This window comes from Cavia porcellus, unplaced genomic scaffold, assembly GCF_034190915.1.
Source record: "Cavia porcellus strain 051 isolate PalLab524CR breed Dunkin Hartley unplaced genomic scaffold, mCavPor4.1 scaffold_17, whole genome shotgun sequence".
In the NCBI taxonomy this organism is placed as follows: Eukaryota; Metazoa; Chordata; class Mammalia; order Rodentia; family Caviidae; genus Cavia; species Cavia porcellus.
In genome coordinates, this window is record NW_026947500.1 from 1,583,125 (window position 1) to 1,655,213 (window position 72,089).

Genomic DNA, 72,089 nt, shown 5'->3' on the forward strand with positions numbered 1-72,089 from the left:
TCTTTACATCAACCACCTGCCCAACATGTGTGCCCTGTTCGGCAACACTGCTGACAGCACTCTGACTAGGTCTTCTGTGCCCGGCGCACCAAATGGATCCTTCCTTGGTGTTTGTGTTACGTTCAGCCAGTCTCAGAGCCCCGATCCTGCTGCCGTTGTGTTCAACCCCTGCCTTCCTATATTCATACTCCATAATTGTGGGTTGGATAAAATATTCTAAAGTCTGTGTTTTTTGTTGATAACATTGAGCTATTACAGATCCAATATGATAGAGTGTTGTAAAGGACTACAGGATCAAATAAGTCTGTGGAGTCCTAACTCTTTGATTCACTGTGATGTTAAGCTGTTACAATCATTGCTTCTCTATTTGTTCATCTGTAATAGGAAATACTAGCATGTAATTTTCACTTTAAATGAAAATTACAATAATGCATGTGAAGTGTAGTTAGTTGCCTGGATCATGATAAATAGCTAGAAATCTAAAGCACAGAAGAATACATTTTCAGTTACAAAGTGACAATGCAGTTTTTTGACATAATGAAAATTTATACATGTCACCAAGTTCATATAAACTACCCATTCCAGCCTTCCCTGGGTTTCTCTCTGATGACTGTTTAAGTTACTTTTCTCACTGCTGGAACAAAATACATGACACTCAAAGGAGAAAAAATTTATTTAATTACACTTTGTAGAGGTTTCAGTTCATAGTTGGCTGGCTCTCTAGGAAGGGTGGCATGGAAAAGGAGCCTTGCAGAGGAGAGAAAGCTCATGGCAGGCAAAAGGCAAAAAAGACTGCAAAGCAGCCAGGAAGCAAGCAGCAAACTGCCACCCTCTTTCTGTCCCTGACATTATATCTGAGCTACATGCCTTGAGAATGGATGGCACCCACACCCAGGGTGGCCTTCCCACCATCCACACTCAGAACTGCGACAAACCAATCAGTAGACTAATTTAGCAATCGCACACCATTAATCCCAGCATCACACTTAATCCCACTCACCTCTGAAAAAGTCCCACCTATGACCACAAGAAGTTTTGGGGGACATCAATATACCAGCCATAACAATGATTTTCAGCGCTTGCATGCTAAATTTTAAGCATGAATTCCCATTATTGTGGCTTGTGTCTAGATCCGTCTCCTCCCACACACAAAGCTTCATATGGTCACTGGGGGGGAGTTCTGGAAGGTGAAGTGTGTGGAGAGATTAAGGGTAGGAATAATGGAAGCCCACCCTAAATATGGGTGGAACCAATCAATAGGTTTATAGCCCGGGTGGAATACAGAGTGACAGAAAGAAGGCAGGATTGCTGCTGCTTCCTGCGTCACTTTCTACTGCCTGCTTGCCGTTTTCTACTCTGTGATGCCCCATTGCCATGCCAGCCTGCCTGGGAGCCTACCAACTACTACTGAAATTTCTACAAACAATAAGCTAAAATAAACCTTTCCTCTAATTTTTGGTGTCAGGTATTTTGTTTCAGCAATGAGAAAAGTGACTAGGACACCCATATACTTTGAAATGCTTCCTACAATTATAGCATCTCTCAGGAACAATAGTGTCACAACCTCTTAACTTTTATGTCCTCTATATTCATCAGTATCACCTAACTTAAATTCTGCCTCCTTACCACTGATATTCCAGAGCCCTCACCACTCTTTGCAACCTATATATATATATATTTTTTTTTTTTATTTAAGAGGAAAAAGAGAAAAACACAAAACAAACCAAAGCGGCGTAAGGGTACACGCAATACAGAACTACAAAACAAAACAAAACAAAAAAACATAACAGTAAGAAATTACCTGCTAGTAGATTACACACTATCTTCTTGAAAATAGTTCCTCAAATCACAGTATCAAAGAACACAAGGTGGACATTCAAACAGGGAGACTGCAAACAGCTGTGTTCAATGTTCCAAAAACATTGATAAAGTCAGCTATTTAACACCCCCAAACACACTTGCTGTTATATCCGTTAGAGCTCTTTTTCTTTTTTTTTTCCCTCTCTTTTTTACAACAAAATTTACATATCTTGGATTTTATTACTCCTTAGTGCTTATTACTTTCTTTGGGGGGGGGGGAAGAATATAGTCAAATATGGCAAAACAAAGCTGTCAGTCAATACCAAGGATAGACGTAGCACATGGTGTAGAACAGAGTACAAGTTTATCAACAATGGTTATCAACGTTGTCCCTTGTTTCCTTAAAAAGAATTGTCTATCTTATTAGATATTATAAAGTTGGACAAAACAGTAGAGAACAAGACCAATAAAACTTAGGCATTGTAAACATTACAGGACTTCCAAAGAAGACAATAGTCAAACCAGAATGGGTATCTTAGTGAATCTTATTGCCTTCAAAGTAGTTGCCTATGTCTTCAAACTTGATACTATCATATAGAATGGGACAGAGTCTTATCAGTCAAAACAAGATCGTGGGAGTACTACAGGACTTCAAAACAAGTTAATAGGAAATCGAAAAGAGTTACTATTTATATATCCTAATTTTTTTGAATTTTTTCTTTAATTAAGACAAACATAAGAAATGACTAAATAATTTTTTTTGAAACAATAAGGGGGAGATTGAGATAAAACAGGACATAACAATATACCAATAGAGGTCACAGCATGACTGTTTCAACAACCTAGTACTTCACCACCTTATAACCTGACTTAATAGTAGTTACCATAGTGTCTTTTTCCTTGAAATATTTGGATAAAACTTCATATACTCTAGCTTCAAATATTTTCATATCAAGAAGCCCAGAATAAAGCCTTTCTAATTAATGAGTGAAAACTTTATAAGGCTTCAAGGCCACCTAATGGGGAATCATGATTACCACATATTTTTATATATTTGAATCATTATTTACATTAGGGAAACTATTCGGTATTCACACATGCGAGATTGATTTATTTCACTTATGAGTATGGTCTCAAGCTGCGCCCATTTATTGATAAATATCTCAATGTGATCCTTCTTTATAGCTGAATAATACTCCATTGTATAGAAATACCACAACTTTTTTATCCATTCCTCAGTTGATGGGCACTTGGGTTGTTTCCAAGATCTGGCGATTACAAATTGTGCTGCTATAAACATAGGTGCACATATATCACTGTGGTATGATGCTTTCAGTTCTTCTGGGAATATGCCTAGAAGTGGAATAGCTGGAATAAATGGGATTTCCAGTCCCAACTTTTTGAGAAATCTCCAGACAGATCTCCACAAAGGCTGTACCAGTCTACACTCCCACCAGCAGTGCAGGAGAGTTCCTTTTTCCCCACAGCCCCTCCAGCATTTGTTGTCGGTTTTCTTGATCCTGGCCATTCTTTCAGGAGTGAGATGGTATCTCAGTGTGGTTTTAATTTGCATTTCTCTAATGACCAATGATGATGAGCATTTTTTCATGTATTTATTTGCCATTTGCATTTCTTCATCTGAGAATTGCATATTCATCTCAGATGCCCATTTTTGGATTGGATCTTTGAATTTCGGAGGTCTGAGTTTCTTTAATTCTTTATATGTTTTAGACAAGAGGCCCTTGTCTGAGAGAGAGTTCACTAAAATCTTTTCCCAGTTTGTGGGTTTTCTTTTCACTATGCTGGAGATTTCTTTTGACATGCAGAAACTTTTTAATAAGAAGTGGTCCCAGTTATTGATTCTGGGAAGTATTTCCCGTGCGGTTTGAGTCCTGTTCATGAATTCTTTACCTACTCCTATGTCTCCAAGGTTTCTACCTATTTTGTCTTCCAATAGATTTAGTGTTTCTGTTTTAATATTCAGATCTTTGACCCATTTAGATTTTAATTTAGTACATGGTGATAGACATGGGTCTAGCTTTAGTTTTCGGCAAATGGAGAGCCAGTTTTTCCAGCACCATTTATTAAAGAGACTGTCGTTCTTCCAGTGAACCTGCTTGGCTCCTTTATCAAAAATAAGGTGGTTGAGTGTGTTCGTAGTTGTGGTTGTATCTTCTAATCTATTCCACTGATCTTCAGCTCTGTTTTGATTCCAATACCATGTTGATTTTACTACTGTTGCTTTGTAGTATAACTTCAAGTCAGGGATTGTGATGCCTCCTGCTTTGTCTTTGCTGCTTAGAATTGCCTTTGCGATTCTAGGTCTCTTCTGGTTCCAGATGAAATTTAGGAGTGATTTCTCTAGATCTATAAGGTATGTTGATGGTATTTCTATTGGGATTGCATTGAATCTGTAAAACAGTTTTGGGAGAATGGCCATTTTCACAATGTTTGTTCTTCCTATCCATGAGCAAGGGATGTCTTTCCATTTTCTGAGATCATCTTCAATTTCCTTTTTCAGTGTATTATAATTTTCACTGTATAAGTCTTTCACTTCTTTCGTAAGAGTAATTCCTAAATATTTCATTTTTTTGCTTGCTAATGTGCATAGTCCAGTTTCTCTTATTTCCCTCTCTGTAATTTTGTTGTTCGTGTATAGGAATGCTATTGATTTCTGAGTATTGATTTTGTATCCAGCCACATTACTGAATTTATTTATTGTATCTAAGAGTATTTCAATGGAGTTTAGGGGGTCTTCTATGTAGAGTATCATGTCATCTGCAAACAATGATAATTTAACTTCTTCTTTTCCTATCTTTACCCCTTTTATTTCTCTTTCTTGCCTAATTGCTCTGGCTAGTACTTCCAGTACTATATTAAATAGGAGTGGTGATAAAGGACATCCTTGTCTTGTACCCGATTTTAAAGTAAAGGCTTTCAATTTTTGGCCATTTAGTATGATGCTGGCTGTTGGTTTGTCATAAATGGCCTTTATTATATTGAGGTAAAGACCATTTATTCCAATTTTCTGTAAAGTTCTTATCATGAATAAGTGTTGGACCTTATCGAAGGCTTTTTCTGCATCTATAGAGATGATCATGTGATTCTTATTTTTGGCTTTATTGATATGGTGGATTACATTTATTGATTTGCGTATGTTGAACCATCCTTGCATTCCTGGGATGAATCCCACTTGGTCATGGTGTATAATCTTCTTGATGATTTGCTGGATCCTATTTGCCAATATTTTATTGAGGATTTTTGCATCTGTGTTCATTAGGGAGATCAGTCTATAGTTCTCTTTTATAGTTGGGTCTTTCTCAGGTTTTGGTACTAGAGTAATATTTGCTTCCAGGAATGACTTAGGAAGGATTGCTTCCCTTTCAATTTCATTGAATAGTTTGAGGAGTGTCGGCATTAGGTCTTCTTTATATTTCTTGTAGAATTCTGCAGTGAATCCATCTGGGCCTGGGCTCTTCTTGGTGGGCAAGGACCCAATTACATTCTCAATTTCATTAGCAGAGATTGGGTTATTCAACAGTTTTATATCCTCTTGATCTAGCTTTGGTACTTCATATGCTTCTAAGAATCTGTCTATTTCTTCTGTGTTATCAAACTTTTGAGAGTAGAGGTTTTCGAAATAGGTGTTGATGATCCTCTGTATTTCTATTGGGTCTGTAGTGATTTCTCCTTTTTCATTTCTTATTGCATGAATTTGAGCTTTTTCTTTCCTTTTTTTAATAAGGTTGGCTAGGGGCTTATCGATTTTATTTATTCTTTCAAAGAACCAACTCTTTGATTCGTTGATTCTTTGGATTGTTTTCTTAGTCTCTATTGCATTGATTTCTGCTCTGATTTTTATAATTTCCTCTCTTCTTTTGGCTTTGGGCTTGACTTGCTCTTCTTTTTCTAGCTGTTTGAGGTGTAGCATCAAGTTGTTTATTTGTATTCGTTCTGTTTTCCTGATGTGGGAACTCAGTGCAATAAATTTTCCTCTCAGAACGGCTTTCATTGCATCCCACAGATTCCGGTAAGTTGTATCTGCATTTTCATTTTCTTTTAGGTATTGTTTAATTTCTTCTTTAATTTCTTCTGTGACCCACTGATTACTCAAGAGTGTGTTATTTAGTTTCCATGTGTTTGTGGAATTTTTGCAGTATCCTTTGTCATTAATTTCTAATTTCAGAGCGCTATGATCCGATAATATGCAAGGGATGATTTCAACTCTTTTGTATTTGCTTAAATATGTTCTGTGAGCTAATATATGGTCTATTTTAGAAAATGATCCATGTACTGCTGAGAAGAATGTGTATTCTGATGTTGTTGGGTGGAACATTCTGTATATGTCTATCAAACCCATTTGTTCACAGGTGTGATTCAGTTCTGTTATTTCTTTGCTCATTTTCTGTCTGGTTGATCTGTCCCTTGGTGTCAGTGGTGTATTAAGGTCTCCTGTTACAATTGTGTTACTGGTAATTTGAGTTTTCATTTCTGTTAATAATTGTTTTATATAACTGGGTGCTCTGGAGTTTGGTGCGTATATATTTAAGATAGTTATCTCTTCCTCTTGGAGTTTTCCCCTTACGAGTATGTAGTGACCTTCTTTGTCCTTTATGGTCATTGTTGGTTTAAAGTTCACGTCTGCAAACAGAATGGCTACTCCTGCCTTTTTTTGGATTCCTGCTGCATGAAGAATTGTTTTCCATCCTTTGACTTTCAGTCTGTGAGTATCTTTCTGGGTTAGATGGGTTTCCTGTAAACAGCATATGGTTGGATTTTGTTTCTTGATCCATTCTGCTAGTCTGTTTCTTTTGATTGGTGCATTGAGACCATTTACATTAATGGTTATTACTGTTAAATGCTGGTTAATTGTAGGAATGTTATCTCTCTGCTGTTGCATCTTTATCTTTCGGTTCTGTTTAATTATTTGCTTTGCTTAGTGGTTTTTTACTTTGTGTATCTAAACTGTCTTTCAATATTTTTTGCAGGGTTGGTTTGGTGTTCATGAAGTTCTTCAGCTGTTCTTTGTCATGGAAGTATCGTATTGCACCATCTATTTTGAATGATAGTTTTGCAGGATATATCAGTCTTGGTTGGAAATCATTTTGCTTTAGGATCTGGAATACTTCACTCCATGCTCTTCTTGACTTTATCATTTGTGCTGAGAAGTCTGCTGTGATTCTGATAGGTTTTCCTTTATAAGTGATTTGTCTTTTCTCTCTGACAGCTTTTAATAATCTATTCTTGTGTTGGATTTCTGGGATGGTGATTATTATATGTCTGGGTATAGTTTTATTTTGGTTATGACTGTTTGGAGTTCTATAAGCTTCACTGATCCTGATGTCAGTTTCTGATCTCATGCTTGGGAAATTTTCAGCTATTACTTCTCTAAATATCCTCCTGACATCCTTCACGTTGTCTCCCTCTCTTTCATTAATCCCTATCATTCTTATGTTATTCTTCTTTGCATCGTCTTGCAGTTGTTGAATTGTTGTTTCCTGGTTCCTTGTTATTTTCAAAAGATCTTTCCTTTCCTGTTCACTAGCTGCAATCCTGTCTTCAAGGTCTGAAATTCTATCTTCACTTTCATTAAGGCGGTTTTTACAACTTTCAGTGGAGTTTTTTATTTCCTGTATATCTCTGTGCATCTGCATTATGTATTCTGTTTGTTTCTTATATTGCTCATCTAGGGATTCTATCTTTTTGTTTAGTTCCTCCAATTTTTTATCTGTGTTTTCTTTAGATATATTTAGAATCTCTTTCATTTCTTTTATCATTTCTTCTTTTATCTGGGAGATTATTTCGAGTTTGAATTTCTTTAAAGCTTCCTGGAGTTGCTTGTCAATTTCAGTGGCTATTGTGTCCGATATATGAGGTGGATGGGATATATTTTCTTCTATATACATCACTCCTAGGGTTTCTTGAGATGGGCTGGAGGTTTGAGGTGCAAACTATATTTTTAAGCACCATATTTATATACGTGTCATAAGAAAATTCAGGCTTTTCTGACTTCACACTAGTCCTGGCATAGGCTGTGAAGCTAGACAACCTGAGTTTGAACTCTTGTTTCCACAAATGCCGGCTGTATCAACTTTTGGCTGAGCGATCTTGAATACAGAATTATCTCCCTTAGTTTCTTTTTCTGTACAGTGGAGTTTTAAATTGTGTGTACTTTACTGAGTTGTTAATATTAAATGAAAGAACGCATGTATACCCTTTACAATTGTACCGGTCAGGGCCAGGAATTTAGTGCAAGGGCATGAGCTCAGTCCCTGGTACCAAAAAAACTACAAGCAACAACAACAACAAAAACAAGACCCTCCCCCCAAAATCAATAGTAACTGTCATAACGTAAGTACCGGTAATATAACTATCATTGTCTTTTAAAGAATTCCTAGAATACTCCAGTGCTATCTCTACCAAATTCACCTTCTTGTTCTGTTACCATCTTATAACTGCACTGTACTAAACAGTGCGTTGAACAAGCGTGTGTGAGATGCCTGGAACTATGCTTAACACAGGGAGGAGATCATAAAATGTTAGTCCTTTCTGCTGACCTTTGACTTCTCAAGACTTGATCTGGTTTGCCCTTGACTTTCTTCTTGCAAGTCTCCTCTTCTGGGTTTTGAGACTCTCTTTTTTGCTGGCTCTTGTTTTGTTTCTTTCCTATAGGTGAATATTTCCTTTCTTATATTTTTCTCTTTTTACATAGTTGTTTGTATGCTCCTCGGGGGCAGTAAGAATACCTTATTTGCCTAGCTCTCCCAGTGCCTTAAAAACAACAGGAATTTAGTAAATATTTTTGTCTTTGGTATTTGTCTTGATCCTTTAACTATCTATACAAGGACATAAGCCTGAATGCACTCTGAATTTTCACACCACCTCAGTAGTTTTTTTCTGTAAATATTTTACATTGTAAAATTTTAACCTTTTTAATCCCACTCATTTTGCTGTACTTACACAAATAACATCTAACATTTATTGAGTGCCTATATAAGGAGCTAAAGAGTCCAAAAGTCAAGTGACTGTTCCAAAGTCCAGAACTGATGACCCTTGGCAGAGTCAGGCTGCAATTTCATGTTCTCTTATACTTTATACTTTTTTTTTTTAAAGTTTAACACATTCTATGCCTCCACGAATGTTCTCACAAATAATTATGGCAGAGATTCAAAGAAATAGAATCTTTTTAAAGATTATATGTATTGTACTTTAACTTGTAAAAAGGTCAACTTCTTCTCCAATTTGTTTTTTCTCTACATCTGTTAATGCTTCCCAAAGCAGACAGTATCCCTGGACCTAGAGAATATGATGCTTGACTGCTGGGCCTCTTGTCTGCGATGACTGCAGTTGCCTCAGAAGATGATTCAGATGGGTCAAGCACAGTTGTGCAGGGTAAACTACTGCTGCTGGGATGTGTACCAGACACGAATGCAAAGCAACAGTGTTCACAGTTTGCAACCTGGGACGAGCCAAACTGACAGCTAGACTAAACTATAGCTGCTTGGGAAATGGTGCTATTTCTTTCCAGTACACCAGTGTTTGCTTCTTCATCTTTTTCTCTTTATAAATAGTTGTTTGCACATTCCTTAGGGACAGTAAGAACTTTTTTTTTGCCTAGCTCTCCCAGTGTCTCTTAAGGTGGTTAGTGTCATCATTCAGTCAACACAAAGTCTTATAGTGTGACGAATACACTCTTAACTCTGTCATAAACTGAGATCCTACCAATTACAGATCTCAGGTGTGTAGCAAGCACTTCATGTGTGAACACCCTCATAAGCCTCGTATCAGCCTAACTTGAGTTAGTTTGGATTAGCCTTTAGAGTGAACTGCATGTTCATCATGCTTTTAGTAACTAATGGCAACTGCATTTCTCTCCATGAACTAAATAGATTTCTTGCATTTATCCGGGATGAGATGAAAGAGATCCATAACGCTGTGTTAGGATTAAGCCTGGGTTCTCTGAGAGACTTGAGCAAATAAAGTGAGTGCATAAAATGAATAATATTACTAATGAGCAAAACTTGAAAGGAAAAATGTAAAGATTTAGGGGAGCTTGTGTCCTTTTCAAAAGAACCTGTTCTAAATGATCGTTTCATGTCATTTTGCTTTGAAGATTTCTTTCGTCAGCCTTGGTGGAGTCACTTGATATTTCACCAAATGAAAACCCTGCTTACTTTCTTTATCATCTCGCATGTTGCTTTCACTTTCATTTTCTTCTTATGAAGGACATATTCAAGTCCATACTATGTACTGTATGCTGCAGTTAAAACTTAGTTTCTTTTTCACATAAAGACCAAGGATTCCTGCCTTCAAAAATTCCTAGTCTGGTAGGGATATCAAATGCATAAGGAGAAAATATAGGAGCACCGTGGTAAAGATGTTTATGGTATATTAAGGGAACCCTAGTGAATAGCATCTAATAAACCTATGGGATACAAGGAAGGCTTTTAAAAGCTAAACTGAGTGTTAAATGAGGAATAGGAAATGATTCAAACAAGAGAAATGCTAAAATTCTAGATATTCCTCACATTATAGGATTACTGTATAGATTGAGAATCTGTTTTATTCCAAATGTCAAACATTGAGGAAGTTACTGGGGATTTGGAGTGGGTGTTTTTATTTGCAATCTTAGCAAATATGTCTCATGGAATGATATTTCTTGGGCTAAAGCATATTTCCCAGTAAAATGTCTCTGCACCGTGATATATAAAACATTATTTAGTTTATAAGCGTTTTTTAAACACAGACATCTCAACTTTGTGAGTAGAATCACTGTCAAACCCAGAAGTAAGACTGTAGCTATAGAAGAAATCAAGGGACTCTGACTAATAAAATACCTTAGCAAATACAGTGGCATCTGTGAACAGTGTTACGTGAATCTCTTGGAGTTGCGCACATTGAGATGGGAATTAAGATCATTTCAGTGGCTCTGTGATACCGTCTTTAACTTTGAAAAGATGTTTCCACTGGACACTCAAGGAGATGAAACCTCTTTTATTGAGAAAAAATTCTGTACCTTAACTTTATGTCACTGAGTATAATAAGATATTTAGCTGCCAGTGTATAATTGTAGATTCTAAAAGAAGTTTTCCTTAAATTTTCAGAAACATGAATGGATATTATACTTTGTAAAATAGTTGTATATTTCATTTAAAATTAACTCAGGAATGTCTCTCTGGCTTTTAAAAAATATATGGAAAATAGAAATATATAATTAGAAAAAATATAATTATAAATGTTATGATTTTTTTAAAAATCACCCTTCAGTATTAAGATCAGGGTTCATACCCCTCTCCAACTTCATCAAGGTAAAATTTAGAAATAAAATTAAAATAATCATAGTGTACAATGTGACGTTTTGATACACACATACATTTTAAACTGATTATGTGAAGTTAAACATAACTGTCAGCTAACCTCTGTGATGATGAGAATATTTAATACCTGTTCTAGTAGCAATTGCCCATTATACAATAATATATATATATATATATATATATATATATATATATATATGATGACTGTAGTCACCATTCCCTGTACAACCTATTCATCCTGTGTGTAACTCAATGTATCCTCATTTCTCTTCAGACTCTTTGGCTAATTATGAGTATCTTTATTCCTCTATTTCTCTGGATTCAAATTAGTTAGATTCCACATACAGGTTAGATAATGTAATATTTGTTTTTCTGGATTATTTTACTTAGTGGCAGTCCTCCAAGATCATCCATATTATTGTACATATCAAAATTTCTTTCTTTTGGCTAAGGATATTTCTCAGCGGCACAATGCCTGCCTGGCAAGCACAAAGTCCTGGGTTTGATTTTTGGTACTAAATATATATATATATCCTACTTTTTAAGGAATACATACAATCCAGCTCCTTCTTTATTCATCTGTTGATGGATCCTTTGATTAATTCTGTGTTTGGCTATTATGTTTCCATATCTTGACAAGGAAGTGCAGGGACAAGGAAGTCCAGATATCTCTTCAACATACTGATTTAATTTTCTTTCAGGATACAACAGGAGGTGGCATTGATGTCCATATAGTACATCTACCTTTACAGCTGAGTTACAGTTTTCAATACTGCTTTACTTTTATATCTTCATCAGTGGTGTGAAAGGCTCTTTTTCTTCCCTGCTGCCAACAATATCTGTTATTTTTTAATCACACTACTGTAAAGGTATGAGGTGATATTTCATTGTGGTTTTAATTTATATGCCCCTAATGACTAACAAATGTTGAACATTTTTTCACATACCTATCGTCCATTTTTGTTTTCTTTTGAGGAAAGCACATTTGTGACCCTTGCCCATTTTTTAATTTGGTTCAGGGAATTGGATTTAGGGCCTCATGTATGCTAAGCACATACTGTACCACAGAACCATACTCCAGCTTTGCCTTCTTTTCAATAGGGCGGTTTGTTTTCCACCTCTGGAGTGTTTTGATAGCCCATATAACTTGGCTATCAAGCTCTTCTCAGATGCATGTTATGTAAGTATTTTACCCATTTCTATAAATTGTCTCTTCATTCTGTAGATAATTTCCCTGGTTGTAAAAGAAATTTTCTGTTCAATACAATCTCATTATTCCATTTTTGCTTTTTCGGTATACTTTTGGGAACACATTCAATAAAATTATTGCCTAAACCAATACCTAGATGCTTTCCTACATTTCCTATGAGTTGTTTTACAATTTTGGGCCTTAAATTTAAGTGTTTCATCCATTCTGTGTTGGTTTTTACATATGATGGAGAATGGGAAGAGTGTCAGGTATTCTTTAGAACACTCACAGTCATTTATTAAGCAAACATGTTTGTTCAGCTTAGAACAAAATGAGTAAGATGTGATATTTTCTCTGAATGAGCTGCCCAGGCCCAAGGGAACACAGAGAAAGACATATCACTTTCTCTGCCTTTGATGTAAACTACAAACAAAATATTATTTTGTTACTATTATTTACCTTTTAAAAATTAATTTCATTGGCACATTTTTAGATATACACAATGATCACATTCATCATAGGAAATTTATACCTACACCTGAAATATCTTGATTTTTCTTCTTATTTATTGTAGACTGCAAATTCACAGTGACTGGTTTTGCATATTCCCCTCTGGGATAAAAGAAATAATTAGGATTATTGATACTACTCATCTGAGATTTCCCATTGACTCTTCTTAGCATAAATTCATCTATGCCTGAGTCACATCAGAATTATACTCAAGGTCAAGATACTTCTCCTAAATTAACACAATCTGCTACTTGGAAAAATCTTTGAATCACTCCCAAGATCCTGCTCAGTTTCCTGCATTTTCCGCTCTAATCTCTTCCTTCACTGAAAAAATAAATTTGGGCTGCCCAGAGACATAGTGGTCTTAACTACCAAAGTCTCGATCTCTGCAGAGGGTTTTGATCCTCCTGGAGCCCTAAATCATATCACTTATCTCATTTATTTTAAGCTTTTTCTGTATACTTGTTTTGAGAGATTGGGATCCGGACCAGGTTCCCAATATTTATTTACCATTTATTTACCATTTCCTTCCACAGGCAAGGCAGAGGGCATCACAATCCCCAACTTGAAATTATATTACAAATTTACTGTGATAAGCACAACCTGCTACAAAAGATCCTAGAATCAGTGGAACAGATCAGAAGATGCTGGAACAACTCTAAACCCAGTCATCTTATCTTTGATAAAGGAAACAAAAATCTTACTGGAAGAAAGATAGCCTCTTTAATAAATGGTACTGGAAAAACGGGCCTTCCAAAAGCCAAAAGAGTAAAATAAATGCATATCTGTCACCATGCAGTAAATTAAAATTTGAAATGAATCAAAGTCTGAATATTAAAACATAAACACTAAGTCTGATGGAAGACAAAATAGGTAAAACTCTCAAAGACATAGTTATATGCAAACACTTTATGAACAAAACCCTGATAAAATGGGAAATATTCCAAAGAATCAAAAACTTGGATCCCATCTTACTAAAAAAAAAAAAAAAAAGTTTTTGCACAGAGTGAAGAAACAACCCACAGTAGGAAAACAATTTTGCCAGTTGTTCCTCAGACAAAAGACTGATATCTAGCACATACAAAGAACTCATAAAAATTTAAAGCAATTTTTAAAAATGGGCATCTGAAATGGGCACATAAGGCAAGTGGATCAAGTACAAAAGACAAAGAGACACATGGAAAAATATTTAATATCACAGGACATTCAAGAGACACAAATTAAGAAAACACTGAGATTCCATTTCACTCCTGAAAGAATAATTGTTCTCAAGAAATCAACCAATGACAAGTGCTGGCAGGGCAGTGGAGGAAAAAGAACCCCTCTCCACTGTTGGTGGGAGTATAGACTGGTACAACCATCTGGAACAGTGTGTCAGTTCTTCAAGAAAACTAAAACTAGAGGTTCCATTTGAACCAGTGTGAAAAACACCAAAAGTGTCATTGATGTTTTGAAATATGAAGAAAATATTCTAATGAGAAGGGGAACTGGAAGAGGGAAAGAAAGGAAGAAAAAACAAAACAAAAGAATAAAAGAAAAACATGAAAGAAAACTTTTGTAAATAAGAGAGGGAAGAGGGGTTGAATGGAAGGTAAGGAAATGTTGTCTTCTAAACTAAGTTTTTTAAGAATATAGTTTTATGTGCATTGAAATACAACAATTTTATTTTATACACTGAAAATCATATGTCATATAACACCTTTAAAATTTCCATTATGATCTTCTTCAGGCAATCTCTCTAATGATAATCTTAGCAACCAATCATGTGCTTTCTGACACTATAGTTTAGATTTGTGGTTTCTTGGGTTTCATACAAATAAAATAATTTAGTAGGTAATCATATGGGTTTGGATTTTCTGATCAATGGAATTTTTTAGACTCATTTGTGTTTTTGTATGTATTATTAGCTATTTCTTTTTACTACTAAATACTATTTCATGACAGAATAACTAGCTAAGAGTAAAGTTGTTTGATTCTATGGTAAATACACATTTAAAGTTATAAGATATTGGCAAATTGTTAAGCAACTATATATTTCCTTCCAATATATGAGGGTGTCAACTCAACACTAGGAATTATCTGTCAAGATGTTATGTGATATGTCAGCTCCTGTGTTAAGATTATTGTTCTAAAATATTATTGTAATGCACAACTGGTTTGAAATCAGTTTTCTTAATAGAAGGAGTTGAGAAGTATTTTCTATTTTTGATAGAGTTTGTGTATGATCGTAAAATATTTTTGAATTTGAGACGGTTTAAAAATAAAGACATGTATATGCATTTTCTCTGGAAAAATATATCTTTTAGGCATTTTGTTTTAAAAATTGAAAGAGAACCTTTTAAAGATTTCTGGTGCTTCTGTGATTAGTTTTCTTAAGTTGCAATAAACTCTTCTGGAGAAGGTATTTGCATATTTCATATGAATATTTGTATAAAATAATTTTACAAAACTATTTCTACTACTCCATTATTGATTTGTGGTTCTTGCTAAGTATTTTACCAGATTAGAGTTTTGACAATTCCATTGATGATTTTAAAAATAACTTTTGATTTTATACACTGTTTAAGTATTTTGTTCACTAATTTCACTCAAGTATATTATTTTTTCCCACATATTACTTTTGGATTAGTTACTCTTTTTGTATTTTCTAAGTTTGAGACCTTGTTTTTTTTAAGTACGTAATGCTAAACATTTTTCTAATATTCCTTTGTTTTTCCCCTATACATTTTTGATAATGTTTTTATTTACTTAAAATAATTCTGAATTTCTCCTGTTTTATTTGAGTCATAAGTTGTAGGGCTTTTTTTTCTTAGCATTTGGGGAATTTTCTAATATCATTTTGATTTTGTCTTCTAATTTAATTTCTTTCTTTTTTATTTTTTTTTTTTTGTACCAGAGATTGAACTCATGACCTTGTACTTGCCAGGAAGGTACTTGTCCCACTGAACTATATCCTTGGATAACTTAATTTCATTTAATAAACAATATATACTGTATACCTCTAATACTTTATAATGTATTGAAACTTTATATTGACTGAGAATATGGTATACTATACTGGACATTCTATTTTGATGCGAAAATAATATATTTTCTGCAATTATCAACCAATATTGTTATAAACATAAACTACGTTACAGTTAAATCATAACTACATGTTTATTACTCTTTCTCCTTGTCTTGCTGATTATAGAGGATTCTTGTAATTTTCAAATATTTCTATGAGTTTGTCTACTTTATCATATAACTTGAATGTAAATGACTAATTCCTTGAAAAACATAATTGAAATCTCATGTATGGTAAGGAAATCAAATAAATAATTAAGAATTTTCCAAAATAAAAAGCACCAGGCTAGTTGAGGTCAGTTCAAACAAATGTTAACAAAGAAATTAATCCCAGGCTGCCTAATACCTCTTAGACTCTCGAAGCATAGGCAGTACTGTAAAGACAGCTTAGGTACATACCAAACTAGATGAAGACATTACCTGAAAAAGGTGAGCAGATGTATGGTCCTTTTGAGATAGGGGATAGGGATAGGGGGGTCTGGTTTATGAGTCTGAGGATGTGGTTTCTCACCTGTGATTTCTGTAGGTAGCAGAATATATGTCACTATCAAGCCAAAGAAAATAGCTGACTTTCCACTGCTGACTGCTCACTTAGGGCTGCGGGAGCACACCAAACAGTACTGTCACAGCTAGCTCTACCCTGAGTCAGACGCACAACTTCACTAACGAAAAAGAATCACTTGAAAAAATTCAATTCCATTTCATGATAAAATAATCTGAAAAACTAGAATTAGAGTGGAACTTTCTAATAAAAAGAGCTTATAGAAACCCATGGTTGGCATCATTCTTAATTTTGAAATATTTTCCTTCTAAGATTAGGAATAAACAAAGATTTCTGCTCATACTACTTCTATTCAATAATATACTGGGGATTCTACCCAGATCAATAAGTAAGAAAATAAAATAAACAGCATTCAGATTGGAAAGAAGTAAAATAAGTATTTGCAGAAGATGTGATATTGTGATATTGTGATTCTGTATAGAAAATTCTAATCATATTGTACAAAAATAACTATTTATAATTAATGAAAACACAAGCCAAAAATAAACAAAAAGAACATTCTAAATAAGACACATTAAAACCTATTGGAGCCAGGTATAGTGGCACACATTTGTAATCCCAGCACTCAGAAGACTGAGGCAGGATGATCACTGGGAGTTCGAGGCCAGCCTGGGTTACAAAATGAGTTCAAGTCCAGCCTGGATTGCATAGCAAAACCCTGTCTTAAAAAGATCAAAAAAAATTAGACCTACAAAATAATTCAATAAAGTTGCAGAGTACAAAATCAGCACATTAAAGTCAATGTATTTCTGTATTCTAGCAATGAACATTCTGAAAATGAAATTATAAAACAGTTCGTTCAACTCACAACAGCATTAAAAACAATAAAATAAATAGAAGCTAATTTTTTAAAAATGCAAACCCAGAAAACCATGAACTGTTGAAATGAATCAAAGACCTAAATACAATGAAAAAATACCTCATGTTTTTACTTCAAATTATCTGTTGCTCACGTGGCAATATTCATAAAGTGATGGACAGTTCAGCTACATTCCTCAGTAAGGAAAGGCAAGAAACAGAAGTGAAAATTCTGAGATCCTGCTCCAGCAACTTATAAGCCAGACAATGTCATATTTATAGAGTTAGAACAGAAAGACTTCACTCAAAAATTGACAAGAGTTTTGGAGGTACTCCTGATAAGTTATATGGCTTCCCATTATTTTGGACCTCAAGAATATGACCAAGATTAGTAAAGATGGGAGCAAATGAAGGGGAAAGGAGGTTGACATTTAACTGCAGTCACATCTGGACTTTATCACCAACCATCTCATGCCATTTGTAGCTGGGAGCATCCCTTTGTCTCCTGTGCCTGCCTTTGCCCGACATGCTCTGCTCGAAGGCAGAGGGGAGTGAAGGAGGGAGAGGATGCGTCTAACGTGGGTCTTTCAGTTCACAGAAGTAGCAAAGGTGAGAGACAGGAAAAGTGCAGAGTTTTCTGAAGGAGTTTCTGTCCATTCTTCACTTAAATTGCGGTAAGGCAGAAAACATACATTTTGGGAAGAGTGACAACAAGCTAATCCTTTTTAAGACTTGCTCTACACTGAGATTTTTCCAGGTCTGGGATTCCAATCACGAAACGGAAAAACTTTTTGCTGAATGAGTTCCAGGGGAAAACAGAGAAGGAATTTGTGGGGAATGCAGTAGCTCCAGTGCCTTACTTAATCTTTGTCCACTTTCCACTGTGCACATCTTTCTAAACCGAACGAATTGTAAACTCTCGCTGCTTAATTGCTCTCAGAGATGGACCCCTGCACAGGTGGAAATGGATGTGCTCACAAACGTCAGAATGAGAATGGCATGCCCAGGTGTGCCTGCCTCCCAGAGCAGCAGCTGTTTGAAGACAGAAAGACCCGTGAAGGCAGGGAAAGGAACCCGATGGCTTAATTGTGTAATTGTTTGAAATTTTGTGGTAGTTCAATTTTGAATAGTTAGAGCAGCTAGGGGAAAAGTGTATTCATTGCTGCTTAAAAGGAACATTTAGATTCTTGTTTGATCGCTCTGAAAGGTGTTTTTATAATGCTATCAAAACTCCATGAAATTCCTAGTTCCAATTAATATATGACCTAGTGCAGCTTCAACATTAATGTTTTTTGTTTTCTATTTTTTTTATCATGAAGTGAATTCCAGAATTACCATTTCAAACCCTCCCATAACCACACAGGGGGGTTTTCTATTATGGGCTTCAGAAGGTAAAAATAACCTTTGAAAAGCAAGTATGTGCAAATGAGTACTCTCAGAAGTTAGAAATAATTAAAATGTAAAAAAGAAAGAAACTTTGTAAATATAAGGTAACACAATTCTGATTTCTAGAATTAGCAAAACAGGTCCTTCAGTTTAAAGATGAAAGTGATAAACTATTATAGGAGCAGGACTGATACATGAAGTCCTTCCTATGGGACAATCTTTGTTTTAATAACTTCTGGGAAATCACAAAATGCTTCATTTATATTATGACATTTTTCATGAAATGAGAAATTGTTTGGATTAATTATGAAAATACAAAAATGTTTCCAGGTTTATGGTACTGATAAACATTTTGTGAGATTGAAAAAGAATGAGACATAAAATTCAGTGCTTTTTTCATTAAGCCAAAAATAAGAGAAAATTTTGTATGGATTTTGTTAATGTATTTTATAACAGAGAACATTTCTGCTTTGGTCCCATCTTTCCATGAAAACTGCCTAACTCAGGCCTGGACAGGAACAGGATGTTGTTAAATGCTGTTAAATATTGTTAAATGTTGTTAAATAGGATGTTTGTTGGAAAATGAGAAATGTATTTTATTTTACTATAATGCATTATTCTGAGAAAATCTATCCCCAAAACTACTGCCTAATTAGGGTCTTGCAAATACATGAGAAGGATGAGGATTTCTCTTCAAAGCTCTGTTAGGGATGGCGTGCAGGACAGTATTAAGAGAAAACACTAGTTGAAAAGAATGATAATGAAACCCATCTAATTAAAAGGACCAGAGATGACCTAAACCACAAAACTGAAGTAACCCTGAATAAAACTGACTATCATGGTGAGGAAAATGGAAGGTACCAGGGTTTACACTGCCTGCCTTGTGATAGTCACAGGTATAATCAACCATTAATGCTACATATAAATGCCAAAATTATCTATCTGTGGCCACATGTACTATCTATTTAAAATCAGGAAGATGCTTCTTTCAAATTAAGATTCTCTCTCTATTATTAAGGGACAGATTATATCTGCTTTTTGTTTTCTTCTTTCATTTAAGAGATAGCAGTAGGATATCATAGAAATTAGTAGCATAAGACCAAAATTACAGGTACTATTATAAGCGATTGGTTTATTTACAGATGCTCTTTCCACATAAGGAAAATGGAGCCTCTACTATATTTACTCTTACTGAATGTCAGAGATTAAATGTAGGGAAGATTTAGTTCATTTTTATAGCTTGCAAATGTGCCTTCATTGGAGCTGCTAAGACATAGCCGTCGTCTCTCTTTCTGCAGATGTGAGTGTGCTGACAAGCTTGTTCTCTGTGGTCACCACTGTGTGAACTCAGTGGGATCCTTCACTTGTGTCCACCACTCAGGCTGGGAGCTGGGAGCTAATGGAAAAGAGTGTCACAGTAAATAGCAACACTTGCAGCTTGGGAGTCTGCTTGACGCGTCTCCTGCACCGGCCTTCTCCTCCCTTTACTGCCATTCTTCATGCCTCTTTAAGCAGCTCATATTCCTTTGCATGTTACAAGTATTAAACCAGAGAAATAAATGAAGGAACATGGAATATCTTGGCAAAGCAAAAGTCCCTGAGAATATTGCCCACTGGGCAGAGTGACTCTGAGTACAGAGACATCTAACTTGCTTAATTCTGCAGCTGAGGAACTAGGAGCTCAGAGTAAAGCAGAAAATGATTTGCAGGCTGAGGCTGTACCTCCGAGGTAGAGTGCTTGCTCACTCGCCCCAAGGCCCGGAGCGCAATCCTAGAATGAAAAAGAAAAGGAAAAGAAAAGAAAAAAAGATTTTAAAAAAAGTAAATGACTTTTCTGTGGTCCATGTTGTAAGGACTGTATCACTCAGGTGGCATCACTGGGACAGAATCGGTTGAAAGAGGCGAGATTTGTTTGGCTTCTGACTTTGTGAGTTCCAGTCCGTGACTGGCTGATTGTTCTGTTGATGGGCCTGTGGTGAGGACGTACGTCATGGCAGAAGGCCACTGCAGGTAAGGCCGCTTACTTCCCGGAGGCCAGGAAGCAAAGGGAAGGAGACTGTGTGTTGGTGTACTTCCTCTTTCAATGTGTTCCATCTAGACCTTTCTCCTGTGGCACTATCTGCTCACATTCAGGGCAGGGCTTCCTGCTCTGCACACCAAATGCAGTTTGCTGCCACACACCAAACATCTCTGGAAAAACACACAGTCGCACCCAGAATGGGTTTTCCTAGTTTCCAAACTATTTATCAACTCAATCAAGTTGACAGTCGAGATTAACCATTACAATGGCGAAGACTTAAATCTCAGGATTCTGATTTGGGTCTCTGAGCCTACTGGTAGTCTTTTAGAACCATCTGTCTTCCTGTATCACATCTGCTCTGTGACACTTATTAAACGTCACGAATCCCATTGTAAAACTCAAGGAACAGAAGTAGTGAAGGAAAGCATCTGTAGGAAGAGCCGTTCCAGGCTGTGCTAGTGTGCCTGACGTATCGGGTGCCTGAATGTGTGCTTTACACACTGACCATCCTCTCCTCCCTTCACTGCCGCTCACCAAGTGTCTTTAAAGCAGCTCACTCCCTCGGCGCCTTTTTGACTGACATATTCCTCTACTTCTTCTCTTCAAACAATTGTAATTAATGCCCTTCACCCTTAGCTTATCCTTACCTGGACTCAGTTATGCAATTTATTATGTCCTTCATTAGGTATATTAAAATTTTAATATGCTAAGCTATAGCTATAGCTGCTACTACAGCTATTTCCTCTGACTCATCTTACTCACTAGTTTTCTGCTAAATCTTTAGATGAACATATTTCCTGCTTTAATTAGCTTAGTTCTGGTGCAAATTCTCTCAAGTTGTGTTTTCTATCTCAGTACTTTCCAGCCTCATCTATCTCTACTACTTCTCACCTTTTTCAAATGACAGAATTACTTTCAATTTTTATGTTGGAGTTTTTCATCCCCGCCTCTTATGCAATCTTCTTGCATCAACAATTTATTTTCTTCTTTGTATTTAGACTCTGTCTTCTCTCAGTGTCTTTCTTTTTTCTTTACTCAGTTTGTACCTATACTCTAGCAGGCTATTTTTTTTGTGTGTGTTTGCAAAGCAGCACAACCATGCTAATTGATTTTGTTATAAAGTCAGTACCAAACTCTCATGTAATCAAGCAGCATGGCTGGAAGACCTGTGCTTTCAAATTATGCTTTTGGTCTCTTCAAAATGAGTATTTAATAATTTTTCTTTCTCTTTGAAATCCCATCACCTCTCCCAGTCTGTCTTTATTCCAACTTGTCTCTAACATCATCAAAAAACGGATGCAAAATACCATGCAAGACAACAGTTGACCCATCTTCCATAGAATCATGGGTAAGGCTTCATGCATTAATATGAAGGAGACGCCCACACTACTATCAAAATCCATCCTTTAAATTACGTTCTGGATTCTATCATATGCTAACATTTCAAGAAGTTTGTTTTTCCAATTACCTTCCTCTTTTCTGAATTCTCTTTTCTGCCTTCTGGATTATTCCTTATTGACATACCAATACAGCCAAATCCTTTCTTTGTCACATATGTCAAGTGTCTTTAAGGTATCCTCACATGAACCCACATCCCACCTGAAATTTCATGGCAAGAATTTCATGAGTATAATCAGTGTCTTCTCTTTCTCACCTGACATTTTCTCATTATCCTATAGTGTCCCAGGTTTTCATCTGGACCTCTTAATGGTCACTCATGCACTCCAGATTAAATGGTGATTAGTCATGTTTTACCGTTTGATCTCTCAGCACCTTTGAGAACCAATGGATGGCCTTTAGTATTCTTGAAGTGTTTTCTTCCCTTTTGTCTTACTTTCTTAGCTTTAGTCTCCATTTCTGTCCCATCATAATGTCAAATTTATGTTTCCAGCTTCTCTCACTCTTTTCATGTCATGTGAGTATTCTTAATTATGTACTTGGTACCTTGCCTTTTATGGCTGATAGATACAAGTTTGATAGCACTAAACTGAACCACTGACTGTAAGCCCCAAAGATGCTCTTTCCAGTTCTTCATGACCTAGCAAAGTATCCATTCAATGCTTCAGTCAAAACCAATGATAAAAAATCAGCAAATAATTGATCTTGAATCTGAACTAGAGATTTTTAGCTCTCTATGTTATTTTTACCTTTATAATGTATTTAAGCTACTTATAGTCCTTAGATTTTTTTATTGGTGTTAATAAAAAAAGAAGACTCTGGTGATAAGTAAAATAAATAATTTAGTATTCTGACTTGAGATCCCTCATAAAGACACTTTATTAAAGTCACTGAATTCTCTACTTTTCTTGTTTGTATAAAGTTCTGTTTCTTGGTTTGGCAATATAACCTTAGAATCATTGATGTATTTCCATTGCTTAAAGTGATATTCACCTTTTAACAACCAACCTAAACAAGATGGAAGGAGAAATTTACTACTAATTAAGATACAACTTCTTCAAAAGTTAGTCTGCTCTGGAATAAAGGCTCTAAAGAATACTTTAGAGAGAAAAATATAGATGGGGTTTTTTTTCTTTCTTATTAATATTTAGTTTTTAAATATGGCCAGAATTTTAAGAGATGAGTAACTTTTAAAAAACAGTATGAAATAAAATCCTTGGAGTCTGACTGGAGTACTCTTAATATCAAGAAAGATGGGGTCATTATGAGTATAAATGAAGCTTTCTGTGGAATTTACTTGAGAAAGAAATTTGCCCTAGAGTTGAAAACATTTGATAGAAATATAGCTTCACATTTATTTTCCTTATATGACATCTTAGCTAAGTTCTTTTTATAGTCATCGCTCAATATTTGCTGACATGCAAAACTTGGTTGAAGATTTGTATTTTGAAATATTTCAAATTCTGCAAGGACAGTAAATCTTTTTAGAGCATAGTAATATTTAACAGTGAATTTTTAACCCATCATCTAACAGGTACATTTTAGGATACTTTCTTTATCTTTTCCTAGAAAATAATGTTTATATTTTTATCAATTTATCTGAGAAAGTTTCAAAACACTTATGATTAAATGATTAAATCCTCATTATAAGCTATGACTTAGCTCTCCCTATCTTGTGACTAGAAATTGTAAAGTTCCAGATATGCCATTGTTAAATGCATATTTTATTTATCAAATAAGTAATATATTTACTACTTCTGACAAGCAGCAAAGGTCATTTTAAGACTTTTTAAGTTTGGTTTTTAAAATGTGATAGTAAGTCATTTTTACATGTGAATGAAGAACTCAAAATTTGAATTTAGATATATGTCAGAGCGTGCACTTGTTTTAATCTTGTGTATTTTTAATGAGGTTACCATAGTTTCACTTAATTATAATTTAAGTTACCACCAGCATATTTAGAACTATATTAAGGCACTATCACAGGAAAAGAACAAGAATATGGAAAGCTTACATAAAATTCTTCATAGGCTTAAGGTATTTTCCCCTTGAAAAATTGTTAAGTGTAGGACAACTTATTACAGCTTTTGGTACCAAAACTTATCTACTCCAAGGATCAAAACTCCAATATCAACACAAACAGACATGTGAAAAGCAAGACAAATGTAAGAAAATACGGAGTTGTGGGGACTGTGTTGAACCAGAGAGCAAGTTCTGGGACAAAGAGGAAATGATTGCCTCTTTCCTGCCAAGTGCTGCCAAAAGAAGCAAGCACTGCACCAGTGTGTCCCGAGCCGCTGAATCATCCAGCTAATGCCTGCTGAAACGCTACTATAACACATCAGGCACTAGTCTTAGCACTAAGGGTACAGTGATGCACAAGCCACTCTAGGTTCCTTTATGGAACTTAAATTACAGGCAGAGAAAATGGAAGAGTAATGAAATAATACATACTCTCTTGATTCATAATGATAATACAGTTTGACTATTTGTAATTCAAAAATTGAGACTCCACAGTGTCCCAAAATCTGAAGTTTTTGAGTATAAGACTAAACATCAGAGTGGAAAATTCCACAGCTGATCTCATGCAATGTATGGCAGTTAAGGGTTTTTTAAATTACTCTCAGGCTACACACATAAGGTAGATTAAAGAAATAAGTGAATTTTTACTCAAATATGAAATATAAGGAAATTTATATTTAGACTTAGATTTCATCTCCAAGACATATATTTCATCATACCTCAACAAATATCTAACATCTGAAAAAAAATTAAAAGATTTGGAGCATTTTTGGTCCAAAATATTTCAGATAAGTGATACTCAACCTGTTTATGATAAAAAGGTATTCTAAGAAAAAAGAGTGGTGCGAACTAAGATTCCGAGACAGGGCTAAACTTGTGCTCAAGAAACAGTTAAGAAGCTGGTCTTGGCTGCAGAGAGTGAGGGCACAAATAAGCAATGAAACCAGGGTTGCAGGCAGGAAAAATTCAAGTCACATCATGTGGTACCTTCATGATTTTTATTCTAAATGTAATGAGATGGCTGTTGGTGGTTTTGAACAAGTAGTGTGATTTGGTTTCCATTTTGAGAAATCACTGTAAAATCTTGGTAGGGGTTAGACAGTGGATGGTGTATGTGAAAGCAAGATTAGCGTCCACCAAGTGAGCTATTGTGTTGGCTTGGAGTAAGGTAGTTAATGAAGATGGCAAGGACAAATTGGGAATTTATTTTTCAGGAATCACTGTCATAACAATAATGACAAAAATGATTCTTGGTTTGGGGTTCAGGAAAGAACTAAATGGGACTGACTGTTATTGAAGTATGGAGTTCAGTGAGAAGCAAAGTTTGCTTGGTGGAATAGCAGGATGTGTTAAGAAATCATATTTTATCTTCACAGTTAGATGAGACAAGTAAAAATGGTAGGTAGTGGGTCACTGTAAGAGAATGATTAAAGAAAATGTGGTTTTTATATATAATAAAGTACTACTCTACCATAAAGGATAACTTGAGACATATTTATGTAAGTGGGTGTACCTTGAGACCACTCTTTTTAAGCGAAACAAATTGGACACATGTGTGTAAATATCATGTTGTTTCTGCCTGTTGGTCATTTTGCCTATAACTCTAACCAGATAGAGTACATGTAGAGGTCAGGGCTGGATGGTTACATCTAAGCAATGAATGGGGTCGTCTGGAAAATGATTGTGTTTGGAGGAATTGACAGAGAACTGAGAACTAATATCTAGCAACTAGAATATGGTAGAGATTCAGGAAACACTGAAAATATTCAGGAAGATATGATCAAAACAGGGAGATTGTGATTTCCTAGAAGTCAAATTAAGGAAAGATTGCAAGGAGTGGCCAGGTGTCACATGCTGCTGGGAATGGGGCAGTGTGACAGAATCTGAAAAGGAATACAGGGTTTGCAGAGGGTTATGTTTTCTCTTGATTTTGTTTTTAAGTAATATGCCATGAATTCAACTTTTTGTCATATAGTTCTATCACTTTTAACACATATGTAGTTATATGTAATCACTGTTGCAATCCCAATTAAGTCCAGTATCATCAACCCCCAAACCCCCCCGTGCTATCCAAGATTGCCGTTTCTTTTCCCATGCCTGAATTTTCCGATGGCTAATCTGTGCTTCCTCTCTGCTCTATTTAGGAGTGTTAGCTAAACAGACTCATGTAGTGTAGAGCCTTTAATAAAATGCCTTTGATATTCAATCAAGTTGTTTCTTACGTGAAGAATACTGCTTTTGTTGAGTAGTATTTTATTTTTTTGTGTATCTCAGCTGTTTTATTGTTCACCCATTAAAAGGTATTTGCGATTTGAGCTGTTATCAGTTTTGGTAATTTATGAAGAGTTGCTAAAAGCATTTTTTAATCAATGAACTCCAACTTTTTAAAATTAATTTTATTCGTGTACTTTTGATGATGACATTTACTGTAGGGAATTTGACCTGTACATAATATATATTGATCTTCTTCCTTCCCCCGTTTCTTCCCCTCCCTCAGCCCTCTTTCCTTCCTTGTTTTTCTCCCTTTCCTTTGCCCTCCCACCTTCCTTGTTCCCATTTGAACATTTTCTTCTTCCACTGTCCCAATAGCTATCATCGATTTTGGTTCTTATTTGTGCTTTTGGTTTTTCACACAAGAAAATGCAATATTTAAAAGTGTGTGTCTGATTTTATTTCAGTTAAAAATATGGTACCAAGGTGCATCCATTTACATAAATATGTCTCAAATTTATTTTTCACTATGACAGAGGAGTATCTTATTGCCTATAAAAACCACATTTTCTTTATCCATTTACTTATAATTATAAAACCATTTATATACAGGTGTTTGGTATACTTATGTCTTAATTCTCTTCTGTAAATACTTGGGTCTGGAAAGTCACCAAGTAAGTTTACATTCAAATTATTTTAAAAATGCCAAACTATGTTTGCAATAACTATTATCTTTATTCATGGTTTTAAAATAGAAAAATTTATTTTAGAAGAAAATGTAAAAATACAGAATTTTATGGGAAATTAATAATCAAATTCCATATATCTGGGCCAGTAGTTGTCTAGTCTTGATATAACTCAACCTCTACATTAAGAGTGAGGAAAAATACTACGAAGCAGAGATGTGAAATAGTTTACTAAATTGTAAGGAATCCCGGCTTTAAATTTTATGGTCTTTCTACTACAGCACGCTATCTATTTTAGGATTATTACTCTTGAGTGAGTTATGTTACATTGGTAATCAAATTGTTTTCTATTTATACAGCTTACTACATAGGAAAACTTTTCAGAATTAGAATATTCTCTCTTATTAATTATATTACCTTGGGAAATACTTTTTTCTAATCTTTTCTTAACTTCATATTTTTACACTTAGTAAAAAAAATCCTAACACTACTTATAAATACTCATTATATAATAGTATAGAATTAAGCATTCAAGTGAGAGTACTTGCATTTTCATTTAACTACAGTAATATCATTCAAAAAGAAATTTTAAAAGTAAGTATTAAACTAAATTCAGCTGGCTGAAAGCAATCTGAAAGTGAAAAAATTGTATCGTACAAGTGTACCTGGAGCCCTGGCTTCTAATACCAACGGTGACGCAAGTGTTATTATTAAAGAAATACTTCTATCTCAGGCAGCTTTTCAATTTTCTTCCTGGAAAAAAAATGGACGTTGATTTAATGGACTCTAAGATATTGGCATTATTTTTAAATTCTTTAAAATTTCTCTTTATAAGGATGACAACAGCAAACAAATATCAGGAAAAATGTTTAGTTCTATATAAAGACCTGTGTACCTCCGCTACATGATTCGAAACATAATTTAAAACACATCTACCTAAAAAGTACATTTTAATAGTTGACCAAAATAGCAGTTCTATTCACAATTTCAATTTTTCTTTTTTAGTTTTCTACTTTTGCTCAGTCTTCAACTAGCCATTCCTGAACCCAAAAGTGTTTTTACTTTCAACAGTAAATTGATTAGTACTACTCTTCTTTAGTTTACAGTCACTCAAGATCTATTTTGCAACATCTGCTATGAACTGGCTATGCAGGGTAATCATGGTGTGGTTGGACAAGGACAGTAACAGAGATGCGCGCTGGGTGCTTTTGGAGCACCCAAGGCTACCGTCTGCCTGACTGTGGGAGCCAGACCTTGGGGCAGGTGACCAGCTCTGGTACTGGAGCAGTGATCTAGGCAGTTTCACCGAGCCCCAGAAACCCAGATACTCCTGTCCACTTCTTTCCTATCTTTCTTCTTCTAAAAATTCGAGAGTTAACCCTAGTAGGAAATGAACAAATGTAGACACTCTCAGTAACAAAGGTGTCTCCATACAACACAAACAATATACTGTAATGACAAAACCAGCGGTCAGAGAAAATTCTGTAGCTTAACATTGATTCAAAACATTATTTTATCTCTTATTTCCTCACTTACCAAATCAGTGAATCTCATGCCTTCCTGCTCAAGACAGCTGACATTAATGTGCTTAGATTCGTGCTTACCAGTATACCTCAAATTAGTATTGTAAACCAAGACTGGTAAACTGGTTTTTAAGATAAAATGTTAATATATTAACTGAGGCTTGTGGACACCAAAACTGATTAGCATATCAACAGGGCACAATGTATTCACAATATATTCAATTCGCTGGTTTTATATACACACTTTTGTTCCAAGGCTATTTTTAACTGTAGTTTCATGTACTCAAAGACACTAGGAACAACAGATAACAATGCATGATTAGCTGAGGATAGAAATGTCAGCTGCTCAACAATCTATTTTCTGGTCATTGATTCAATATACGTATTTTTATATCCTAAAAATACTGACCATTCTCTCAGCTTAAGTACAACTGGTGGACTTCCTATATCACTTAATCAACTGAATATGATTTATGCACATATTAGTGTTTCAATATGGGATAGCCATTTATAATGCTTTGTAGCCCTCATATGAACAAAGTGCTGATAAATTTCCAATGAATTGTGTCATCCTCTCAAAAAGAAAGTGAGCGTATTGTTGACATATATTAGAGTTTCTCTTTTGTTATGCTAATAACCCTCTTTTGCTTGTTTTGGAAAGGGATTGAATTAGAAATTGTCAATCGCTGTGAAAAGAACAATGGTGGTTGTTCCCATCTTTGTGAACATGCAGTTGGTAGGCCCCTTTGTTCCTGTAACCATGGACACCAGCTGGATTCAGATGGGAAAACATGCATAGGTAAGTTTGGTAGATGCCTTCTTCATTCAAAAGCTGATCTGAGCCCTTTCATTGTTAATACTCATTACTAAAAGAGCCCCATCTCTTAAACTTCAAGAACTAGATTGAACAGTGTATTTGTCTACTTGGATTAAGGTAAAAAAAAAAAAAATTTGGTGGCAAAATATAACATTACATTTAGAAATTGCCTCCGAATTAATGATTAAAAGTTTTTTAACAAAATATATAGGAAGAATAGCTTTATTAAAAAAAAAAAAACAAAGTCTAATTATTGAATGTAATTTGTATCTCAACAACAGATGTTCTATTTACTCCTATCTCAAGTAGAAACTAACTCACTGCTTTGGTTTTCAACTTAATAATGGTTTGAAAGTTCAACTGGCAAGAACAGTTTATTGAAAGAAAAGGAAAACTATGAAATTATAACCCTTCTTTGGACATTCCAAACTAAAACGATATTAATGGCAACTTTCCCAGTATTTTATTAAAATTTACGTCCTTTGGAACAATGGCCTCCTCTTATAGTGAAATCTTTAAAATACACCTTTTGAATTAAAAAAAAAAAAAGGAAAGGAAAGGAATGTTTAAGTCACCAGAGCAAACATAACAATACATTTTTGTGTACTCTGAATCTGAGGACACTTTCAAGACCCTAAACTGTCTTGAATTTGTCATCACTTAGGGATTATACCATACTTGCTTGTCTTCTGTGATACTTTGTTTCTTAAAATTACTATATGAATGACAAAAACTCATTTGTTTATGTTATGCTATGCAGCAAGTTGAGTAACACTTTAAAGCACAAATAGAGGTGGAAGTTCAATATTTTAAGTATTTGACACTATGATTCCAAACAATGAGTCTCCGTCATTTTTGCAGTAATCTAGTTTATCACATTAAGTTAGCAAAAGCAGTGCTATCATTTGTATGTCTTGGCCAACATTGTTTCTACATTGTTATCAGAGTCTATACAGGTTAACCTACTGAAATCCATTGTTTTTCTCACCTCTTTGTATGTAATAGAAATCTGTGCCTTCCCCCACCTTGTTAATCTTTATGTTTATGAAAAATATTAAAGCCTGCCTTCCTTCCTTACTTTCTTCCTTCCTTCTTTCTTTGCTTCCTTCCTCTCTCTCTCTCTCTCTCTCTCTCTCTCTCTCTCTCTCTCTCTTTCTCTCTCCTTATCTTTTCTGTCTTTCCCTCCCTCCCTCTGTATTGACTCCTCATTCAAGTATTAGCTAAGGGAAATTGAAACTTTACTAAACTTCAGATTTGCAACTTATAATGTGGTGTCTTCTTTTGAAAAAGTAGAATTTAGTAAAATTTTTATTTACAGCTAGAAAAAATAACATCTGTTAGGGTCAAAATGAAAAATGATGCATTTTTATGAGGTATCAGCAATCAACAAGAGAATGTTACTTTGACTATCAAGTTTATTTCATTTTCCTACAGTAAAAATATATTTATTTCTAAAGACCATATAATCATAGTGAAAAGTCACTACTTTATTTGGAGGGTCCATGTAAATGCTTTACTTATTTGCCTAGATTAAAGTTATAGATGCTTTGTAAAAATATTTTTCATGAAGAAAATGAAGGAATTTTTTAGCTTATTTAGGTATCAATTGTTTTTCAAAATAAGACAGTATTCCAAAAATATGTCAACTAATCTGCAAGTTGTCAGTTGGTCTTGACCAAATGCAAAAACTCATTGCTAACACCTAGATGTCTGTGCACCACAATTTGAAAGAAAGCTACAGATATGTGAAATGTAACTCTTTTTGACAGGCAATAAATTCAGTACATAAATTCATTTAGATGCTTTTCTGAGATCAGAGCAGAAATGGTTAATGTTTTGTCTGACTATAATTGGTGGTCTACTCCCACTTAATGCTAAATTTTCATGTACAGGTAAATGGTCCAATATGTTTCCACATCATTCAGTACTTGACATATTGACCAAGTTAGATAAAATATGATCTTCAAAAGAGAGTAAAATTAAAAGGGAAAATAGGCGATTGAAGATTTCAGCAAATGACATCTAAATAGAAACTTTCTAAAAATTAGAAAACAGGTGTTGTGAGAGTTCAAGTCACGGGTATGTGAAAAGAGATATGGAAAGCGTGGGATTTCATAGGATGTTTAGTTTGAAGCTGTATACATGAGAAAAGCAAGGATAGCCCCAAAAGAATGAAAAAATGAAGTTAGATTTAAAAATGTTTCTTCAACTGAAAGACTCTTTGTGAGACCTGTATGTTTCCTTGCTGGCTGAGACCTGTATGTTCAGAGGCTCTAGTTATATGTGAGAAGAATTATTACAAATATAGAAATTCAAAAACCATAGGATAATATTTTGGATAAAATTAAACTTAATTTTTAAAAATGTTTCTATCCTCTATGTTCAGGCTACTTAAAAGGCAAATGAAGTTTTCATGTAATAAAGGAAAAATATCATCTGGAATTTTGTGAATGGCACTGTTTGTGACATATTGCAAGGGAAATAGTGTTTTTTTATCCAAGTGACCTTCATTTAGATACTGTATGGTGACCCCTTGCCTTGATTGACTGCTTGCATTTTCTTTCCTTCCTGTCTCTTGTCTTCATTTCCTGGAGTTGGTACCCTTTCCAAGGTTAATTGAGACACTGACCTTTTTTATCTGTGGCTGCTCATTGTAGAACAATGGAATTCTGTAAGCTCAGCTGTGGCAGGCCACCTAGCTTAATAGCTCGGCAAACAGAGAGGGGTGAATTACACCAAGGGCTTAGACCCAAAAACCTTGACCACACAATTCCCGGAAGGCCATCCTAAGGAAAACAGAGGCAGGTATCTGTCGCTATCTCTTATTAGAGATAATCACTTCAAAAGTCAGGTCACTAGATTTTCACTGGCTGAAGAGTTTTGATTTGATATATTAAGGTGTACTATTATTTTCTCTGGGGCAATTGTGTCTTAAGAAACATTCAGGACTATAGAATTGTAGAATAATAGTGCTACAAAAGGCTTACAAGTCACTAATTAGAAAATTATCCATCTGACAATACATTCCAGAGTAATGTCAAAATTACAACAGCAAAAAAAAAAAATACTTCATATATCCTAGTCAAAGCACTATACAAATGTGTAAGCAAATGCTCTGAAATATTCTATAATTTAAAACACGATATTGAAGATAAGCATTCTGTCCTCTCAGAACTATAGTTACCAACTTCTGTTCCCAGTGATCTATGAGACAGGAACTTGGGTATACTCATGGATCTGAAGTTCTAGAAGAACACATACTAGGGAATCTAAGACTGTCACCTTTTTCTAGTGTCAAATATTACTAAGTGGATATTCTGTTCTCTCTGTCTTTGTTTTTTGTTTTGTTTTTGTCCTTCAGGTTCTCTGCCATTCATTCAGATTATTATTTAAACTGAAAAAAATCAAGATCTCTTTTTCTATGCATTTGGAGTTACTTATGTTCTTTTAAAATCAAAACTGTGTACAAAAAAGCGTATGAGAAAACATGACCAAAAGTGGGCCTCATTTTATGTTATAGTTCATTCAATGTCTTTCCATACGATCTGAGAGATGGGAGATGTTTTACAAAAGTCTTAACTTGGAAGTTAGTCTCTTCCAAACATGTAAAGATTGGTAAAATCCCTATATTGGCAATAACAGCAATGTGCTCGCCTCCTTTAGATGCTGACGAATAAATTGGAAAAAGGAGAAGCCTGCTGTGCCCAGCTCTGCGTCAACTGCTTAGCGGTCTTTGAATGCAGCTGTCAGGAAGGCTTTGTGATAGGTTCTGATGGCCGTGGATGTGATGGTAAATTCCTGAACGCTGACATGAAATCCCTGATGTGATGGGAGAGTCAATGGAGGAGAAACTCTTAGGTGGAAGGTTTTGACAGTGGAGAGGTCTGGATTTCTATGTAGCTGTACCGTATCCTATTGTATGAACTTAGGCAGCTCTAACTTTGGTGTGCTATAGGTAAAATGAATAGAGCCACAGTATGAGTGAGCAAAATAGGAAAGTGATGTAAATTTCCTATACAGTGACTGACACAGAGAAACAATTCTACTGAAAGTAGGTATTATTATTATCATATTCATTAGTTCAAAATACCTTTCATCTAATTCAATATATATTTAATATATGATATATAATTTTTTATATTATATACAAATTAGAGTTTCCAGATAGTCAGAACATACTGTTATAGGAATCATCCATAATCAGTTTTACTAGACTCAGATAATTGTTATTGAAAATCAATTTCAACAGTTTTCTAAAATTAGAAAGCAGTAATAAAAGAATTGCAATTTCATGAACAGATATCTATACCAGCATCCTTTGTATACCTAATATGATATAATCAAAATGAGTCATCTTACAGTTTTCTAACTTATAAATATTAGTTTCCTTGCCTTTCATATGATTTTGTGCTTATGTTTTTTAAATTTAATATGAGGAGTTTGAATTAGTAAGTGTGGTAAGTTGACTTTACTTACAACATTAAAAAGAGCACACATTTATCACTGTGATTTACTTACTGAAAAGTCATCTTGAACAGTTAATCTTTAAATTTTCATTTTGTGATGATCATTGTTACTAAATTGAACTTAAATAAAAATTGAACTTCTAAATAAAAATTTTATATTTTTCTCAAAATCAAAGATCAGACTATTGATATCTACCTCAATCCTAGATAAAATGTATAACTTAATGTCTCAGAGAAAATAGTATTTCTTTGAAAAAAAGCAAAACAAAAAAACTGTATTTTGTTCAGGAATACGTGTCCATTTTCATACACATAGCCAAACTTCCTTAACCTTCCAGTAGAGGTAACTGGGCACACAAAGAACACACACAAGTATGACAACTCTATATACTAAACACAATAGGGTATATTACCATTTATAATATTCCACCCAATTAACAGAGCCAGAAAAATTTTTTGAATTTATGCATTATCTGTTCTTTAGCTGATTGAGCCAAAAAAATGATCGTATCACATTAATGTACATACTCTCATGCACACATCTAAAAAGAAAAGTTGTCCAAAATCTAAGGTTAAGCTTAAAAATTTAACTTCATTTTTGAACTTTTAGTGTCTTGTACATATGCGCTAACCAAAGTCTAAAGTGATGCAAGTCGTGAGGTCATGGCTTAGAAGTTTCTCCCTATCTAGAATTTTCCACAATTATTATACAGAACTATCCATAGTCTAAGCATTCCATTGCATATTTGAATTCAAGAGTGAGCATCCTGCAAAATAATGTACTACCTAAAACCATTGAATTTAAGTTTCATATTCTTCATAAACAAGGTTTCAGAAAGCCTTGTTTATGTAGATAAATGCAGTGTGTTTAGAAATACATGATAGACAAATAATTGGCAGGGAATATGCGAGTTTTCTATACAGCCAGCATGTTATTATTGGTTAATAAAAGTCATCAAAAGAACACAAAAAGCAGATACTGTTCAAATCTTCCTGGATGTGGATGAATGTCTGGATATAAGTATAGTCTGTGGTCAAGTATGTATCTATATAGTGGGAACATATGACTATTCTTGTAAAGAAGGCTACGGGATTGCCAGTGACATGAACACTTACCTGTGAAAGTCCCTGAGGAATGTCACCACGCGTCTTCTAAAAGACTTCCCCCCTCCTGTTCTTCAGGAAAGGAGGAGACCTTATCTTTATCCTATCCCTCTCTGTTTACAGACGGAAATCTCCGCGTGCTTTTGCTTTCAGTTACCCCTGCCTCGACTGTTCAGTTCAACCTCTCCTCTCCCTTTCAGCTCTTTCTCTGGGTGTCCTTCTTCTAACCAATACATTGAGACCCAAGTTTTTTCTCTGCGGTTTTAGATGTGATGAACCAGAGCAAGAAGTAGAAGTTGGTAAGTTTCCAGGCTTTCTGTCCCAGCGCCCACCTCGACTGCTTCATTATGTTGCCACCTCTCTGACTTCTTCCTACGAAGACAAACGGGATGAGGAAGAGGAGAGATTTTCAAGAACCCACACAAAGTTGGTGAGTCAAAGAATGTATCTCATTACATTTCTCTCTCCTTATTTTTATTCAATTCATATCTTGTTATAGACAATTTTATTATCAACATAAGCAATTAAAGTTTGCAAGAAAAGTGGGGCAAGAGTCACTGCCTCAGAGCTTCGGATCAAAGCTATCATCTTTGTCTTAGTCCTACACAAGAAAAGGGTGCCATGTATGATGCATATTTCACCTGCATATCAGGGAGAAGAACTGGGGACTCTTAATTTTTCTTATTAAAAATCTCTAATGGAAGTCTCTTACATAATTAAAATTTACTTTAAATTTCCTTCAAGTATAGTTTTCTTCTAGATTTGAAAATATAGAGAACTAATTGTTTATTATGCTATTATGCAAGAAAATACTTTTTAATTTGATCAGTTTTTCTATATAGCCAAGAAACAGAACTCAAGTATCAAATAATTTCAGATGAAAATAAATTAGCACAGCCCCTATCAAAAGTATCTTTGAGCTGGGCATGGTGATCCACACCTATAATTCTACTACTTGGAAATTTGAAGTAAAAGGATCACAAATTTGAGGCCAGCCTTGGCTACATGCTGAGTTCAGGGCTGGCCTGGACCATGTAGAGAAACTGTCCAAAAAAGGAAAATAAAAGAGGATAATGAAATGGAAGAGGAATAGTTGTTTGCCATCACTCTGCACTCTACAGCTACTTTTTTTCCTTCGTAAAACAGAGACTCTTTCTTCTACCTATACTGATTGAAATTTAACAACAGCAAAGCTTACTGATTGCTTTAGGAGGCACTCAGTAAGATAACAGAAATATTTTTATGCTACGATGTGTTTGTCAGTTTTGCATCTCTGTGATGAACCACCTGGAAAACACAATTAAAAGAAGGAAGGATTTATTTGGGCTCATCTTTTTAGAAGTTTCAGTTTGTAAACCATTTGTTCCATGCCTATGCAGCCATGGTGGGGTGAAGAAAATTGCTCACCTCATGGTCGTCAGGAAGCAGAGAGGGAGAAAGAGCCAGAGACTGGAGAGCAGACACAGTCCTTAAGATCCAGTCCCCAGGATTCACTCTCTTTAACTAGGCCTCACTTTTTGCTTCTATCATCTCTTAATAATTCCATCAATTTATGATCTCATTAGTGGCTCAAGTTAGTGGACCTAACTTGATCAGTTAGAGCTCTCATGAACCAACCACCTCTCTGAGGCCCATCTCTGAACACTGCTGTTGAAGATCAAGATCCCACCATATGAGGTTTTTTTGAAACTTGGTATTTAAACTATAACATACTGTTCACTCATTATAACAATAACAATAAATGCTTCTACATAAAGCAAAAATAATTTAATATTCTGAAATGAACTTCTGATACTCTGGCTACTCAGAATCATGCCAAAGCAATCAGAACACCAATCAGTCGGTGAAGTTATAGAATGAGAAATCCAGAGACACGTCTGTTGCCTTTTCCATGCAGGAAGGCTGAATAGGCGGCTGTTAGAAGATGAGGCGCGCGGCGCAGGGGCTCGCTGAACGGTAGCGATGAGATGGAAGGTGGTGCTCGGGGCAGTCAAGGAAAACAGCTCTGGGTAAAAGTGGCAGCTTTTTAATCAAGGCCTACCGAAGGCCTCTTCCTAAAACCGGGAACAGAAGGAGAATGAGCCTAAAATAACTGAATACGGGTCTCTTCAGACTCATTCAGATTAAGAGCACAATAGAGAAATAAATGTATTGTGATCCATATTTTTCGGTGAAACACTGCATGATCATAAAAAATAAACTTATGTACTGGTAGGGATGAGTCCTACCAGTATTATATTGAAAATAGTTTGACACTAAAGAGCATATATTATATATCTCCATTTATGGAAAACAATAAAACGAGGAAAAATTATCAAAATCTATTTTTTTTTCAGAAATCAAAATAGTACTTCTTGGCTATTGACTGAGAATCAAAAATTAACCTTGGAGATTTTGGTGACTGGTTATATTGTCTATTTTGATCTATCTGAGTAATATGTACTTGGATTTCTTACATTATTAAATTTTTTAAAGTATATCCTTGAAATTTACATCTCTCTGCATGTGTATTAAATTTTTAGTATAAAAATATAATTTGAAAAAACTGAGTATAAAAATACCTAGAAAAGAAACTACTGAAATGCTTGGAGTATTGGTGAGTTTTGCACTCTGGAATCACTAGTGATTTTTTTTAACCTTTTTGTTTTTCCTTTTATAAAGACTCTAAATAAAGATGAGATATATCTCAGTGCTACAGGATATGTTTAGCACTTATAAAGCCCAGGTTTCAATTCCCAGGATGAAAAAAAAAAAAAAAAGGAGGAGGACTTTAAATATTTCAATACTATATTGGAAAAATAAAACAAGCTCTATTCTAAACAATATCTTTTTGCTGTTGTGTTTTTCTGGGACTCTAAGACATGCACTCTAGAATAATGGTATTCTTTGGAAAATGAACAGTTTCATGTCCACTTAGTTAAAATGTGTAGACAGTTACGAGCCACCTGAGAAGATAGCACATTCCCCGTTGTTTAGTGGCATCCTTGGAGGAGACTGCAGCTTGTGCTGTGGGGACTGGGTGAAGGAGGCAGCACCAGGGGAGGAGCAGTGGGTGCTCCCGCCCAGCAGGCTGGGGAGCTGCTCTTTGCAATGAAAGGAAGCGATGCCCTGGGAACCTGTACTGACCAGCATGCTACTGATAATGAGTTTTCTTTAATGCATGTTCTCCAAACTGTCTTGGTAAGGTAAACAGTTGATCTGGGGGACAAACCAATGTATTCCTTGTGTATAAAGGATGCCTAAAAATGCTGAGATTTTAAGCTGAACATATGATTAAAGGAGAGATTTTGTATTCTCTGGGAAACTAATGTTCTGTCTCTTGTTTATCTACAAAACGTAAAAGCTAATAAAGGATCGTGATATTGTAGGCCTATAAAATTCTCTCCGTTTAAGTAAATCATCCGGCCCTGGCAGGCTATTCCCGATGAAGAAACAAAGGAAAGGATTTGTGCTACAAAGCGCAGCTGAAGAAAATTGCTTGCCTGTCACTTGATTTTGTGTTTTCTCTTCTCCCTTTTAAAAGTTCAAATATTTTTACACCACTAGTGACACTGGTTTAATTTTTTATACACATGTCATGTGAAATTATCAAAGATTTTCAAACATGATAATATCCCAAATTCTTTTCCTTCATGTTTTAAATGAAGGTTTACTTTCAGATGTTAAAACTGCTTTGTGATAAAATAAATGTATTAATGGTCTTTTCTTTTAAAATTTGACAAGAATTTTTTTAATAAGAAAATGTGCCTTAGGCTTTGTGATTGGTTTAGAAGATGGTTTAAGCAGATTTCCTTTTGGACCTAATTCATGTAAGTAAAAGAGCACAAATATAATTTCTTTTATAAGGTACAAGTGCAAAACTAAGACACAACTTAGTAAAGGTCATAGTTTAGCCAAGCTTACCAGTTGGTTTTGGGAATGTCCCTCAAGCCTCCTTCTGATCATGTTTATCTGCTGCCTTAAAGCTTGAAGAGCAATCTTCTGCACATACGGTGGACACTTCTCAGTATCCATCTAAAATCAAGCTCTTATGAATCCTTTTTGATCTGACCACAGCTCTTTGCCCAGTTTATTATTTCCAGCCAACAAAACCACACACTACTTAATGCTCTGTACTTTTTAGCTTTGTGTCTTTTGTTATATTGCTGTCTTCAAGGATCTTTGCAGCATCCCACATGAAGCTTTGTATGATGAGCCCAGGCAAATACAGCGATTTATCTTTCTGGTGAATTTAAAGCCATTCTTTCTTCTACAGTAGGTCAGCTTGCTCTGCTAGATTGTGAATGTATTGGCCTGGTGCCAATACATAATATTTATTTATTATAAACTACTCCACAATGGAAGTTCACTCACTGCCTGAGCAAACATATGAAACAAGCAAACAGACAAACAAAAAACTTGGGTTTAAGACTCCCAGCTACATTGACCTGTCACTCGACACGCTCAATCCTACAAAATTAGACTTCAATAAACATGATTGCATAATTATTGAAAGAAAGCAAAGTTGCGTTCATAAAAACTTGATTCTTAGCCTCGTAATATGAAACATAAAACATTAACCTCAAAAATGTCAGAAAAAAATATATCCAATACAAAACACTTAACATGGAAATACTAAAAACAAAAAACAATAAAATAAAGACAGTATGGCCTCTGGCAAAGCTTTGGAAATCTCTTAAATGCTCATGTGGTCCTTGAAATGGGGTCTGCATCTCAGAGCAGAAACATGTATCTTCTTTGTACTTCCTATCTTCTTTCATTTCTTCTTACAAAAATTAAAATGAAATGGTTCACATTAACCAGCCAAAGATAAAAATGTCCACTAATTCTTATCAAATAAGAAAATATTTCTTAAAAATTCTTATAAACAATAAATAGTAGCAATCAATCACAAAGTCCCCATATTTTTAAAATATCAGCTTTTAAAATACAATTTAAAAATTTGTAAAATAAATACTCAGCAGGGATCAGGAAAGTAGGTTTTGCAACTAAATTGATCTTCTAGACTATATCTTCAATATCTTTGTTGGACTGTTATAAAAATATCTACTTTTACTGTTTACGAATGTCTTCAATTGAGAAAACAATTTTTAAAATTACATATTATTTGATTTTAATAGTTGTTTTTGAGAACTTCATTTTTCTAAAGAATTTTAATTTGAAATTAGTGGAAAGAGAAGAAAAGAAGAATTTCCTATAACAAGTGAGTGGGCTAGAACATTATGGTTTTCTCTAACTCATCTAGATATGGTTCGGGATATATTTACTTTAAAATTTTCTCTAATGCATCTTTTTGCAAATTGGGACATGTTTGTCTCAAAATGTTTTTCTCCAGGACCTTTGATTTTGTTGTAAGGAAATATTGGTGATGTTCTTTTTTTTTTTAAGGCAAAACAGAAAAAAGGATAAAAATGATACAGAATTTCAGAAAAGACTAGAAAAGTAGTATATTAACACTAGTTAATATATTGCGCATTGTTATCTCAGAACTAGACGCTCACATTACAAAATCTAGACACAAAGATGATCAGTCAATGACAGCACAAACTGTTCTTTTTGATGAACTAAGAAAGATTAGTAGTATTGTTATTTATCTAGCATATATATAAACACGTACTTTTATAAATATTTACCAACATATATATGATCTTTTCCTTTCTTCCTTTTTTTCCTTTCCCTTATCCCTGTAGTTCTGTCATTTTGAGCACTTTCTTTCCTTTTCATTATTACAGTATGTATTTATATTTTGGATGTTATTATTCTTTCAGATTTTTATTTTTTATTATAGGGAGGCAATATGATGTTTATAAACATGAGTCTGATTTATATCCCTTATGAGTGGGGTCTCAAGTTACCTCATTTACCTATAAAAGCCTCAAGAAGATTATCTTTTTTTATAGATGAGTAACATTCCATTGTATAAAAATATCACAGCTTTTCTATCCATTTTGCAGTTGATGGGCATTTCGGTTGTTTCCAATATTTAGCTATTACAGATTGTGCTGCTACGAACATGGTTGCACACACATTTGCATGACATGGCATGACATTTTCAACTTTTCTGGGAAATAGAAGGAAAATAAATGGGACTTCTAATCCTAGCTTTGTGGGAAACTTTCCACGTTGGTTGCACCAGTCTCCAGTCCCCCCAGCAGTGGAGAAGTTCTCCTTTTTTCCCCACAGCCCCAACATTTGTTATTGGTTGATTTCTTGATGGCAGCCATTATCTCTGGAATGAAATGGAATCTCAATGTTGTTTTAATTTGCATTTCTCAATGATAATCAGTGATGTTGAGCATGTCTTCATGTACTTATTTGCCATTTGTATTTCTTCATCTGAAAAATGCATGTTCATTTGAGATACCTGTGTTTGGATTGGGCCTTTGAATCTGGGGGACCTGATGTTCTAAATATATGTTCTAGGTATAAGCCCTTTGTCTGAAAGACAGCTGGCTAAAATTCTTTCCCACTCTGTGTGGTTTTCTCTCCACTCTGTTGGTAACTTATTTTGAAATACAACAACTTTAATAGGAAGAGATTCCAGTTGTTGATTCTAAGAAGTACTTCCCAAACAGTTTGCATTTTGTTCATGAACTCATGCCTACTCCTATGTCCTCAAAATTTCTACCTTCTTTGTCTTCCAGATTCTTCTAGATTTAGTGTTTCTGTTTTAATATTTAGATATTTGACCCATTTTGACTTTAGTTTAGTGGATAATGATATGCATGTGTCTAGTTTCAATGTTTGGCATGTGGAAAGCCAATTTTTCCAACACCATTTATTAAAGAGGCTATCCTCCTTCCAATGAACATGTTTAGCCCCTTTGTCAAAGATAAGGTGGCTGAGTGTCTTTGTAGTTGTGTTTGCATCTTCTAATCTGTTGCATTGATCCTCAGGCCTGTTTTTTGCCAGTCCCATGCTGATTTAATCAATATAGCTTTGTAGCATAATTTTTTTTCAAATGAGGGATTCTGATGCCTCCTGCCTTGCCTTTGTTGCTCAGGACTGCCTTTGCTATTCTATATCTCTTCTGTTTCCAAATGAATTTTAGAAATGATTTGTCTAAATCTGTAAGGTATGTTATTGGCATTTTGGTTGGAATTGCATTAAATCTGTATAACAGTTTTGGGAGCATGGCCATTTTCACAATGTTGGTTCTTCCTATCCAAGAGCAAGCGGTATCTTTCCACTTTCTGACATCCCCTTCAATCTCCTAGTTTAGAGTAGTTCTAAATTCAAAGGCCCAAATATAGTTTTCAGCATATATGTCATTTACATTATTTGTTCAGTTAATTCCTAAGTATTTCATTGTTTTGGGTGCTACTGTGAAAGATGTTATTTCCATAATTTCTCTCTCAGTGAGTTTGTTGTTTGTGTATAGAAATGCTACTGATTTTTGAGTACTGACTTTGTGTCCAACTACACTGCTAAATTTGCTTATTAACTCTAGAAGTATTTTGATGGAGTTTTTGAGATCTACTATGTAGAATATCATGTCATCTGCTAATAGTGATAATTTAATTTCTTCTTTTCCTATCCTTATTCCCTTTATTTCCCTCTCTCTTCTCTAATTGTTCCAGCTAATGTTTCCAGAGCTATATTGAATATGAGTGATGATAGTGGACATCCTTGTCTTGTTCCTGACTTTAGAGTGATAGCTTTCTTTTTTTTTTTTTTAATTTGTCTTTTTCGTTTTTATCGGTACCAGGGATCGAACTCACGACTGCCTGCTTGCAAGGCAGGCGCTTATGCTGCTGAGCTAAATCCCCAACCCCTAGAGTGATAGCTTTCAATTTTTGTCCATTAGTATAATGTTGGCTGTTGGTTTGTCATAGATGGCTTTTATCCAATTGAGGTAGACACCATCTATTACAAGTTTCTGCAGGTTTTTTTTTTTTTATCATGAATAAGTGTTGAACTTTATCAAAAGCTTTTCTGTGTCTATTGAGATGCTCTTGTGATTTTTGTCTTTGGCTCTGTAGATGTGATGTATTACATTTATTGATTTGCAAATGTTAAACCATCCCTGCATTCCTGGAATAAATCCCACTTGTTCATGATGCATAATCTTTTTGATGATTTGCTACTTTGTGTTTGCCAGTGTTTTATTGAGAATTTTTGCATCAGTGTTCATTAGGGACATTGACCTATAGTTCTCTTTTTTGGTTGATTCTTCCTCTGATTTTGGTGTCAGAGTAATACTTGCCTGCAGGAATGAGTTAGGAAGAATTGCTCCCCTTTCAGTTTCACTGAAGAGTTTGAGGAGTATTAGCATTAAATCTTTTCTAAATTTCTAATAGACTTCAGCTGTAAATCCATCAGGACCTGGGCTTTACTTTGTTGGTAAGTTTGTAATCACATTTTCAATTTCAATAGCTGATATTAGGTTATTCAAAATTGTTATATCTTCTTGATTCAGCTTTGATAATTCATACATTTCTAGAAATCTCTCAATTTCCTCCATGTTTTCCACCTTATGTGAGTAAAGATTTTCCAAGTAGGTGTTCATGATCTTTTGAATTTCTATGGGATCTGTAGTAATTGTTTTTTTTAGTCTCAATTGCATTAATTTCCTTTCTGATCTTTATAATTTCCTCTCTTCTATGAGCTTTGGGCTTGACTTACTCTTCTTTTACTAGAAACTTGTGGTGTAACATTATATTTTTATTTGTGCTCATTCTGTTTTCCTGATGAGACAACTTATTGTTATATATTTTCTTATTAGAACCACTTTCATTGTGTCCAACAGGTCTCAGCATGTTGTATGTGCATTTTTATTGAATTGTAGGAATTGTTTAATTTCTTCCTTAATTTCACTTGCAACTCATTGGTTGTTCAAAAGGTTGTTATTTAATTTCCATTTGTTTATGTATGTTTTATAGTTTGTTTTGTCATTAATTTCCAATTTCAGTGCACTATGGTCAGATAATATGCATGGGATAAATCCCTTTGCATTTACTTAAGAATGTTCTATGGGCTAATATGTGGTCTATTTTAGAGAATGTCCCATTCGCAGCTGAAAAAAAGTGTGTATTCTGATGTGGTTGGGTGGAACGTTCCGCAAACATTTACTCACGCCATTTATTCACAGATTTGATTCAGTTCTGTTATTTCTTTACCAACTTTTTTGCCTGGTTGATCTATCTCTTTGTGAAAATGGGATATTAAGGTCCCCTACTACAATTGTGTTGTTGAATATTTGTTTTTTTTAATGTCTATTAGTATTTGTCTTATATAGTTGGCTGCTCCTATATTTGATGCATATATATTTATGATTGTTAGCTCTTCCTCTTGAATTATTCACCTAACAAGTATGTAATGACCTTCTTTATCACTTTTGATCATTTTTTGTCTGAAGTTTACATTGTCTGCAAACAAAATAGCTACCCCTGATTTTTTTCTGAGTTCCTGTTGCATGGAATATTGTTTTGCATCTTTGACTGACTAAAAGTCAGTCCTTTTGAGTCAGACGTGTTTCTTGTATAAAATATATTGTTGGATACTGATTCTTGATGCATTTTGTCAACGTGTTTCTTTTAATTGGTGAATTGAGGCCATTTACATTGATGGATATAACTGATATGTGCTGGTTCAACTTTGTCATGTTATTTTTCTGCTGTTGGTTTCCTGTTTTTCTCTGTTCTTTAATTGTTTGCTTTGTCTGGTGATTTCTTTCTATTGTTTTCTGCAAACTGTAGTCATTTTTATCTCTATCTAGTATGTCTTTCAGTACTCTGTCTAGGGTTGGTTTGGTGGACATGAATTTCTTCAGTTGTTCTTTGTCATGAAAGTGTCTTATCTCTCCATTAATTTTTTAAGAAAGTTTTGCAGGGTACATCAATCTGGGTTGAGAGTTGTTTTCTTTCAGATCTTGAATCATTTTACTCCAAGCTCTTCTTGACTTGAGTATTTATGCTGAGAAGTCTGCCATGATTTTAATGGGCTTTCCGTGAGAGGTGAGTTGTGCTTTTCTCTAATAGCTTTTAGTATTCTGTTTTTATGATGAATTTCTAGGATCTTAATTATTATATGTCTGGTTGTAGATTTATTTCGGTTATAAATGGCATGCAACATGCCTCACTTATTTTTATATCTGATTCTTTTCCTTGTTTGGGAAATTTTCTGCTATTACTTCTGCAAATAGTTTATCCATGTTATTCACATTGACTCCTGCATCTTCATTGCTGCCTATCAATCTTATATTGTTTCTCTTTGCATTGTCTTGAGGCTGTTGAATTGTCATTCCATGCTGTCTTGTTATTTTTTAAAAATTCTTTCCTTTCATGATTGCTAGCTGCACTCCTGTCCTCAAGGTCCAAAATTCTATGCTCAGCTTCATTCAAATGACTTCACCAATTACAGTAGAATTTTTTTATTTCCAGATAGCTCTTTGAATTTGTCTCATGTATTCTACTTCTTTTCTGTATTGTTCATTCAAGGTTTCCATCATTTTCCCAAGCTCCTATACTTTTTTTTTAAATCTATATCTTCTCTAGCTATGCAACTCCATTATTAAGGTTGTCATTTCTTTCTTTACATGAGAGATTATCTTTAATCTGATTTTCTCTATAACCTCATGGATTTGTTTCTTTATTTCACTCGCTATCTTTTTAGAAATTTCAGGTGTATGACTTCTAATGTCCTCTGTTTTGATGTTTCCTGAACTTGTTCCTGATGGACTGGACTTTGAGAATGCATTTTGCTTTTTCATTTTGTCGTTTTCACCTCTTGGGTTAATATTTTGGTCTTTTCAATCCCACTAGTCTCAACTGTCCATTGTGTGCCTTAGAGTCCTGCTGTGTGTTGATGTTTGTCCAATTGCTTGTCCCACAATGAAAGGGAAGGCCAGTCACTTGCATTCCTCCTGCAGGGCCTATTGGGTGAGGCCTGTATTCTTCCTAGGCTAACTAGCATAGGAGTATTGATGTAAGTTAACTCCTTTGTTCCTATTGTTACTACAGCTTCAGGCTCTTCCTGGCTGCCAGATCTACCTGGCTATAGTGTGCACTTCAGCTGGGACCCCACTGTGTCAGTAGGTGTTTCATAGGCCCTTTTGATTTCCTCCAGGCTGGGGAGGCCTTATCAGCCATTCTTCAACCACGTGGTGTTCTCTGTATGGAAGAAGGACTCACCCACACTCTTGCCAGACTCGTCAGGGTCCTATGGCAAGGAGGAGTTCATTGCTGCTCCTGTTTACCCATTGAGGTCCTTTATTTGAGGGAGAAACTCAGCACACTGTCATAAGACCGCTGAGGTTCTCTTTGTGGGTGAGGGGTTACTGAGGCTTCCACCAGCCCGCCAAGGTTCTGTAGGTGGTGAAAAGGGTCACTAGTTTTCTATGGGATGCTGTATTTTGTTGAGTGGGAGGGTGAGGTTGATGATTTGCTGACTCCTACGTTCCCTTGTGAGGAGTAGAGGAAGGCTAACAACTTGCTGACCCCAAGGTCCATGAAGCGACCATGGAGGAGGTTGGTAAGGCCAATGATTTGCTGACTCCTAGGTTCATGGAGCAAGCTTTATATATCATAGTCTTCTTGTGCAAATGTATTGGGTGACAGATTGGCTGGCTTACAATGATGACTTTCTTTAATGTAGGAACTCAAAAACCCTTTTCAAATTCTTTAGCTTCATTTAACAGGAATATTTTTTAAAATTGTCTCTCCTATAGTTATTATAAGAGTTAAAGACTTATTGAAGTACTTTAACAATGTAGACCTTAACAAATATTCCTTTCTTGTCTCTTCCTCTCCTCTTCATTTTGCTTCCCTCTTTCTTTTTTCTTGCCCTTTCATAATAGTCTATGGCTTGAGTGCAAAGCAAAAGGTAAATAGGAAGCTAAGCTCCATATTAGTACTCAGAGTGGAGGGGAAGAAATGTAGTGGAGATGACATAAATACAGTTTTATAATATTTACCCTATAAAATTTCAGTTAAAATGATTACTGAAATTATCTGAACATCTTTATTTACTCAAGTTAAAATAAAGTTCCAGACATTTCTTTCAATATATATTTTATTCAAATACTACTTCCTAAAACACCCAGTGAGCCAAAGAAAATTATTGTTTGCTTAACTGCATTAATCTTTGACAATGCATTAATCTTTGACCTGGAAACCTTCAAGAGAATATTATCTAGATTTATTCCTGTTAAAAAATGCACAACTTTTTTTCTGTGTTTCCTTATAGCTTTTCAAAATAAGAAGATATAGTTTGCTTCTCATTGAGGTAGGCTGGAATTGACAGTTAAGGTATCTGGGGAGCTTTGAAAAATTTAAGGGTTAGAGTTACAGGATGAGTTATATAATCTGAACTTGAACTTTGTTAACAGTTCCTTCAGTCATCATTATTTTAACTAGCTGTATCAATAATCCCCTAGAAATGATTATGTCACACAAACTAGGAGTATGCCAGAGATTTTTCCTGTGCCTGCAAGCTACTGATATTTTAGTTACCTGGTATCCATCCTAATAGAAAGTCAAACTTTTCTTCCCCCTCTATTTGTTCATCTTTCCTGTTTTATTCACTTATTTGCTAGAGACTCATGGGAGTGGCAGCATCTGTGACTGTTGGAATGGAGGCACCTGTGATCATCTGCATGGGCAGTGCCAGTACACCCTGGAGATTCATGGTAGGAATGCCTGGCACCAGTCCCACAAGACCACGCTTTAATTTCTGGGGATTTTAATGGAAATGATCTAAGGTGCATCTTTATCTTTCGAAGTGGCTTTTTTCAGAGAGTATAAAATCCTTATCTATATGTACAAGAATACATTGCTTTGACTTTGTGTAACAGAACAAAATAAGTGATACATAAATCACCAGCTATGCTCTGAGCTGATACACAATAAAAGCTTTACTTGTCTGTTTTTTTTTTTTTTCTGTTGAATAAAAAGCTGAGTTTGTGTATGCAGGTTTGGATGCAGCACCTTGGGAGAATTTGTTTGCCTTGTGTAATAGGAAAAAATGGAGCCCCTAAAGCCAACAGTAAAGAAAAAAGATGAAATTCATAGAATAAAGGAGAAGAGATAGAGAAGTAAGAAGGAAAATAATGGATGAAAATCTCACCAAATCCAGAACACACTGAACTTGAATTATTTTCCATGGACATGAATGGAGAGGCATGAATGGACAGGAAATGAATGGGTTGGCAAAGTGTGCACCCACACACAACCACACACACACATGCACTTGCATGCACACACACAACCAAACTGCTTCTTCAGAGGCAAGGGTTGAAGGCAGAAAGTCAATAAGAATATTAGTTTTCAGGGATTTCTAGAAATAATGGAGCATATATAAGAATTAGAGTCTATGGAACCCAGGAGTTGGAAACCAAATTTACTCCATGTTTTGGGGCATGTTCTGTTCCTGATAGCATCCCAGTTGCTTATCTCTGAGAGCAATGTTTGCGTAATTATTAAAGATACTATGTGGTTGCAAAGAACTGTGGTTGGCATTCTGATATGACCATAATGAATAAATAGAAAAGATTCTGTTTTCTCCAAATGGGACATACAGTCTTATTCAAGACAAACAAGGGTCACAAAAGTTGATAAGTTTTACAAATAAATATTAATGCATGGTGGAAGTAAGCATAAGAGACCAGGAGAGCCTTCTGGAGGAGTGTCGTAAGTAGAAGCATGCAGAATGAGAAGAAAGAGATGGAGAAGAGAAAAAGAAGAGCACTTCAGACAAGGAAAGAAGGTGTGGGAGGCGTTATAGAGCCCTAAGACTGAATAAACAGTCAGAGACAGCACTGTGACATGACTCAACCAGTGCAAACTCAGGGCTCAATCCGGGATTTTAATCTGGAGCAAAGGCAGGTGACTATAAGATTTTAAGCTAAAGATGAAGAATACTATCCATAGTTTTCAAAAGATTTCTCTTGCTTCAATTCATCTCACCTTTTTCAAGCTTATTTCACTTAAAAATAACATCAGCAAGTTTTACATGTGGGTTAATATTTGTTGTTTATTCTTCACCTTCCAGAATGCCTGAGAGGGTTCTTTGGGAAGAATTGCAGAAGAAAATGTAACTATACCTACAATGGTCATTGCTACAGGATGTATAGTGCCTGTGTGTGAGAGCCAGGGTGATACAGGAAGCTTTGTCATCTGAGTAACTTACAAGCACTAATTGAGCTCTGTGTGAAGCATTACAGCTCAGAGAAGGATGGAGGACATATAAGACAAAGGAGCAGAGGAAAAATATTTTATATGGTGATAGATAGCATAGAATATGTTTCCATCTTTAGCCTTCTAAATTACAGATTCTAGACACTGATGAATGAAAACATTTCTGAACTCTTAGATTTTTTTCTGGTTAATATTTTTATTAATTTTTGAGTGAGGATAAATAATAGTTTGTTTAGCACATTTGCTGCTTTACAACAGCTAAATACCAAGATCCAAAACAAGTCTCCTGGGTTGTAGTGTAAAACAGTATTATTCCTTAAAATCTCTGGAAAGCATTCTTCATTTGGCATTTTGAAAACATGTCAAAACATTCAAAAAGCACATTCAGCAATAAATAGATAGACGATAAATGATAGATAGATAGATTCACCCAATTATATCTTTTAGGGTTTCTCCAAACAAGATAACTCTGAAAGTCTTATCCACCTGAAGCTGTGGGCAGGTTACACAGACAGAAAGGACCTCAGCACACTCTGCTGTTTATTCTAAGTTCTTCCTCTTACCCTTAAAAGAACTGGTTCCTCTGAGAGTCTTTTGTAAGCAAGCTTTAGTCTCTTAGATTGTTTAGATTGCTATAACAGAGCACTATAAACTAAGTAGTTTATAAAAAACAAACATGCATTTAATTCTGGAGGTTGAGAGTCCAAGATCAAGCTCCACATTTTGTGAGTCTTGTGAAAGCCTAGTTGCTGGCTCAGAGACAGTGCCTTCACTGTGCTCTCATACGGAGACACAAGCAGATGACCTCTGGGGTTTGTCTTGTAAGAGCATTGATTCTACTCAGTAGGGCTGTACATATATAACATAATGTCTCAAAGGCCCCAACTCCACATACCGTCAAGTTGATGAATTTTGGGAGGGCACAAACATACATACCATTACTCTCAGTAGTAGCATGATTATTTCTTAATCACAAGCACCTCAGAGTTTTATAGTTTAATGCTATTTGAATGTCCATAGGTTTTAAATATACATAAAAGGCATGCGCCTGGAGAACGTGGAATTCACATACCCCAGTAAGACAAGCAGTGAACAAATCCCTGAAAACTGAACCTGGATCATGAAAAAATGTTTGCCTTAGAGAAAGAGGTACAGCATGGACAAGTGCACAGTGGAGGTGCATGTGTTGTGGTCAGAATCAGATACTTCCCCGAATAGGCTCAGAGAATCAAACCGGACTAGAATAAAGACAGCACCATTGTACTACTGTCCTTAAAATACAGCAAGATAAACCCTACATTTAGTAATAGCTTTTTGGTATCTTGTAAAACAGTATGAGATACCTGAGCTGAAAACAGTAATTCATAATGCATCTGGCCAAAATTCAAAGGCTAACTTTTTAAAAACATGTAAAATTGAAGATTTTAAGATTTAAATATCAGCCTAGTACACTTTTATTCATCTTCGTGTTCTAGAGAGTTGAAAATAAGGAACAAATTCAGCAAACAGGTTTGGCGGTGGTGGTGGTGATGGCGGTGGTGGTCAGAAGTCTGAATGTGGTCCTAGGAAAGCATGTATGTTCTAGTTCTTTAAGATTCAATTATCCTTGGACAGGAGGCCTCGTTTATTCATGCTATTTGACTGGCCCTGAGAAGACTGGGTTTATGATTCTACATTAGTTTTAAGGCTTTCATAACTAAATACCACAAACTGAATGCTTTAAGTTAAAAAAAATACATATTTTCCCACAGTTCTAGAGGCTAGAAGGTTAATTTCAAGGTATCAGCAAGGTCCTGCTCCCTTGGAGAGGCAAAGGAAGAATCTTTCCACACTAACCCTAGCTTCTGGCAGTTCCATATCCTGTGTCAGCATAACCCTGTCTTCATATTGTGCTCTTCCTATGAACATGTCTTTATAAAATTTCTCCTACTTATAAGGACACTAGTCACATTGTATCACAACCCAATCCTATTCCAATATTACTTCATCTTAAGCAATTATATCTGCAAAGACCTAATTTCCAAATAAGGGGACATCTGAGATACTGAGAATTAGAAATTCAGTATTTAAATTCTTGAAGGATATGTTTCAATGAACAAGAAATCCAAAGTAGACACTGGATTACCAACATAGATTGCTGCTATTTTTTTGTTTTTTCTCTAAACACATTTCCAATTGTATGTTCTTATACCCAGTTGTCATAAGCAAGCACTCTGTTAGGCTGAACTGTTTCCTGAACCACAATTGTACATGTTGAACCAGGAAGCACAAGGTATGGAAGACCACCAAGGGAGAATATTCTGGAATGAATAAGAAGAGTACTATGTCAAGGCAGTCTGTCAACTGTGAGACAGTGGTTTAAGGGTTGGAAAAGGGTTCCAAATTTGGAAGTCATAGAAAAAGTGATAGAGTCTATATCACTCAGTATCCAAGTTGAACAAGTTCCGTGTAAAAGATTTTGTAAATAACTCTGCTTTAAAGCTAACTCTGGACTTTCCTTGGCAACAAGGATCCTCCTGCACAGTGCCATTATAACCAGCACTTTGATCTCTACCAATGCTCTTTCAGTCTACCAGAAAGGCAAATTACTCGTCTTATCTTCTGTAAGCAAGTTTCTATAGCAAAGCCTCTAAGGGCACACAAAACTATGCCTTGAGCCTGGAGGGCGTTTGGAAGTATCTTTCATTTGATAACTTCTGGGACATTTATAATGAGGGAAAACAAAATTGTCAGAAGTACATTTTTCAAAGGCAACTGAGTGAATAAAGAAATTCTTCAAAGAGACAACTATGAGTATATTTTCTTAAACGCAAAGATGAGACATTTTCAAATTACAGTTCTGATACTGCTATCCCTAAAATTCAGCAACATGTTGGTGGGGGAGGAACCACCATTTGCCTAAGATAAGGTCAAGATAATGCTGCTATCATAATGAAAGCCTTGTGTTATCTGCAGGATGTAAAATTATTTCCAATTCTCATACAATGAAAGGGAGGAAAACAATGGCAAGCCTTCACATAAATGCTTGTCCATCATCTCCTCCTTGTAGCAGGATGGCTATGAGACCTGGCAACCGTAGAAATCCTTTGAGAATATTAACTATAGGCGCGGATGGAGCACATTGAGAAGCAATTTCGCTCCCGGAAGCACCAAAGCCTTTTAAGTAGTTCAGGCTTCACTATTCACATCCAGTTGCCAAAAAGCAAATGAATTGCCTGATTTGAAAGACATTTCTTTTTTTTTTCACCCCCCTTGGCAGTTAGGATGATCCCCTTGTTTTCCTTATAATCAGACCCTACAAGAGCAACATGCCTGTGCACTAACGATTTAAAATAAACAAAGCATGATTTTCAGGTGACCAGTTCACTTCATTCTGCTTGCAGACTGTCCCAAGGGGGTCTGGAGAACTGGCTATGCTCCTGAATGTCAGTGTGTGGGGGAGAACACCCTGGAATGCAATGCCAAAAATGGTAGTCGCACCTGCAAATCTAGTTACCAAGGCAACAGATGCCAGAAATGTACAATCTGATGATAGATTTTCTTTCCTCTCTAATAATAATACTCAGTAGTTGTTCAGCATCTTATTATCATTAATTAGTCAACTATTAATGTCCTCAGGAGCTGGGTATGCTTTATTTTCCCCCTATGTGTAGGAGAGGAAACTGAGACACAGAACAAGTTATTTAAAGTTATTTAACCTTGTCTTCTGCTTGCTGGCTTTGAGAAAGGGAGAAAGGTCACAAAGCCGAAGATCTTATCTGAAAAGTGTAAAATTTGACAATACCTTCTTTGAACTGAACTAATCAACCAAATCACTGCTGGTTTTCAGATTTGGAGATTTGGTCTCTATATCTAAAACTTGATCAAATAAATGCAATTCAAAGCTACTTAGCCACAGACAATTTTATATGGTCCTCAGTATTACTCTTTCTCAAATTTCAAGATATTACATAATTTTAAAATAAATACATGACTCTATAAGTAACATATAAATATATTCATGTAGTTGCACATAAAATTTGGAAAATTGTGTTCTGAGATGTGAGTAATGCTGCCCCTGTCTTGTAGACTCACAAAATACTGCTCTTCTAGTATCTGTATGACTCTTTTTTTAAGTTTTCAGAAAGCCTCTCATCATTTTATTTTACCAAATCTTATCTGAGCCACCCTATTTAAAATTGCAGGTGGCAAGTTTCTCTTAACTTTTTGGTTTTCTATATTACTTGTCATCGTCTAGCATATCACATAGCTAGATGATTAGATCTTTTAAAGGTCTAATATTTATTACTGATCATTTCCTTAGAGAGTCTGAACTTCACACGGAAAGGATATCTGTGCTTTTGTTCCGTAGAGTATCCCCCAAACTCCTACAGCCATCTCGACATAGACATTTCTCGGGAAAAGTTTTCTCTAACTAACCTATAAATGTTTATGGTTCATTTTTTATTACTTATAAATTTTTTTCTTGTTTTGACATGTATTTTGCCTTGAGAATTACTATTTTATTTAGAGTGATATCAAAACACTTTTTATCTTTGATATAAAATACCAAGCAAACAACAAAGAGATTTTAACCAATGGTAAGTTATGACACTGCCTTTGCAAAGCTTCAAAGAGCAATCTGGTTTAAAACAGGAAGCGGCTGGTCTGGACGGGAGCTCGCAGATGCCGTCCACTTGGGGAGGCAGACGGTGGGCTGGACGTTGTCTCTGACACTCGTGCGTCTTCACTCACTCCTTTCAGCACCGGCTTCCGTGTCTGCAAGACCTTCCTGGAGCTGAAGGGAAAGGGCAGTGTGACTGCTCCGCAGATGGACCCAGAGCCTGCGAACGGTGACATCCACGTAGGCCGATGGACAGCGGGCTGTCTGGGTGGCAGACGTGAGTTTCTATGAAGAAGAGAAGACCCTGGAGGCACGGTAGGCTGAGCATGTGTCTGAGAGCGGGTCTTACACACTCACTCTCGTCCCAGCAGACTTTTACGCCCATCTCCCCTTGGGAGAAGTCGTGCCCTGAAAATCAGAGCAGAAGGATATAATTCCATATCCACATATCTAAGTAAATTTAATTTATCCTGATAACATTTTCTTAAAGCAACTGCTGAATGTACTTTATTGGAAAATGCCTCTGAGATTCCCACTGTGAAAGAAAATGAGTTGAAAGTATATGTAAATCAGCAAAATAGAGAGGTCACCATAATCACTGGAAAACATATTATTTTTCAGTCAGATAACTTTGTCCAATTCTGATATTTTTGTCTAACCACAAAATGAAATTATGAATCAGATTGGAGTGGGTGAATGGGCCCAACATGATTGGCAGCTGAAATCAAGGCAAAAAGAGCTTTTTAAGCGTCGTGCATGATGAAAATCAGGCCTGTTGTTTTTCTTTCTCCTTTTTAAAAGAGTGAAGGAGCCCAAGTACTCTGAGAGCTAGACATATGCTTAAAATCTCAACTTCAGATCACGTCTGGGTTGCCGATGAATAATTACAGATTCCAAATTGTTTCAATGGCACTAATGAGTAGTACTCTCCACAATCAACCCCAGGCCTTGTTTAGCTCTGAGGAATGACTTCTAAGAACAGACGAGCAGGTTTCTGCAACTAACCTGTGAACAGGAAAACAAAGACTGTTTTGTTACAAAGGCAGTCAGTGTCTTTGGCGTGCGTTGGTTAGTACGCACGCAGCCTGGGGTACGTTGGACTCCGGTGGCAGGCAGACCATTGAGGATGGAAGAACCGTGGCGCAGCAGAGACTTCCATTCATGTAAGGAGTCCTATACAGTGACCATGTCACATGATATAGACTTTTGTTAAAGTAGCTCCATGTCAGATGAACTTCAAAAACCAAACTCCAGTGGTTTTCTAAACACAAGTTAACTGACTAGAAAGGTGCTAAGTGCCTAGTTTATCAAGTTGGGTGTAGTACATCCGTTTCAGAAGATCTGGGTTCAAATCCTAACTTTAACAGTTGCTAGCTTTGCAAAGTACAGTAAGTCACTTGGCCTCTCAGAGCCTCATGCAAAAAGAAATGAGGTTAGAGGAGAATTTTCAAGGAAATATGAACTGACACAGACTTCTTGATACAGTGCACATGATCAACAAATAAGGTGTGGACATTTCAGAAAATATAATTCTGTTATTCAGAGACTCTGTCTAGTACAGAAGATTCTTCTCAGTCTTACTTAGTTTGATGTAACTATCTACAACTGCCACACTTTGGAGAAAGTTGCATTGTTTTCTCCGTGTTGAAGAAATGCTTTCCACAAGGTTTACCTTCGCAGTGGTTTTTGATGATCAGACATGTGCCTAAACCTCCACCTGAGCCCTGCTGTGCCACCTGTCCTCTTCAAAACATTCAGTGAAGCAGCGTACAGTTTCTCCTTGGCCACCTTATGCATGGTACACTTTCATAAAGTACACCATTTATGAACCCCTGCCAAGATTATTCTGGTTTAGAAAAAAAATGAAGATGAACAAAGGATTTAGCCAAGTGCGGAGGGCAACTTCTGGAGCACTATCCTCCTGAGATTCCTTTACAAATTACATCTCATTTTCATGTTTTGTTCTGTGCAATTGCTTTCAAAGATATATATCAAAATTGCTTCCATTGTTACTGTCTGAAAAACCACATTTTCAGCAAAAAGCCAACCACTGTATCTGTGTTTCTAAAGTGACAAGATATAGCATCATGTTGATTTCTTCAGGGAATATTTTTGGAAGTGTTGTAAATCCTCAGAGGCTACTAGACTATTTCTTTCTTTGTAGCTCAACACACACACACACACACACACACACACACACACACACACACACAATTTGCCAACTTACTTAAGCAACAGGACTTAAGGACTGTCGTCAGTGTCTTGAGCTATCTGAGCACTGTTTTTCTGGTTTATTTTACCAACCTGCCCGGATAGCCTCTGGGGATCAAAATTCTGCTGCTTCTCCTGTGGATCCTATGAGAATGGAGGTCATTGAAAAAAATAAATAAAGCTGGTGCCTGTCACACTCCTGGTTACACAGTAAAATCCTGTGCTCTCTGTAAGTAAGAAACCTAGACAGGATAATCAACAGTCAATAAAAACGGTTAGCTTCCATAAATCCTTATTTACCTAACTGGTACACAAGGCATTGTTATGTTAGCAAAAATTTTGACAATATGTTGTGCAACAAGCCATCTCAATCCTCTGTGGTTTAAAATGGTGATTTATCTCATCTCTCCTGATTCTGTGGTTGACAAGATGGTTTTTCATGTGGAGTCTCATGGCTCTTTTGTCAGGTTGATTATATGGGAGCAGATGAGATCTGTCTGGCTTCTCGACCAAGGAAGCTGGCCTTTCTGTTGCACAGCATTTTACTTGGTCAGCTCGGCTTCCCCATAGCGTAAAGGTTTCAGTACAGCACTCCAAGCTGGAGCTTTCTGACAGCATGGGAACAGAAACTACAAGATGTCAACAGTACTAGCTTCAGAAACCACACACTACTGCTTCCACTGCATTTTGCTGGTAAAAGCAAATCGAAAGACAAGCCAGATTTGGGAGGAGACAGAGATTCCATTCCCTGGTGTAGAAGAGTGGTATAGTATCATTGCCAAAGACCTGCTAGTTGGGGAATAGAATTATAGCCATTTTTGGAACAAATTTAATATACTCTAGAATTTAAACTTATTCTGAAAGGACTATTAAGAAATTCTGGACAGGAAATATTATTCTTGTCAGAATCGAAGCATATTATAGGCCACCAAAGAGTGATTAGCTAAGTTGAACTTATTTCAAAGAGCCAGTTAAGGTTACTATCCTACCATATCCTTTACTGGTTGTCATTCTTACTTAAACCCACGCTAACCCTGGCTGTTATTGTCTCCATCCACAGTGAAACAGAGTGGCCTGGAGATGTGGACTGGTTGATAATGATGGCATTTCTACATTGCTATTTCAAATTCATCTAATACAGATTAGCACGAGTCTGGTGTTTGTGATTATCTCTCACTTTACATGGGAGAACTGAGAAGTGATCTGAATTAGCTTAGAGTGCTTAGGACTTCCTGTAAAGCAGCTAACAACTAAAACCAGAAACATAAACCACAAATTCAAAATGTAACAGAAGAAAGTATTTAGCACATCGCTAATCATCTCATCATTTTGGGAAACATATTACTCTAGCCCCTAAAGATAAGCAAAACTGATAGTGTGAGGTCTTTGCCTGACAATTTGTCTATATATACTGGATAGTGTTTCTTTCGGGACTGTCATTCTGGCACTATTGACAATCTTTTCAAATAGTGTAAAAGTTTGCCAGAGCAGCTGCCAACTATCCCCTAACCTACTCATTTGCTTAACAAAAACAAATGCTTAAAGGTAAAGATTTGCATATTCAAAGGTACCACTTACTATTTCTGCAGTGAAGTGACATTTTCTCTTGTCTAACCAATTTTAATGGAATAGTTATTAAGCAAATAATAAAGTTTACATAGTTGACATTGTTCAACAATAAAAACAGGCTGTTTAAAAACAAGTGAAGAGAAATCAGTGGCATTCCTGTATATGAGTAACAAACTCACTTAGAGAAAAATTAGAGAAATAATTCCTTTCATGTTAGCAATTTAAAAAAAAAGAAAGGAAAGAAATAGGAATAAACCTAGGAAAGAAGTGAAAGACCTTTACACGGAAAACTACAGTACATTGAAAAACAAAATCAAAGAGAATATCAGAAAATGAAAAATTATCACCTGTTCTTGAATCGGTAGAAAAAAACATAGTGAAAATGATTATACTTCTGAAAGTCTCATACAGATTAAATGCAATCCCAATCAAAATACCAACAACATACCTCACAGAGCTAGAGAAAGCCACCCTAAGATTCATGTGGAATCAGTAGAGGTCTGGAAGACCAAAAGCAGTTGTGGGGATCAAAGACACGGCCAGGAACACGGAAATCCCCAATTCAAAGTTATAATACAAATTTACTGTGATAAAAACATCATAGTACTGGCAAAAAGACAAACTCGAGGGTCAACTGAACAGAACAGAAAATGCAAAAACACCTCCAAGCACAAATCCAAGCACACTCATCTAGCCTTTGACAAAGGAGCCAAGCGTCCCTGGGAGAAAGCCCTTCTAATAAATCGTGCTGGGAAAACTGACATTCCACTTGCCAAAGATTAAACCTAGACATATCTCTCACCATGCTATAAATTTAAAACAAAATGGATCAAATATTAAAATGAAGCAATTAATTTTCTAGAAGATAGATTAAATGAAATTCTTAAAGACATAGATGTCATCAAAGACTTTATGAACAAAATCACAATTTCAAAGGAAATATTACAAAGAGCCACCAACTGGATTTCATCAAATTAAAATGGTTTTATACAGCAAAAGAAACCACTGACAGGATGAAGACAACTCACAGAATGGGAAAAAAAATTTTACCAGCTACTTTTCCAACAAAGGACTAATATCTAGAAGATGTAAAGAATTCCAAAAAATCAGACCGCTCCAAATTCAAAGACCTAACCTAAAAATGGGCATCTAAGATGAATAAGCACTTCTCAGATGAAGAAGTAGAAATGGCAAATAAATGTATGAAAACATGTTCAACATCAGTGGTCATTTAAGAATTACAAACTAAAACAGCACCAAGATTCCATTTCATGCCAGAAAAAATGATCATGTTCAGGAAATCAACCAATAACAAATACTGATGAGCTTGTGGGGTAAAAGATACCCTTCTCCACTGTTGGTGAAAGTGGTAAATTGTTACAAAATCATATAGAGATTCCTCAAAAAATTAAATCTAGAGGTTCCATTTAACTCAACTATTCTGATGTCTCCCTGAGGTAGTTAATAGGATCATACTACCATAATGTATGCATAACCATGTTTATATCAGTGAAGTTTATAATAGCTAAATCTTGGAAACAGACATATGTCCAGCAACAGACAAATGGATAAAGAAACGTGGTTTTTATATACAGCAGGATACTACTTGGTCATAAAGAAGAACAAACTTGAGATGTTAAGAAAATGGATGCATCTAGAGACCATAGTTTAAGTGAAAAAAATCAGACACACAGTTTAAATATCACATTGTTTCTATCGTGTGAGAAACTCAAAGGGTAAATAAGGAGCCAAATGGAAGACAGATACAGTGAAGAACAAATAATGTATCCAGATGAGAAGAGGAACAAGGTAAGAAAAGAGGGAATAGAAGGAAGTAAGAAGAGATTAAATAAAGGAAAATGGAAGGGAAAATGAAAACAACTTTTTGTAAAGAGGAAGGAGAAGAGGAGATGGATGGAGCAAAGAGGAATAGGAAAAAAAGAATTAAAATGTGTTACATGCAGGTGCAAATTACTCAGATTAAATGAAACTCTTGAATGTAATCATTATGTATGGTAAACATGTACTAATAAAATTGTTTTTAAATGTTAAAATATAAACAAGTCAAGGAAGAAATAAATTGCTGATTCTTTAAAATACTTATTTTAATATTTGTATTATAATTCTTGCATTCTAGGGCTTGAAACCTTCAGAGAATATTTTATGACAGTCCTGAAAAATTTTGGTGATGAGTAATATTTATTAAATTTTTGGCAATCTGATTATGATGCATATATTAAATTAAATGGAGAAAAATAATCCCCAGTTGCTAGTCCAGTTCGACTTTAGTGTTATATATTATTATATGATTTCACACACAGAAACACAAATACAATTTATATAATCAGCATAATAAGATATTTAGAAAAATGAATGCCACTGGAAAAAAAAATGAATGCCACTGAATGACAGGACTCATAAAAATGCTTCACACATATTTCACAAATTGGATGTATGACTTTTTTAAAGGCTTAGAATTGAAGAAAAATATACAACAGTTTTCTAAATATCCTAGTATGGTGCTCATAGAATTTTAAAACCTAGTTACTCTGCATAACGAACTGTAAAAATACTTTACAGTTTATAAAGGTAGTATGTTTTACGGCAGGAGAGTCCAAAAGCTATTTCTAAAGACACTGACTTTATGTAAATCCCATTGTTTGGAGATTATAAATACACGTACTTGGGGATAATTTTTTTTTTAAAGTTCCCTTCGCTGTAAGAAAACCTCTGGATTATTTATTTGCACGTGTGACTTTGTGAGTGTGTGAATGTGTGTGTGTGTATGTGTGTGTGTGTGTGCACATGACACTCTCAGGAGTGAGGGTTTCACAGGCATTCATACCTTTGGTAGAAAAGTACCATCTCTCTAAAGGGAAGTTTAGTTTTATGTCAGACCTTTCAGCAAATAATCAAAAAGTGGTCCTAATTTTTTCTTTATCTTAACATTATTTCTAATATCAAAAGCACAAAATGGTAACAACCTAATTCTCTACCAGGAGATAATAATTTAAACCAATCACATAATACATCCATGAATTATTCTGAGGCTGTCCGTTTTCATGGATGAATATGTCGTGTTGGGAGAGTTTTATGTAGATGATGATATAAATTTGTGTGAACATGTACCTATATGTGAGATATATATATATATATATATATATATATGATTTACTCCTTTATCAATCACTTCCTTTAATAATTCTGCTGAGATGGAGTGATAACATCATTTTTCAACCAATCCTTGAGTAAATATCTGTGTCTGATAGTTGTCTATTCTTAAACTATTATTTAATAATTTTAAATGTTCCTATAATAGTGAACATGATTTTTTTTCAGATTGACTGAATTTTATTCTTAAGACTATTTACTCTTTTTTGTTCTGTTATGAATGTTGATTATTATAAATCAGTACTGCCAATATTTGTAAAATAAGCACCAGAAAAGAACATAGTAAACTTCCTTTGGACACTTTATTTTCCTTATTTTGGAAACCTCTCTTTCTTTCAGTCATTTGGTTATATCCCTGGTTTGTGTCATATTTGCATATGCCTGAACCAAAAGTGCCTATGAAATACTGGAGAGAGAGAGAGAAAATTGAAAAAAAAAAAAAAAGATGTGGAAAAGAAAATATTAGTTCCATCACACAAACAAGTCATCATTTGATAAAACTTCATGACAATCTTATTGAGTAGAAGGCTAAGTCTTCCTCAGTAAAAAGTTGGGAAATGCCAACTCTCTGAAATTCAATTGACTCTCTGAAAACCATAATTTTAAAAAAACTCTGGGTTGTAGCATTTACTTATTCCTGTGGTATAACAGTCCTACCATGGTGAATGACTTGTATAATTTCTTAAAATTTAACAATTAGCTTTCCAAAGCAGGTAGTAATGGCCCCACTGTCCCACTGTCTTGTAAACACTGCATCCTGAATTCATAGAATGATTTTTTAGCTTTTATGTTCTCTTTTGATATTAAGAAGTGATTATCTTTCAGGTGTATATATTGTCCTGTTTCTAAATAGATAACCAGTTTGACTGTTTGGGATGAATTAACCAACAAATAGTTTTAATCAAGAAAAATTTTGCTATTTAGCTAGACTATTTTATTTTTGAGGTAAAAATCACTTGTGCAGAACTGATACAAGATTCAAAAAGCAGGTAAAAATGTTGTTAGTTTATGTGAAATTACTTTACATGAACGTACAAGCTCTTTAGTACTTTCTCTGGAATTCATGTAAAGTCAGATCTAGAGGGTTCATGCATCTTTTTAACAACCTCTTAGCTATTTTCCACCTTTTTCTACCATACCACTGCAAAACAGGGCTGGCATTTCCTTTATGACACGGCACTGTGGGAAATAAAATAGAATAAAAGACAGCTAATCTAAAATATAAGAAATAGGAACAGGGTAATGTAAAATAAAACACGTAGATGAATTTAAAAAAATAAAAACTTTAGAGCAATTAAATCTTTAGTGTCATCACAGAGAGGTAAGATGCAACAAAATGCTTTCCCCTTTCTGAAGCAATTGCAAATCTGATTTTTAAAGTTGCTGTAAAATAAATTGTATTTAAATAATACATCTCCCGTCCTTTCCTGCAGTGAGATGCATTTCCCTTACCAATCTGGTTCTCAGCAGGCAGTCCAGCCTGATGAAGTATCAGCAAAATGTCAGCTCCCACAGAGCAGTGCGACAGAGGCGACGCTGACGCGTTGACAGCCTTTCCAAAAGCTATCGTGCAAATTCAGTTTTAACCGAGGGATGCGGTTGAGGACTGATGGGCATGTCATTACCAAGGCCTTCTCTCCCCGTCGTCAGGAGCAGTGGAAGGGAGGGGTGGTGCAGCTGATAGAAAGCCATTAAGTTGAGTGGTGGTCGATCTGATCTTTGGGAGGTGTGTCATCGTATCTGTATTTTCAGAGACTTAATATTCAAGTCAGCTTTCACTTTTAACACATGCTCATTTAATCAGGGCCTAACAGCAGCTCTCACATCTCCCCAATCATCCTCCGCCATATCTGTTAGCTCATCAAAAACTCTGAGTTTATAACCATCATTGACCTATGGCTCCTCTATTCAATGAAGTCAAAACTCCAGAGTGCTTATCACTTGTCATCGGCCTATTTCCAGCTTGATTTTGACAGCTTTCACGTGCTCGGTCATGTAGTATACTCCATGTTTCCACATATACCCCACATACTTCCGTCTTGCACCACCTCTAGCACCGTATGGACCTATTGCCCATTGCTCGCTCCTCTAATAAACATTTTCTTTCCACTTTTCTTGCTCCTCAAAATTCAAGAAATTTGTAAACAAACAAAAACCCAAGATCCTTTTCTTACATTGCATTGCTGAGCAGAATGTATTATAATTATTTGTTTGTGCATGATTAAGACTGTTTATCTTTCATTTTTGTTCTTCCCAGCTCTTGATTTACAAGAAATGTTCAGTAAAGATTTGTAGATGCAATTAGAAGAACATTATTGACAATTTAGTAAAGAAGTTTGGGATTAAAGTTTCATAGAAATCACCCACCAAGGAAAAAAAGAGACACGAGAAACACAGTTTATAGGACTGAAAAATATCCAGTGGCTTGGACTGAAAAATCAATGAAATGGAATTACTAGTGCTTTTAAGGAGAGAAAAGGGAGCCTGGATACCAACGTGCCCAACACCGCTGCTTCATCATTCTGGGCTTCCAGTCTAAAAGGGCTGGTCAGAAGCTTTCTTGAAGTGTTAGAAGGCTAACAGCATCATGTAGTGACGACATTTTGATGATTATTTAGCTTCCTCTCAAGATTCTTGATTAATTTACTTCTATATTTACCTCCAAAGTATGCACTTTTTAAAAAATATAACAGGGTGACATTAGATACATCATTGAGTTTTTCTGACTCTTAGCATTTGTATATAAAAGAAAAAAAATTCAAATATATGATAGTATATAATAAATAATTTGATGTGGAGTCAACAATAACATTATATGATACTTACAGGTGAACACAGTACAGTGATAATGTAGTACTCAAAGTTCATGTTAACCAGTTCCCAATCTCTATTGCCACTGTGCTATGTGATTTCCATTATGTCTTTCACTTAATCTTCAGAACAACCACATGAATATGATACTATTTCACGCTCACTTTATGGAAAAGAAATCCAAATCCGGGAAGAATTAAGTAACTTATCTGAAGTAATATAACTAGTAATTCAGGCCTAAAGTATTAGTAAAGTACATGTAGTACAGACTACATATCTGTGAAATGAGGCAATATATACTACTAACACGACCATTGGCTTCTTGTAAAGTTGAAAGACAAAAAAGAAAAATTTCCATCAAACAATTCCATTAAATGACCTAAGTAGTCAAGAAGATCAGTGAATTTTATTCTCTTTTGGGCCCTATATTTCTAGCTTGCAAAAGAGATTGAATGACACAGCCAATGGCATTGTTGAAATGCTAAGTACTGTAAAACCCATGCTCACTTTTGTGACAGACTGAGCGCACTACTGTTTATGGTGTGCAGCACGCCCTACCCATACCTCAGTCACCAGCTGCACACTAGTTATGAGAGCCTTCACCAGAATTTTGATGCCCACCAGGGTACCTGCCTGTTTAGCCAGATAGAGCCTGACAACAGATGCTATAAATCAGAAGTTGATTATAAATGCTCTTCATCTAATGTAAATAATGACCCAAGGAATTTTCCCTACATTTTTCAGATTTCGAGTGGTCCCAGTCCTCTTTGTTTTTATAGGGCTTCCTAATCTTAACTGTGTTTAAAATTCTCATTGTGTGTTAGGAAACGAAGCTGGCTATCTGTGTCCAGTAATCCTTGATTACTCTGCTGCTTGCTTCCAGAGACCTGAATTGAATATCTGGGAAAGCACAAAATAAATTCTTTCTCTACAAAGCAAGTCTTCTGGAAGTTTCACCCTCTAATACACACAGCTTTAAATAAATATAAACACAAATCTTTTGTGTGCATTATTAGATTTATGGTCTGTTGTGTCTTGCAAGTTTTATCCACTTGAGATTGAATAACTTTTTACTTTTTAGCCTGTATCCATTCTACTGCCATAATTTCCTAGTAATCTAGTATAATGAATTAGCCTGGCATGTAAAACTATTCTCTGTTTTTGGTTTTGTTGTTGTTGTTTAATATTGCTACTGTATCTAAATATTGTTGCTTCCTTTGTAAGCAAGGATCTTAAAAGGATTCATATGGCTTAGATTGTCCTGAGAATTTTGTACAAAGCATTGAAGGTAAATAAGATCTCAGGTGCTGACACTAATTGAATGTTAATTTGGTTACTGTCTTTTGAGACATTCATGTATATACTATTTGTTAGGTGTTATATAGAACCCTAAAAAGACAAGATAGCTTATCCTCAAGGATTTATTCACAATTTAATAAGAAAGTTGTATAAATCATTTGTTTTATAATATTGTAAAAGAAGATAAGATTCTAAATGTATGACAGGAAGCTAAATTCATTCTCAATACAGATACCCCCCGAAGATATCCGTGAAAAGATAAGATATCAGCTAAGCCTTCAAGGCTGGAAAACATTGTGATGGGTGGACAAGTACAAAGTTCATCTCCAGTAGGGTGCACCAAGACCAAATGGTGTGAAACGATCCGCGCGTTAGCAAATGACTGGGTTTGGTTTCCGGTGTGATGAGGAAGAAGCAGAAAGTTTAAGAGTAAATCGACAGCAAACCTCAGATGCCACACTCGCAAATTTAGACCTTGTTCTTGTTTCAGAAGTGATAAGGGGTAATGAGTATGATCCCAGCCGCGCTGAGAGAGAACATCACTGTGTCTCTGCTGTGTCCAGCCTCTGTCTCTGTCTCTGTCTCTGTCTCTGTCTCTGTCTCTCTCGCTAATGAAATTTCAATTAAGAGCTTACTCACTGCCAATTCCAGACTTCACTTAGACCCAAAAGTGAGAAGAGAGGAGAGGGCTCTTCCCTGGTACCGCTGCTGAGCTCCACCGCTCTCTGATGCATCCTCTGCAGGGTAACCGCTGCGAGGCTAGCGTCCAGCCTCCAGAAGAGTTTATGTTCCTGTGTTTTGTAGTTGGTTCGAGTACACACTGGGCTCTTACTTTCAAATGTAGGTCAGGTATCAGCATATGAAGAGTTCGGTTTCTGGAAAGCATAGTTCAAGTTCATGAAATAGTTTTTGCTAAAACCTCTACACATCGTCTAAAGTGTCAAGAACTCCATGGAGAGCAGGGGAAATAAGCAGCAATCCTCTGACAGCAATTAAAGTGTCATCTGGTACAACGGTCAATACCTGCAGCTGGAGACTAGGTTGCCTCAGCTCTCATTTGGCTTCTCTATTTTGCTGTTATTTCACTAGATAAACATGCAATTTGCCTGTATTTTCCCATCTATAAAGTGGGACTAATAAAATACTTATCAGATTCTTACAAAGATCGAACAGGTCAAATATGTTACAATCTTGAGAAAGGAAGTAAGCACACAATATGAACGCAATGCACACAACAAACTGTAGGCAAAAAGAAGTAGGAGAGAGCCAGGAATATAGCTCAGCAGCACAAGTGCCTGCCTGACAAGAGTGAGCCTGTAAGTTTAATTACCGGTTCAAAAAAAAAAAAAAAAAAAAAAAAAGCCACTAGATTAACATTTCTTAGCAAGTATTCATAAATTATGTGGCACACATTTTCTTGAAGCCTCTTTTTTGCAAATCAAGCCAGCAAAAGAAATTTCATTTTAGGTTGGGTGTGATGACACATCCCTGTATTCCCAACACTCAGGAAGCTGAGGCAAGAGGATTGCCATGAGATCCAGGGAAGCCATATTGGTTCAAGGCTAGCCTGAGCTACCTAGAATAACCCTGTCTCAAAGAAGACAAAGAAGAAGATGAAGACGAAGGCGAAGATGAAGAGGGAGAAGGGGAAGGGGAAGGGGAAGGGGAAGGGGAAGGGGAAGGGGAAGGGGAAGGGGAAGGAGAAGGAGAAGGAGAAGGAGAAGGAGAAGGAGAAGGAGAAGAAGGGGAGGAGGAAAGAAATTTCATTTTATGTTTGGCTATGTAGTCAAATTTTTTATCCTTACAATACTTGTGTGAAATGAGTAGCATTATTATCACTATTTCTATATCAAAAAATTGAGACACAGAGAGAGGCAAAATAACTCGTCCAAGACCACATGATACGTAAGCGACACATTTAGTTTGGAATCCACATGGTTTGATTCCAATGATTTGGCATAACTACTATGAAACAGTGTGTCTCAAAAATGTGAGAGAGAGAGACAGAGACAGAGAGAGAGAGAGAAGAAAGGGAAGAGGAAGAGGAAAGAAAGTAAGAAAACACAGGAGATTTTAGTGGACAAATATAGAAAATAAAAAAGGGCTTAATTTTTTTAGGAAACAAAAGGTTCTGCTATAGACTGAAAATAAAAGTCATTTGGAAAGTACAGTTTGAGTTATATGCATGAACAAAATCAGCTCTTAAGAATCCCAAAAAAACATAATTAGAAGTACAAAGATGAGAATTACCAACACGGAGCTGGGTTTGATGTAAAAATAAGCAGAAGAATATGGAAAGCCAAGAGGACTGTGAGCAAAGCGCACAGGTCCCCACACTGGAGAGCAGCCGTGCAAAGGGGACGAGACTGGGCTACTCAGAGCAGAGGACACAAACTCAGCATAACTTTGGGCTGCAGGAAGCTTGTGAGTGACAGACACATCCTCTAAGGTGACTCAATAGGGTAAACCAGAAGATGCGGACCCTGGTCCCACTCCCGTGTGGAGACGGGTGGCTGCTTCACCAGTTCTGACCTGTTTGGGTGTCACCTCCAGCCTGGGAATTCATTTGCTGTGGCTTCACCTCCCACCCCTAGTGCACTGCCCGGCACATGAGAACCCTGTTGTAACTCCTGCATTAGAAAGATGCAAGAGGGCATAGAAAAACTGAGATATAACTCCAAAGAAAGTGTTTCAAGGAAAGAAGATAATCCCAGCCTCACAGTGTTTTTAAAAATGGGAAGAAGTGCAGGAGAAGCAAAGCATTTGAGATTTAGAACGTGGTAATTGCAAAACTCACATTCAGTAAAAAGAGCGTGCCATGCAGGTTGGGATTAAAGAAAGAATGGGAAGTGAAGAAATAAAAACAGGGCCTAATTTTTGTTTATATGCATTCTTTTAAAAAGTTTGATAGTGAAGGAAAAAATGACTAATTTCTTGAGGCTTCTTTTTTTTGGTCTGCCAAGCAATACTTTTGTTTCTGCCCCTCCCGATTATTAATCTACTCACTTATCTAACTGATGGACCTTACTCAGTCTCAGTTCTCACTCGGGAAGGTCAAGTCCAATATAACCAGCACAGGAAACATTCAGGAGCCATGGGGGTTATTACTGTTGAAATAAATCAGATAAAAAAGATGCTTTCATGTGAAATTTGCTATTAATATGTTTCTAGAAGTATAATTTTGAATGTATTGCTTTACCCCTTTTGTCAAGTTTTGCTTTTATTTCTTTCTCGTCTCTATCTCATACACACATTTCATATTTTTATTATACATGCATTTTTGACATTTTAATGTCTCTAAAATTAAGGAGTGTCTTACAACTGATAACACAGAAATACATAGCAATCCTCGTAACTTTCTAATGTAGTCCATTTCCAGGAATACACTGAAGGAAAAGTGTCTGTGACTGCATTACAAATAATCTCCATCTCTTGGGCCCAGAAGGAGATAGAATTTGAAGGGAAAATCAGATGAAATCTTTGTGTTTAGTCAATTTCCAAACAGTTTGAAGTGACTCAATTTTAAATGCTTGATTGATCATAATAGTTATTTCCAAGTTGGAAAAAATAACTGCCTATTGGCTTCAGAAACAATAGTGATACTCAGTCTGAGATATGTGTTTTTGCTTTTTTCTATAATAAAATTGACTGGTCCAAGAAACTATGGGGAAAAAGTCCTCTGCTATTTTAAAACACTGCAGATCTTATTAACTGCGTTTCTGTGTCATCATTAATCAGTTGTCTGAATACGGAGAATAAAAGGAAGGGTGCCTGCAAAGCACTTAATGTGCCTCGCTTTCGCACAGCTGCAAAGACAGATCTCCTCTGTGTCCACCTGTGTGAGATCAGCCACATAATTAATGAGTGTTGGACGCTCATCCTGCAACTTTTCAAATCAAAAAGGAGCTATCACTGACAATGCCTATGTATTCCTTCCAGGTGTATTAGTTAGTACCAGAAAGTTATACTTTATCACATAATTAAAATCTAAAACATACATATACATATATATCAACTATATGTTACTAAATTATAATTTAAAATTTTCAGAATACAAAAGATAATACTAACATGTCAGTGTATAGTAGACATAGATGTTTGCGTTTTATAAATTAAACAAGATCATGCAATCTGATTTAATTCCACAGATCAGGATAAGAATTGTTTAACACTCTAGACAAAATAGAAAACTTTCACATCTATTGTGTTATTCAAATATGGAAACTTTTCTAAGGAAAATAGTGATGCCAGTTTCAATGTTACAGTACTGTTAAAACAGTAAAAAAACTGATTCCAGTTGTATTTTGTCTCCTATTTTTATCAAGCTTGAATAAGGTGTTTTGTATTGTGATTCATATTTGCTTTTAAGATTTCAAAATCTTAGATTTTATACATTTTTCTCTCTTTTTTGAGAAGTTTGGGGAATTGTTAAAAACAAGACAAATCTATGAAAAACTAGATTTAAAATATGAAAAGATAGATATATGATGAATAGTCTTAAGTATGCCAAGTAAATGTCTGGGAAAGCTACACTTTGTAAAGAGGTTCCTTCACCACTTAATATTCAAGCGTTCTATCCAACTGACAAGACAGAAAAATATCTCACTCATCTGTCCAGGCTAATTTTCCAAATTTTAATAATCCTATTACTCTTTAGCAAGGCCTTTTAAAACTTTGCAAAGAATATTTGTATTAATTAGTCCTAATTACATGTCAGCTTGGAGTCAAAGAGCCTGAGTAGTTTTTATTTATTTGAAATAAAGTGCATGTGCTCTGACAGGAATATATAAGTAAGAGTCCCTTCTTTCCTTGCTAACCACAAAGCTGTAGTTATGAAAGTCCATTCATGGGAACATTAACTCCCTTGTGTTTGACAGTTAAAGCGGAAAGTGAGGGTAACACGCACACAGGTGAAGACTTGGTTCACAGGGGTGCCCTCGAGGAACTCAGGGTAACTCTGATACCCCGAGTAACTCACTTTGGTAAATAGAGAGTCACCCAGAAATCTCACCTATTATAAAGTCTTCACTGTCTAAAATCTGTATGTTGTTCTTATGAACAGAAACCACAGAAGTAGCTGAGCACGAATCTGGGAATAAAAAATAAATTTTAAAATAAAGACCAAATAAAAGACTTCTAAATAAAGACCACCGGAATTTTGAGAATTAGGAAGAATTAAGAAAGAGCGATGGGGATGAGAAGAAAGGTCTAGAGGAATCTGTTTTACTCAGAGATAATTCTGACTTTGGTATGTTCATAAAGCTGCAAGAGTAAATAGTGATAAATGCCGAAGGAAATTAAAAAGCTACATTAAAATTGTATTAATGAAATCTAGTTGTTTAAATCATTAATGTATTTCAAGTGTGACCCCTGGTGAATCATACAACATTTTCCTCATCTTTCAAATCAGTTAATATTTCCTCTGTTGGCATATTTTTTGAGAGGCTTACTATATAAAAAGAAAGACTTCACACAATAAATTCTCAATAACTAGTCACTATTATTATGTCATTTAGTATTTTAATATCCACATGTTGTTTCTCAAGACCTTTGAGTTTTAAGGAAAAGATGCTACAGTGAACTCTATGTTATTTAGGATGGTTATGTGCATTCTTACAGTTATTTTCATTACCGATTTATAAGAAATTATAAGCTTTCTTTAAAAGGGTCTATTTCTTTCATTGTAGGTGTCTGTAAATCTATCCCCAAAGATTTACTGGTTTCCTTTCTTTGTAAAAAGAAATGCTTTGGGGGAAATTGTATTTCCTTCTTGGAATTCTGGAGCTTGATTTAAGGAGTCTGCCAGTCAGCATCACCTGTTTTCCCTTGGTCCTGGCACACAGCACTTGAATTGGTTTCCAAGGCAAAGCATTCAATAATCTGTATGCAAAGTAGTATTTTTACATAGCTCTGAATGTCATATCCAAATGTAAAGCTGCCTGTTGCCTCAAGTGTGAAATTTTTCTCATTTAAATTTTATGTATCTTTGCAACTAGTATTGCTGGTATTTGGGGACTGGACCATGGAGACATGTGACAACTGGTTAAAACCAGTAATCATTGTGACCTTTTCCACTGTTGCTTGCCTCCATGAAGAGGATAAGCAGTAAATCCGCAAGGGTCAGAGGAAGAGAAATTTTTTTTCAATCAATGATATTTTGAAATCTTTCTCTAAGTTGTAGATTTTCCAATGTGTGATAAATACAAGTGTTTTGGAAACCCTGTGTCTCTTTCATCATTTGAATTCAAATATATAATAGATTAGATACTATGGGATTTGAGGTTTCTTTGCTTGTGGAATGTCTCAGCAATCTGAGTTTCCTTTGTAAGACGAAACAGTGTTAGGGTGTTTGTCTTTGTTCAATTCAGCCTGACCAAAGGTCACAGCTGGCACCTTCCATAATGTTTTAAAGATATTAGTAACTTTTTATTGCATTTCTCTCTTTTGAGCTTTTATGAGTGACTTCAGTTCAAGGTACCAATTAAGAATGTGCAGTTAGTAGAGTTTGCCAACCTTGTTCTTCTGGATCTGATGCCTAGATTGCATTTTATCTTTCACTGCTCCTCTCTAATAGATGCTTCTCCTTTGAACAACCTTTCTAATGCAGAGGTCAATGGCAAACAGTAGTATCTCTGCAGTTAAAAGCAGATGTCTTATTTAGGTAAAGTACTACACCAGAAACCTGAATTTCTAATACCATTAATGATAGTAATTTCATGAGGTACTAAGAACTGCAACTCATTTGAGACAGCAACAGTAATAATAATGGTAGATCAGAAAAGGAAAGTAAAAAATATTTCTCTTAGGTAAGTAACTTATTCACCGTAATATTGAAGGAAATGGTATTTTAAACTGAATGCCCTAAAATTTAATAGCCCTAAAATTGAATGCTATAAAAAAGTAACTATTATTTCTCCAGAGCTGATGGATAGACTTGGCTGCCTAGCTGGACTGGGCTAGGTCAGGATCTGTTGGACTCTCTCTTACATCTACAGTGAGCCGTAGCTGCCTGATCGAAGGCCTTTGCGGACCTAATCGCTTTCACAGATTTGGGGGATAATATCAATGATCCGTCCTATTCCAGATCATTCCCACCCACTCAAGGCAACTTCCACAGTTCAAAAATGACAAGTGACGATTTGAGTGATCGCTCATCCTCAGAAGGTTATCTGTTAGCATTTTAGAAAAACAGCTAGCCAATTTCACACTGATTTTACTGTGGATGCAGTTTCTTTGTTTAACGGTCTTGATTTTTAAAATATCATCTCCTTAAAATGTTCTTTTCTTTTCCTTTTATATGTATCTGTATATGCATGTTTATATATATTTATGTGAATATGTGGATGTATATGTGTTTATATGCAAATGTTTATATGTATGTACATTATACAATCCCTACTTTATTTCTGCCCGCA

General features: G+C 35.5%; 1 long non-coding RNA gene across 1 annotated transcript; it reads left to right on the plus strand.

Annotated features, from left to right (window-relative positions):
• Positions 1-27,499: 27,499 nt before the first annotated feature.
• On the plus strand, positions 27,500-59,146 carry LOC134470829 (uncharacterized). The gene is made up of 5 exons (XR_010039980.1): positions 27,500-29,287; positions 32,969-33,095; positions 35,143-35,305; positions 47,411-47,503; positions 53,754-59,146. It is a non-coding gene; the product is annotated as an uncharacterized LOC134470829 (long non-coding RNA).
• The last annotated feature ends 12,943 nt before the right edge of the window (positions 59,147-72,089 follow it).